At 43.5% G+C, this 60,977-nt stretch overlaps 3 protein-coding genes across 11 annotated transcripts in view; 2 read left to right on the top strand and 1 right to left on the bottom strand.

Moving 5' to 3' along the window:
• Positions 1-2,329: 2,329 nt before the first annotated feature.
• On the bottom strand, positions 2,330-20,018 carry LOC115168731 (methyl-CpG-binding protein 2). Of its 9 annotated transcripts, XM_029724256.1 has the most exons (4): positions 19,992-20,018; positions 10,977-11,131; positions 8,909-9,316; positions 2,330-5,875 (listed from the first exon to the last, which is right to left on the bottom strand). In XM_029724256.1, the coding sequence occupies exons 2-4, from the start codon at positions 11,129-11,131 to the stop codon at positions 3,706-3,708; spliced, it is 2,733 nt and encodes a 910-aa protein (XP_029580116.1). In that variant the 5' UTR covers positions 19,992-20,018; the 3' UTR covers positions 2,330-3,705. The 9 variants fall into 9 exon arrangements, with proteins under 9 accessions (XP_029580116.1, XP_029580124.1, XP_029580122.1 ...); XM_029724264.1 differs by lacking the exons at positions 10,977-11,131; positions 19,992-20,018 and adding an exon at positions 19,966-19,989; XM_029724262.1 differs by lacking the exons at positions 10,977-11,131; positions 19,992-20,018 and adding an exon at positions 13,231-13,292.
• Positions 20,019-33,124: 13,106 nt separating this feature from the next.
• On the top strand, positions 33,125-35,196 carry LOC115168783 (uncharacterized). Its single transcript, XM_029724339.1, has 3 exons — positions 33,125-33,752; positions 33,927-34,502; positions 35,175-35,196. The coding sequence occupies exons 1-3, from the start codon at positions 33,130-33,132 to the stop codon at positions 35,194-35,196; spliced, it is 1,221 nt and encodes a 406-aa protein (XP_029580199.1). The 5' UTR covers positions 33,125-33,129.
• Positions 35,197-42,358: 7,162 nt separating this feature from the next.
• LOC115168782 (FYVE, RhoGEF and PH domain-containing protein 1) overlaps positions 42,359-60,977 on the top strand; it is a 73,214-nt gene continuing 54,595 nt past the window's right edge. The window contains exon 1 of the mRNA XM_029724338.1: positions 42,359-43,790. Coding sequence (XP_029580198.1) covers positions 43,610-43,790 — 181 coding nt within the window. The 5' untranslated portion in view covers positions 42,359-43,609. The remainder of the gene's footprint in view (positions 43,791-60,977) is intronic.

Below are 60,977 nucleotides of genomic sequence, written 5' to 3'. Positions count from 1 at the left end.
CCATGGAGTAGGTTCTAGCTTCCTAAAACCCTCTATAGTGACCATGGAGTAGGTTCTAGCTTCTTAAAACCCTCTATAGTGACCATGGAGTAGGTTCTAGCATCCTAAAACCCTCTATAGTGACCATGGAGTAGGTTCTAGCTTCCTAAAACCCTCTATAGTGACCATGGAGTAGGTTCTAGCATCCTAAAACCCTCTATAGTGACCATGGAGTAGGTTCTAGCATCCTAAAACCCTCTATAGTGACCATGGAGTAGGTTCTAGCATCCTAAAACCCTCTATAGTGACCATGGAGTAGGTTCCAGCTTCCTAAAACCCTCTATAGTGACCATGGAGTAGGTTCTAGCATCCTAAAACCCTCTATAGTGACCATGGAGTAGGTTCTAGCTTCCTAAAACCCTCTATAGTGACCATGGAGTAGGTTCTAGCATCCTAAAACCCTCTATAGTGACCATGGAGTAGGTTCTAGCATCCTAAAACCCTCTATAGTGACCATGGAGTAGGTTCTAGCATCCTAAAACCCTCTATAGTGACCATGGAGTAGGTTCTAGCTTCCTAAAACCCTCTATAGTGACCATGGAGTAGGTTCTAGCATCCTAAAACCCTCTATAGTGACCATGGAGTAGGTTCTAGCTTCTTAAAACCCTCTATAGTGACCATGGAGTAGGTTCTAGCTTCCTAAAACCCTCTATAGTGACCATGGAGTAGGTTCTAGCATCCTAAAACCCTCTATAGTGACCATGGAGTAGGTTCTAGCATCCTAAAACTCTCTATAGTGACCATGGAGTAGGTTCTAGCATCCTAAAACCCTCTATGGTGACCATGGAGTAGGTTCCAGCTTCCTAAAACCCTCTATAGTGACCATGGAGTAGGTTCTAGCATCCTAAAACCCTCTATAGTGACCATGGAGTAGGTTCTAGCTTCCTAAAACCCTCTATAGTGACCATGGAGTAGGTTCCAGCTTCCTAAAACCCTCTATAGTGACCATGGAGTAGGTTCCAGCTTCCTAAAACCCTCTATAGTGACCATGGAGTAGGTTCCAGCATCCTAAAACCCTCTATAGTGACCATGGAGTAGGTTCTAGCTTCCTAAAACCCTCTATAGTGACCATGGAGTAGGTTCCAGCTTCCTAAAACCCTCTATAGTGACCATGGAGTAGGTTCTAGCATCCTAAAACTCTCTATTGTGACCATGGAGTAGGTTCCAGCTTCCTAAAACCCTCTATAGTGACCATGGAGTAGGTTCTAGCATCCTAAAACCCTCTATAGTGACCATGGAGTAGGTTCCAGCTTCCTAAAACCCTCTATAGTGACCATGGAGTAGGTTCCAGCTTCCTAAAACCCTCTATAGTGACCATGGAGTAGGTTCTAGCATCCTAAAACCCTCTATAGTGACCATGGAGTAGGTTCTAGCTTCCTAAAACCCTCTATAGTGACCATGGAGTAGGTTCTAGCATCCTAAAACCCTCTATAGTGACCATGGAGTAGGTTCTAGCTTCCTAAAACCCTCTATAGTGACCATGGAGTAGGTTCTAGCTTCCTAAAACCCTCTATAGTGACCATGGAGTAGAATCTAGCTTCCTAAAACCCTCTATAGTGACCATGGAGTAGGTTCTAGCATCCTAAAACCCTCTATAGTGACCATGGAGTAGGTTCTAGCATCCTAAAACCCTCTATAGTGACCATGGAGTAGGTTCTAGCTTCCTAAAACCCTCTATAGTGACCATGGAGTAGGTTCTAGCATCCTAAAACCCTCTATAGTGACCATGGAGTAGGTTCTAGCTTCTTAAAACCGCCTAAAACCACTAGCATGCGTTATGTTTTGTTTTGTGTCACATCTTCCTACCTGCGAGTTTAAACTAAAAGAAAAGCAACTAGTCTAACACAGGAAGTTTCATGAAGCCACGAGTATAGAAGATAATCCAGTAGCATGCAGAAAGAAGTACCGTGTTCACATCCATAGTGGCTGCGTCAAAACTGGTTTAAATATTCCTGGTTCCCCCCAAAAAATAATCCATCTTCTATTCGAAATACATTTTTAGAACTCAACTGAATACATTAAAAAAATAATAATAATAAAAGGTAGACTTGACTAAATGATGTCGCCACGAACAGTAGCGGAGATATTGAGATGAGCAAGTATTGCTCTCACACGGTATCTGCGCATGGGTACCGGTTCGATTTCACGGGACCAAAAACAGTGGAGAAGTTGAGCCTCGCTCTTCTTAGTTGTAGTGGAAATTGACCCGCTATGCTGTCTACCATTTAATTATTGACACCCCCCCCCCCCCCCCCCCCCCCACACACACACACACAACAGACAACAAAATATCTTCCTCCAGTGAATTTGGTTATTTATAATGTCTTTGGGATGTAATTTGAGTATTAGAAAACTTTTGATACTTTAGGTATTGACGAATCTACGGAGCATTGGCTATAATAATGCCTGGGTCCAGTTGTGCTTTTAGCTTCCTATCTGACTGTGGGGAAACAGTTCAATTTAGGAGAAACTGGGTCAAATTTCCATGTACTATCTAATTTGCAGTACTAGTAAACAAAAACAAAAAAATACAGGTTTAATGATTGGTATTCTATTATTTGCTTCTGTGTATTTGTGGGACTACAGTCGGCCTCCATTACATAAGTAAACGACGAGAAAAGGCATCATTAGAATTGGAATTCTAATGTGTTTAAATAAAATTAAACCTGTTTTCAGTAACCAAAACATTCATCAAACGACACGTCATTGGTGTATCTAATCCTCTAAAACCCTGTGGTTTCGTCACCTCAACCATCAGATAGGAAGTTATCTGTCAGCATCAAGAGTGTTTTAGTTTCAAAGCTTCAGGAGTGAGTCCCAAACGATACCCTCTTCTCTATGTAGTGCACTACTTTTAGGGTTCTGGTCTGAAGTAGTGCACTACATAGGGAATAGGGTGCCATTTGGAACGTGTGTACACGATATAGGTTGAGGAAAACATATGTCACCTAAATGAATAGGCCTTAGACTGTGGACTGGAAACCGAGGCTTCATCCAAAATGGCTCCCTATTCCCTATACAGTGCACACTGTTTGACCAGGACCCTATAAGCAGTGCATTAAAATGAGGAACAGAGTGCTATTTTGGACTCACCCTGTGCGTAATAAGAGGATGCTACGACAGAAGCAGTGGCAGCTTGCATGGCATATGTATATCGTGAGGCCTCTATCCATGGAGCACAGAACAACAACATTGGCAAGTCCACTTATAAAGGGCCAGACAGGACATGTGCCTTGGCTTTAGGCACATCCAACCCTTGTTTCAGTCCCATTTTCATAATGGTATCTTAAACCATGGATTCCATAGTTTCCGGCTGATGACGTATACAGGAAGTGTAGGTCCTCCACGTCCTGTAAGCTTTGAGCAAAGGATCATGGGTCGCGGTGGATGACTAACAGGTTTAAAGCAGAAAGAAAGAACAAAACAATGACAACAAAAAAACAGGAAAAATGTATCAGGAAGCAATCTGTTGTGGGTTGTCCATTAAACTGCGTTATTTGTTTGTCAATAAACAGATAAACAGCCCAACCCACAGAAAGAACATCAACCAACAGCTGCCTTTTGTTTTTATGTACACATTTTCTGTTTGTTGTTTTTTTTTAAATAAAATCCACTGCTGCACTAAACGTCTCCTCTCTCCTTACAGACATGGGTCCTGCAATGCAGTCAACTAACCCTTTCAGTGACCGGTGTCCGAGACTCGACCGTTTCCTCCCGGCTGGGCCTGGGTACGGCTGAGACCGTTTCCTCCCGGCTGGGTCTGGGTACGGCTGAGACCGTTTCCTCCCGGCTGGGCCTGGGTACGGCTGAGACCGTTTCCTCCCGGCTGGGTCTGGGTACGGCTGAGACCGTTTCCTCCCGGCTAGGTCTGGGTACCACTGAGACCGTTTCCTCCCGGCTAGGTCTGGGTACCACTGAGACCGTTTCCTCCCGGCTGGGTCTGGGTACGGCTGAGACCGTTTCCTCCCGGCTGGGTCTGGGTACGGCTGAGACCGTTTCCTCCCGGCTAGGTCTGGGTACCACTGAGACCGTTTCCTCCCGGCTAGGTCTGGGTACGGCTGAGACCGTTTCCTCCCGGCTAGGTCTGGGTACGGCTGAGACCGTTTCCTCCCGGCTGGGTCTGGGTACGGCTGAGACCGTTTCCTCCCGGCTAGGTCTGGGTACAGCTGAGACCGTTTCCTCCCGGCTAGGTCTGGGTACGGCTGAGACCGTTTCCTCCCGGCTAGGTCTGGGTACAGCTGAGACCGTTTCCTCCCGGCTAGGTCTGGGTACGGCTGAGACCGTTTCCTCCCGGCTAGGTCTGGGTACGGCTGAGACCGTTTCCTCCCGGCTGGGTCTGGGTACGGCTGAGACCGTTTCCTCCCGGCTAGGTCTGGGTACAGCTGAGACCGTTTCCTCCCGGCTAGGTCTGGGTACGGCTGAGACCGTTTCCTCCCGGCTAGGTCTGGGTACAGCTGAGACCGTTTCCTCCCGGCTAGGTCTGGGTACGGCTGAGACCGTTTCCTCCCGGCTAGGTCTGGGTACAGCTGAGACCGTTTCCTCCCGGCTGTGTCTGGGTACCACTAAGCAGGATACAATGTCTCTCAAATCCCTCCCTTCCACCGTCCCTGCTGCCACGTCCACATGATGCTTGATGGCCCTGGTGTCACCCATTCCCACCACTGCAGCTACCGGAGGCTTTAGACACCTGTCCTGTCTGACCTCCCTGACCTCCTCTCTCTCTCCTCTGGCTGTGGTGGTGCTGGCCCGGCAGGGCCCCCTAGAGGTGCTCAGGTCGTGGGGCTCATTCTGCAGTAGGGCCCCTGGCCCCACCGAGGCCCTGGCTGTATGGGAGACCAGGCCCATAGTCAAGCCGGGGAAGTGGTGGTGAGGGGGCCGCTGGGAGGGTAGGGGAAGAGGATCCTCCACTACAGAGGAGTGACGGTGGTGACGGTGGTGATGGTGGTGGTGACGGTGTTTGTGCGGCGAACGTTCTTTTCTCTTGTGGCTGTGACTCTTTGGGGTAGTGACGCTACTGCTGCTGCCGCCTCCACTGGCCCCACTATTAGACCCAACGCTGGCCCCACCACTGTCCTCTGCGGTCAGCCCGGCAGTCACGGGACTGTCCTTGTGCTTCTTCCCCGGACTATTTGGCAGCTTCTGTCCCTGATCCTTCTGTCCCTGGTCTGTCCTCTCTGCTGCTGCCACAACCACAGCACTCCCTGTCCCTATCCCTGCCTCGGCTATAGCTGGAATGTCTTTCGACTCCTCAACAGTTTCTCTGGTCTTGCGTTTCTTGATAGGTAGAGCGGTCTGCTGCACCGGCTTAGTGGAAGACTCCTTCTGAGCTTTCCTTTTGGCTTCTGCGGCGAGGATAGCAGCCGCTGCGTAGGAGGAAGTACTTGAACCCGCCACCCCAACTACCGCTGACACCAACCCTGGCTTACGTCCCCGCTTTTTCGGAGCAGTCTGCGGTTCTGTATCCGCCTTCCTTTTCCGTCCCGGGCGCATCTTGGCGACTACGACATGCGATGACGGCTGCCCCGCCGCTTCAGATGCCTTGGATGCGCTGAAAGGCATTTTGACCAAGAGCCTCCCAGGACTCTTCTCCACCACACGCTTCATTGCCACGCCCTCCATGGCCGGGCGTAACTTCCCACTCCCCTTCGGCCGACCCCGGCCCCTCCCTGACGGTTTCATCACCTTGGGTTTCTTTGGGGGTCTCTTCTCGCGGCGGGAGGGACTGCCACGCCCTGTCACGGTGAAGTCGAAGTCGTTGGGGTTGGTGGCGGTGTCTCCGACCTTCTGGAAGAAGGCAATCAGCTCCACCTTGGAACGGAAGGCTTTCCCCTCTGGGCTGAAATACAGATCACAACGAACGTCCCGACTGTAAACGTCCTAACTGTAAATGTCCTAAATGTAAACTGCCCTGTAAACTTCCTAACTGTAAACATCCTAACGGTAAAGATCTCTGTAATCGTCATTTCTGTAAACGGATCTGTAAACGTCCTTTCTGTAAAGATACAGTTGAAGTCGGAAGTTTATATACACTTAGGTTGGAGTCATTAAAACTAGTTTTTCAACCACTCCACACATTTCTTGTTAACAAACTATAGTTTTGGTAAGTCGGTTAGGACATCTACTTTGTGCATGACACAAGTCATTTTTCCAGTAATTGTTTACAGACAGATTATTTCATTTATAATTCACTGTATCACAATTCCAGTGGGTCAGAAGTTGACATACACTAAATTGACTGTGCCTTTAAACAGCTTGGAAAATTCCAGAAAATGATGTCATGGCTTTAGAAGCTTCTGATAGGCTAATTGACATAATTTGAGTCAATTGGAGGTGTACCTGTGGATGTATTTCAAGGCCTACCTTCAAACTCAGTGCCTCTTTGCTTGACATCATGGGAAAATCAAAAGAAATCAGCCAAGACCTCAGAAAAAACATTGTAAACCTCCACGAGTTTGGTTCATCCTTGGGAGCAATTTCCAAACGCCTGAAGGTACCACGTTCATCTGTACAAACAATAGTACGCAAGTATAAACACCATGGGACCACGCAGCCGTCATACCACTCAGGAAGGAGACGCGTCCTAGTACCAAATACTAACTGAGTGTATGCAAACTTCTGACCCACTGGGAATGTAATGAAAGAAATAAAAGCTGAAATAAATAATTCTCTCTACTATTATTCTGACATTTCACATTCTTAAAGCGGTGATCCTAACTGACCTTAAGACAGGGAATTTTTACTCGGATTGAATGTCAGGAATTGTGAAAAACTGAGTTTAAATGTATTTGGCTAAAGGTGTATGTAAACTTCTGACTTCAACTGTAAGTGTGGTGAAATACAAGGTGGGCGAGTACCAGTATGAACTGAACAAATATCTTCGGAAAAGTATTCAGACGCCTTGAACTTTTTCCACATTTTCTTAGGTTACAGCCTTATTCTAAAATGGATTACAATTTTTTTTACCTTTTTAACTCATCGATCGACACACAATAACCCATAATGACGAAGCAAAAACTGTTTTTTTTACACATTTTTGTTAATTTATTAAAAAATGTTAAAAAAAACTGAAATCACATTTACTTAAGTATTCAGACCCTTTACTCAGTACTTTGTTGAAGCACCTTTGGCAGCGATTACAGCCTTGATTCTTCTTGGGTATGATGCTACAAGCTTGGCACACCTGTATTTGTGGAGTTCCTCCCATTCTTCTCTGCAGATCTTCTCAAGCTCTGTCAGGTTGGATGGGGAGCGTTGCTACACAGCTATTTTCAGGTCTCTCCAGAGATGTTCGATCAGGTTTAAGTCCAGGCTATGGCTGGGCCACTCAAGGACGTTCAGACACTTGTCCCAAAGCCACTCCTACATTGTCTTGGCTGTGTGTTTAGGGTTGTTGTCCTGTTGGAAGGTGAACCTTCTCTCCAGTCTGAGGTCCTGAGCGCTCTGGAGCAGGTTTTCATTAAGGATCTCTCTGTACTTTGCTCTGTTCATCTTTGCCTCAATCCTGACTAGTCTCCCAGTCTCTGCCCCCGAAAAACATCCCCACCCCATGATGCTGCCAACACCATGCTTCACCGTAAGGATGGTGACAAGTTTCCTCCAGATGTGACGCTTGGCATTCAGGCCAAAGAGTTCCATCTTGGTTTCATCAGACCGGAGAATCTTGTTTTTCATGGTCTGATAGTCTTTAGGTGCCTTTTGGCAAACTCCAAGTGGTCTGTCATGTGCTTTTTACTGAGGAGTGGCTTCCGTCTGGTCACTCTAACATAAAGGCCTGATTGGTGAAGAGCTGCAGAGATGGTTGTCCTTCTGGAAGGTTCTCCCATCTCCACAGAGGAACTCTGGAGCTCTGTCAGAGTGACCATCGGGTTCTTGGTCACCTCCCTGACTAAGGCCCTTCTTCCCTGATTGCTCAGTTTGGCCGGACGGCCAGCTCTAGGAAGAGTCTTGGTGGTTCCAGACTATTCCCCATTTAAATGTTTTGGTACCCTTCCCCAGATCTGTGCCTCGACACAATCCTGTCTCTGAGCTCTACGGACAATTCCTTCAACCTCATGGCTTGGGTTTTTGCTCTTAAATGCACTGACAACTGTGGGACCTTTATATAGACAGGTGTGTGCCTTTCCAAATCATGTCCAATCAATTTAATTTACCACAGGTGGACTCCAATTAAGTTGTAGAAACATCACAAGGATGATCAATGGAAACAGGAGGCACCTGAACTCAATTATGAGTCTCATAGCAAAGGGTCTGAATACTTATGTTAATAAAGTATTTTTAATTTTTAATAGATTTGCAAAAATGTCTAAAAACCTGTTTTCACGCTTCCATTATGGGTTAATGTGTGTAGATTACCAAGGAATTGTTTTTATTTTATCCATTTTTAGAATAAGGCTGTAACGTAACAAAATGTGGAAAAAGTCAAGGGGTCTGAATACTTTGTGAAGTGTAATCCATCTTTGTATTTCCATCAACCTCAAAACAGTCCTGAAAAACACTCTCTACGATTCAGTCACATTAAACCAGTCCTGTAAAACACTCTATACGATTCAGTCACATTAAACCAGTCCTGTAAAACACTCTATACGATTCAGTCACATTAAACCAGTCCTGTAAAACACTCTCTCTACGATTCAGTCACATTAAACCAGTCCTGTAAAACACTCTCTCTACGATTCAGTCACATTACAATATCAATGAGGGACGAAACAGACAAGATTTTTTTTTCGCTACTTCCAGCAAAATATTTAATATCACATCTCTGTATCATATCTCTCTGTATTATATTTAATATGATTATATCATGACGTTATTTTCGGATATGCTTTTGAGAGACAATTCTTGATATGGCTCTCTCTCATAGCCTACTCACTTCATCAAGTAGACGTCAAACTTTCCGGCGGACCGCCCAGACTTGCGTTGTTTGAGTTTACGTGTCCAGCCCTGGGGTAGAGAGGGGTCATCGTACAAAGGACCACGGTCTCTGATTATGGACCTCCTCTGTTTGGGCGAAGCAGGGGACTCAAAAAGACCCGAGGTCTCACCAACTGCAGTAACCATGGGCTCCGAGGGCCCCGCCTCAGCCGGCTGCGGCTGGTCCTGGTCTGCACTGGGCTGTTGGACTGGAGGATGAAAAGGGGAGGACATAGTAGTGGTGGTGGATGAAGACTCCAGCCTCTCTTTCTCCATATCCGTCCGCTCCCGCCTCACCTTCTTTGGCTTGCTGTGTGTCTTAGGGTCCTTGTCGTTGGAGCTCTGATTCTGGTTGGCATCTTCACTGCTGTGGAAGACAACATTAGTCATGAGGGCGAGAGGCAAAGCAGAGGCACGGTCTCAGCTCATCACACCAGAGAATATGAAGAATGGCTATCCTTAGCTAGGTTTGCCAACAACAACAAAAACGTACTGTAAATTTCAATAAATTCCTTGGTTTTCCTGAAATCCCAGATTGAGGATTCCCGGAATCTGAAGGGAATAAGCAGCGAATCCGGTATCCTCCGACCAAGGTGTTTTCTTGGAGGGGGGGGGGGGGAACCAGGGAATTTATTGAAAGTTCCAAGAATTTTGCAAACTTATCTTCAATGCCGATAAGAGTACAACATGTTTTCAACAAAAAGTCACAGATAAGTTACAAACCTCAGCTTGCTCCCAACCTACTCACTACCTGTTTACAAAGGTCGTAAAAAAAAACACATTTTGGGAAAAATATTGTGTTGTGCTGTTTCTTCACAAAATATGAAAAAAATATATATATATGGCATTAAGGACAAACCCTTCAGTCTGCCTGAACTGGACTGAACCACATTCTACTCACTGTGGAAATAAGCACCGTCCCTATAGCAGGCATATTGAATGACGCAGTCAGCCAGAGAAGCCACTAGGCAAGAGATGTCAATGGTTCGAATATTTTGTACTGCACATGGTCGATCCACGTACACACAAGCATCTTATTCTGATATACACAACAGTAAAGTTAGATGTAGCCTACAGCTGCAGCTACATCACAATATGCTATTTACTTCAACCTAACTGACTAACTGTAATGCATATAAAGAATATTTACAATCATTTTTTAATTTAAAAAAAATAAATTGTCCTATGTAGAATATCTCCATACCAGATGCCAGTTATTTTCACGGTACATCAATATACTTTTCTACCACAGCCATATCATACTCAGTCCTTCATGCAATTAAAGCAATGCCTTAATTGCTTCATAACATTATTTGTTATTGTTGAAAATGGGCCAACTCATGTCTGCTACCTCTAGTATTTAGCTAGATGATAACAGTCGTTATAACCAAGCAACCCATTTTCTCTGTAAAGAAAATAAATAAATGGTTTCACGTCATAACAACAAATGTGTAATGACATGTGGCTATTCTGTCGCAAAATTACCACGTCAAATGGCCACATATGTAACCGGATGACGCTCCAGCCTATCCAGCTATTTAGCCAGCAAGCCAAATTGGTTATGAGGGTGGAGGATATGGACAAACAGAGTACAAACACAAAAACACAACTGGGTATATATTTTTGTTGACAGTAAATGTATTTACAAATCTACAGGGTGTGTTTTCAAAAGGTCAGAAAATGACACACACGATAGCAATCTAACTGAGACAATTTCCTTGCTCATCTATGATCTGCTAAAGTAGGGGAATACTTATTTATGTATAATTTGGTGACGTACTCAGAACGCCTCTTTCAGTAAGCTTGCCCGCTGACCAGTTCATAACAAAAATACAACGCATTACTTTAGCTAAATACAGCAATACATTTTAAACGACTTGAACATTCATCTAACTCGACATTGAAATGGTGAATACATGTAATTCACACTTACAGTCTCTCGTCTCCGCTCTTTAGGGCGGCCATTTTTATTTAAATAAATAATTGTATAAAAAAAATTCTCAAAACATCTCATGGGTACCTCTCACCCCTGCCTCAATTTCACTGCCGTCAGTGGCGTATTCACGCGAGATCCGTGAAACTGTTTCATAAGACCCGTTGCACGAGCCCTTGGATCTCGCGAGAGCAGTTGTCTTACTCTGTAAACGGTTGTGAACTCTTGAGATGAGGTCACTATCTCCATCTGCAGCAAATACACATGACACACACACCATCAAAACACATCCAGGCTTAGAGTTTATAATTTGATGAGTGGTGGAGGTGAAACAGTCACCAGAAAATCCCTACTATTGCTTTCCTTTGACAATCTGTCTTCAGAACAAATGTGCATTTGTCTTACCACTTAGGTCATTGTAATACATCTGGTATAATAGTTCTCAATAGAAGTTGTACCTCTGCTCTGGTTGTAAGCCTGGACAGCCCTACCCCATTCATAGACCCTAAATGCCTTTGGTTTTAGAAACATATGGAGCGTATCTTTCATATCAGTGAGAATTTGTAAAAAATAAAAAATAATTGTAAAAAGTTGTATTACTACACACCTTTATAGGGTTAAGGTTATTGTTCCCACACTGACATATCCATGTTACAGCTGGTGTTTAGGGAAGACAGAGGTGATCACCTGTGCTAATTAGCTATCTAGCATGCTCTGACCACCTGTGCTAATTAGCTATCTAGCATGCTCTGACCACCTGTGCTAATTAGCTATCTAGCATGCTCTGAACACCTGTGCTAATTAGCTATCTAGCATGCTCTGAACAACTGTGCTAATTAGCTATCTAGCATGCTCTGACCACCTGTGCTAATTAGCTATCTAGCATGATCTGAACACCTGTGCTAATTAGCTATCTAGCATGCTCTGAACACCTGTGCTAATTAGCTATCTAGCATGATCTGAACACCTGTGCTAATTAACTATCTAGCATAATCTGAACACCTGTGCTAATTAGCTATCTAGCGTGCTCTGAACACCTGTGCTAATTAGCTATCTAGCATGCTCTGAACACCTGTGCTAATTAGCTATCTAGCATGCTCTGAACACCTGTGCTAATTAGCTATCTAGCATGCTCTGAACACCTGTGCGTAATGGAAGAAGGCAGACAGAAACATGTTGTAACATGTTGTAGCCTTCCCTGTGGCTCAGTTGGTAGAGCATGGTGTGTGCAACGCCAGGGTTGTGGGTTTGATTCCCACAGGGGGCCAGTAAAAAAAAAAAGTGCATGAAATGTATGCATTCAGTACTGTAAGTCGCTCTGGATAAGAGTGTCTGCTAAATGACTAAAATGTAATGTAACTGAAAAATACTGTTGGCTGCAACTGACATAAATCAAGTTAAAACAGTGTATATTTGTAAAATTATTTTAATGTGATATGAAAGTAAAGGGATTTATGCTTTGGGGGGGCAGGTAGCTTAGTGGTTAGAGTGTTGGACTAGTAACCGAAAGGTTGCAAGATTGAATCCCTGAGCTGACATAGTAAAAATGTGTCGTTCTGTCCCCTGAACAAGGCAGTTAACCCACTGTTCCTAGGCTGTCATTGAAAATAAGAATTTGTTCTTAACTGACTTGCTGAGTTAAATAAAGGTAAAAACATATTCCAATTGAGAATCAATTCACATTTAGATGGCTGCTTTGGCTGACAGAGCCAGTCTACCTCTTGAAATAACATATGAAGGGACTTTGAGCAGTGCTGGACCGGTTACAACCGATATTTCTGTGTACAGCGCTCTCTGTGAAAGGCGCAAACATCAATTGCTTGACACTCCCTACAAGCGCTGGTTTTCCTGATTTATATGCGCTATTACAGAAGTCACTGAACGTCTGTTATTGTCTCAATGCCTTGTCACATATAAATTATGTTCTGAATTATTCTTTTTTTGGGGGGGGTTGCCTGGTGATATATTATTAAATGTTTTTCATTGTCTTCACAGGAATGTCCCTGTATTGATGTGTAATATTGTTATTATTGTTGCAATAAAAATACAATAAAATTATATATATATGTATATATATTTTTAATTATATATATTATATATTTTTTTATTTTATTTATATATATAATATTGATATATTTATATATATATATATATATTTATATAATATGCGGTATTATTAGCGCAGCTGTGAGGTTCATAGACACAGGAAATATATTTGCAACGGGAGCAACACTCACTTTTTCCGGCCTATCCAGGAAAAGGGAACGACTTCCTGTGCCTGTAAAAAACCCAAAGCTGCGCTGGCAATAAGCGCATATTGAAACGGGGGTGTTCTCATTTTAACTCACTGAACCGGGGTCGGGCGGATGCAACATTAACGGTTTCATCACATGCACACGGGGAAATCCAGATACGTCACAGGGGTTATAACGCTGAATATGGTAGTGAGAGGAAGTCCAGTCAGGTAGTAGATGATGGAATTAGGCCGACATTCTGCACATTTTCTCATCGATTAAATATCAGATTTTAATCTATTGTTCGGTTCCCAAAAGGACAATATGTTACCAATACAGTCCACTAAGTTTTATAGACTTGACGCCTTACCAAAGTTAAAAAATAAAAGGTGTTGTTTTAAAGCAGTGAAAGGTCTAATGGAGTTTGCGCACATACACAAGGGAGGCGTTCCCTAACAGAAATATACAAATAAGGCTACAACGCACCAATAGGATCTCGCTAGTTCGTGATTGACGTTGCCCACCTGCTTGCTTGTTCTGCACAATATGCTCAGAGTTGCCGTGTTTTAGGTTTTCCACTGACATTGGGCCACTTTGAAAACGATGTCATGGCGGATAATTTATTGCGCGGGTTGGGGTTTGGGCTATTTTTAAATTGCACCGCGGCCGCCAAGGTATTTCTCTTAAAAATATATATATATTTCACTGGGACCTGGACCAGACTGTCAGGCAGTGAGACATGATGTTGCTGAGTGACTGATGGGGAGGACCGGAGGACCGGATGTGCGCTGAGAAAGCACTACAGTTATTAGCTGAGTCACGTGAGCGGACACTTTTCAGCACTTGTAGGTAATCTATTTAGTTTGTCATTATGGAGACTTCTATGTCCAAACCTTTTCCCATCAAACATATTAATACTATAGAACTGATGCACACCAATAAATAATGGAGATAAAGCATTGGAATACGACTTTGGGCGCACTAGTGCGCATTACATAAATCCGCTCGGTGGTGGTTTAAACTGCATTATAATGTTGACTTTGCTTATTAAAGAATAAGCAAATAAGCGGTATCAAGCGAAGTGCTTTATATGCATGCTCGGTTCTTGGGTCTCGGAGTCTGCCGGAGTCTGCCGGAGCTGCCGGAGTCTGCCGGAGGCTGCCGGAGTCTGCCGGAGGCTGCCGGAGGCTGCCGGAGTCTTCCGAGGCTGCCGGAGCCTGCCGGAGGCTGCCGGAGCTGCCGGAGTGGACATTTGAAATGGAAGTTATGGAACTCCCGTCGTGTGGTTCTTTTTATGGGTAAAATCCTCAATGAAACTGACATTAGGCTAAATGTGGAGAAAAATACATTTGCCTCTATTGGCCATCAAGTAGCCTATTAATGTATATACGACTGTCGGCTACCATTTGATACAATAATAAGGTTGAAATCACTGGAGTCATTGCAGATTAATTTGTGCCACTTGTGTAGCCTTCCTGGAGCTGGCGAACCAATGTAATAAATAGCCTATAACGTCAGTTTATTGTTGTTGTAGCCTTGTGTTATTATGAACGCATTAGATTGACGGTAACAGTAGTCAGATATTCCAGCAGGCTACAGAGAAACAAGCACTTCTCATTGCGAAATCGCCTCGCTATTCATGTTGAATAAATTAGTCTTAATGTTGAATAAATTAGTCTTAATTTGGTTCAGTTTACATCTTGTCTACATCTTGTCTAGGCTACTGTAGACTATCTGAAATGAGATGTAGGCCTATCAGGGGCGAAAGGCTACCTGCCTTTATCTAAACAAACTATGTCAATAAAAAATAAAAAATAAGAATCATAAACCCAGATTTTAGACTGTAGTCTATGTCTATTGAAATGACAAGTCAATCTCGCAAATGGTCCATTTTTGTTATCCTTAACATCTGTCACATAAAGCTTGTACCCCCCCAAGCCATTAGCTCGACAACCAAACTAATCAAATGGCCACCTGGACTATTTACGTTTGTTTTTATACTGCTGCTACTCACTGTTTATTATCTATGCATAGTCACTTTTTTAAATTACCTCGATTAACCAGTACCCCGCACATTGACTCTGTACTGTAACACCCTGTATATAGCCTCCACATTGACTCTGTACCGGTACCCCCTGTATATAGCCTCCACATTGACTCTGTACCGGTACCCCCTGTATATAGCCTCCACATTGACTCTGTACCGGTACCCCCTGTATATAGCCTCCACATTGACTCTGTACCGGTACCCCCTGTATATAGCCTCCACATTGACTCTGTACCGGTACCACCTTGTATATAGCCTCCACATTGACTCTGTACCGTAACACCCTGTATATAGTCTCCACATTGACTCTGTACCGGTACCCCCTGTATATAGCCTCCACATTGACTCTGTACCGGTACCCCCTGTATATAGCCTCCACATTGACTCTGTACCGGTACCCCCTGTATATAGCCTCTACATTGACTCTGTACCGGTACCCCCTGTATATAGCCTCCACATTGACTCTGTACCGGTACCCCCTGTATATAGCTTCCACATTGACTCTGTACTGGTACCCCCCTGTATATAGCCTCCACATTGACTCTGTACCGATACCCCCTGTATATAGCCTCCACATTGACTCTGTACCGATACCCCCTGTATATAGCCTCCACATTGACTCTGTACCGTAATACCCTGTATATAGCCTCCACATTGACTCTGTACCAGTACCCCCTGTATATAGTCTCCACATTGACTCTGTACCGGTACCCCCTGTATAGAGCCTCCACATCGACTCTGTACCGGTACCCCCTGTATAGAGCCTCCACATCGACTCTGTACCGGTACCCCCTGTATATAGCCTCCACATTGACTCTGTACCGGTACCCCCTGTCTATAGCCTCTACATTGACTCTGTACCGGTACCCCCTGTATATAGCCTCCACATTGACTCTGTACCGGTACCCCCTGTATATAGCTCCACATTGATCTGTACCGGTACCCCCTGTATATAGCCTCCACATTGACTCTGTACCGGTACCCCCTGTATATAGCTTCCACATTGACTCTTTACCGGTACCCCCCTGTATATAGCCTCCACATTGACTCTGTACCGGTACCCCCTGTATATAGCCTCCACATTGACTCTGTACCGGTACCCCCTGTATATAGCCTCCACATTGACTCTGTACCGGTACCCCCTGTATATAGCCTCCACATTGACTCTGTACCGGTACCCCCTGTATATAGCCTCCACATTGACTCTGTACCGGTACCCCCTGTATATAGCCTCCACATTGACTCTGTACCGTAACACCCTGTATATAGCCTCCACATTGACTCTGTACCGATACCCCCTGTATATAGCCTCCACATTGACTCTGTACCGTAATACCCTGTATATAGCCTCCACATTGACTCTGTACCAGTACCCCTGTATATAGTCTCCACATTGACTCTGTACCGGTACCCCCTGTATAGAGCCTCCACATCGACTCTGTACCGGTACCCCCTGTATAGAGCCTCCACATCGACTCTGTACCGGTACCCCCTGTATATAGCCTCCACATTGACTCTGTACCGGTACCCCCTGTATATAGCCTTCACATTGACTCTGTACCGGTACCCCCTGTATATAGCCTCCACATTGACTCTGTACCGTAACACCCTGTATATAGCCTCCACATTGACTCTGTACCGTAATACCCTGTATATAGTCTCCACATTGACTCTGTACCGTAACACCCTGTATATAGCCTCCACATTGACTCTGTACCGTAATACCCTGTATATAGCCTCCACATTGACTCTGTACCGTAACACCCTGTATATACCCTCCACATTGACTCTGTACCGGTACCCCCTGTATATAGCCTCCACATTGACTCTGTACCGGTACCCCCTGTATAAAGCCTCCACATTGACTCTGTACCGGTACCCCGTGTATATAGCCTCCACATTGACTCTGTACCGGTACCCCCTGTATATAGCTTCCACATTGACTCTGTACCGGTACCCCCTGTATATAGCCTCCACATTGACTCTGTACCGGTACCCCCTGTATATAGCCTCCACATTGACTCTGTACCGGTACCCCCTGTATATAGCCTCCACATTGACTCTGTACCGGTACCCCCTGTATATAGCCTCCACATTGACTCTGTACCAGTACCCCCTGTATATAGCCTCCACATTGACTCTGTACCGGTACCCCCTGTATATAGCCTCCACATTGACTCTGTACCGTAACACCCTGTATATAGCCTCCACATTGACTCTGTACCGATACCCCCTGTATATAGCCTCCACATTGACTCTGTACCGTAATACCCTGTATATAGCCTCCACATTGACTCTGTACCAGTACCCCCTGTATATAGTCTCCACATTGACTCTGTACCGGTACCCCCTGTATAGAGCCTCCACATCGACTCTGTACCGGTACCCCCTGTATAGAGCCTCCACATCGACTCTGTACCGGTACCCCCTGTATATAGCCTCCACATTGACTCTGTACCGGTACCCCCTGTATATAGCCTCTACATTGACTCTGTACCGGTACCCCCTGTATATAGCCTCCACATTGACTCTGTACCGGTACCCCCTGTATATAGCTTCCACATTGACTCTGTACCGGTACCCCCTGTATATAGCCTCCACATTGACTCTGTACCGGTACCCCCTGTATATAGCTTCCACATTGACTCTGTACCGGTACCCCCTGTATATAGCTCCACATTGACTCTGTACCGGTACCCCCTGTATATAGCCTCCACATTGACTCTGTACCGGTACCCCCTGTATATAGCCTCCACATTGACTCTGTACCGGTACCCCTGTATATAGCCTCCACATTGACTCTGTACCGGTACCCCCTGTATATAGCCTCCACATTGACTCTGTACCGGTACCCCCTGTATATAGCCTCCACATTGACTCTGTACCGTAACACCCTGTATATAGCCTCCACATTGACTCTGTACCGATACCCCCTGTATATAGCCTCCACATTGACTCTGTACCGTAATACCCTGTATATAGCCTCCACATTGACTCTGTACCAGTACCCCCTGTATATAGTCTCCACATTGACTCTGTACCGGTACCCCCTGTATAGAGCCTCCACATCGACTCTGTACCGGTACCCCCTGTATAGAGCCTCCACATCGACTCTGTACCGGTACCCCCTGTATATAGCCTCCACATTGACTCTGTACCGGTACCCCCTGTATATAGCCTTCACATTGACTCTGTACCGGTACCCCCTGTATATAGCCTCCACATTGACTCTGTACCGTAACACCCTGTATATAGCCTCCACATTGACTCTGTACCGTAATACCCTGTATATAGTCTCCACATTGACTCTGTACCGTAACACCCTGTATATAGCCTCCACATTGACTCTGTACCGTAATACCCTGTATATAGCCTCCACATTGACTCTGTACCGTAACACCCTGTATATACCCTCCACATTGACTCTGTACCGGTACCCCCTGTATATAGCCTCCACATTGACTCTGTACCGGTACCCCCTGTATAAAGCCTCCACATTGACTCTGTACCGGTACCCCCTGTATATAGCCTCCACATTGACTCTGTACCGGTACCCCCTGTATATAGGATATTTTCTTTTGTCACATATTCAAATTCCTTTATTACGTCATGTCATAGCTTGCAATAATTATTATTTTGAGGAAACCCACATTTTCCTTCTAACGTCATTACAAGTTACTACGATATTCCTTCTTAATTGGCTCGATAAGGTTATGGAAAAATGGTTTAGTGTATAGATATGGCAACTCCTCTCTTGTTGGGGAAAAAAAAAACAATTTGGCCTAGTTTTCAGGCCTTTAGGGCGGGTTTTGAGTGGTCATTGGGCTACAGAGTTGAGCTTGACCTGGCACAGTGATGCCAATTTAGCAATTTTGTTGCTAGATTTAGCAACTTTTCAGACTACCCTAGCAACTTTTTTGTCAAACAGCACCTAGCAACAAATTTTCCTACTTTTAAAAATGTATTTTGAACTTTTAGAAACTTTTGAAAAGTGACTCAAACGCTAAAATGCACGCAATTTCCCCTCTAAATGACACAAAAACGATGTTCTCTGTCACACTCTCAGTCACAACACACGTGTCTGGCTGCAAAAGTGCATTTTGAGTAAAGTCGGCAGCAATTTCAGCAAATTGCTAATCTTTGTTGTCTGACTGCAGCAGCAGTAGTAGTAGCAGTACGGGTTCGATGAGCCAAACCCAATGAATATAGTTGCTCACGAATGTTTGATCTTGAACAGAACTTGACAACGTCAATCAACACGTCTCAATCAAAATTGTACAGAAAAGAGTGGGACTCTGTATCTGAACAAATGTCAAATCATATTTTGTTCGCCGAGGATGGCCAGTCAATTTGAGTAACGTTATTGTGTATTCAACGTAATGACGCATGTTTCACGTTATCACGCAATGACATCACAACGTCATTTAGCAACTTTTAGTAACAAATCAAATCAACCCGCCTCTAGTAATTTACCCTGAAAATTAGTTGGCAACACTGCTTCGAATCCCGTCCCCAAATGGCAGTAACCTACTGGAAAAAGTGCTTCCTACTCAGGTTGATAGGTGCCTTTTAGAGGAAGATAGGCAGCAACCTTTGGATTGGTTAGATTTACATTTTACATTTTACACAACCCTGGCATTGCAAACACCATGCTCTACCAACTGAGCTACAGGGAAGGCCAGGTTAGATAATAACAGTATGCTACAACAACATTAGTTTCCATTGATACAAAGTGTAAAAAAACGATTGCCCAACATCACAACGTAATTTAGCAACACATCAACCTGCCTCTAGCAATTTACCCTGAAAATTAGTTGGCAACACTGACCTGGCAACCCTGAGTATGTGTAACCGATGTGAAATGGCTAGTTAGTTAGCGGTGGTGCGCGCTAATAGCGTTTCAATCGGTGACGTCACTCGCTCTGAGACCTGAAGTAGGGTTTCTCCTTGCAACGTGGCTTTTGTGGCGCGGCTTTTGTGGCGCGATGGGTAACGATGCTTCGTGGGGTGTCAGTTGTTGATGTGTGCAGAGGGTCCCTGGTTCGAGCCCAGGTTGGGGCGAAGAGAGGGACGGAACCTACACTGTTACATATGCTTCATTTGCCCGTGCTGTAAACAACACAGATTAACTATCTTGGGTTAGTTATAAATATCTTTGATTTCACCTGCTGTGATGTTCTCAAATAGATTTATAGGTGTCAACAGGAAAAATATATAAAATAATTTTGTATAATTGAAACAAGACCATTTTCATTTGGTCACAGACAGATGAACTCACTTTGTGCTTAAAGCTAAAGTTGTAACGAGTCTGCACACATTTGAATGGTTTCTTTGCGTCGCTCAGTGGACCTTTTCGGCAGAAAAGTCTCTGTCATCAGTTAGATGACATGGGATAAGTGAGTAGCTGAATCCCAATATGGCGACCAGGGTATGAGTGAGTGGGTGTGTAGAAAGTTCTCTGCTGTAGGTGAGACGGTTTGGATTGAGCTTTGTTGTTTTTTCCCCCTCTCCGTGTATTACCAGGCAACTACCGTACATTGAGCTACCATACCGAAAGAGTTTGAATTTTATGTTTTTAAGCCGTACGATGAGTCTGAGTCGTATTTCACTGTTAGTTTTAAACAAACAATTGTACATTTTCAGTTATAAAACGGACGTATTGACGATGGGTGTACTGTTTCCACATGCGTTGTATGCGTGTGTTTACTGTGACTGTCACCCTGATATTGGCTACTTGGGAAGCTAGTTAGTTGCCGGACAGTAGTGCTTGTCACTACTGGCAGGTCCCGTGTGGCTCGGTTGGTAGAGCATGGTGTTTGCGTGGTGTTTGCAACGCCAGGGTTGTGGGTTAGATTCCCACGGGGGACCAGTACGGGGAAAAAAAAAAAAAATTACGAAATGTATTCACTAGTGTAAGTCGCTCTGGATAAGAGCGTCTGCTAAATGACTAAAATGTAAAATGTTGTCAAGCGGGAGCGAAGGGCACTGTGTTGTTGCCTTTTCATGCCCTCTTCATTGAGTAGTAGACTGTATGTATCAAGGTGACATCTCAAATCAAATGTTATTTGTCACATACACATGGTTAGCAGGTGTTAATGCGAGTGTAGCGAAATGCTTGTGCTTCTAGTTCCGACCGTGCAGTAATATCTAACAAGTAATATAACAATTTCACAACAACTACCTTATATACACACAAATGTAAAGGGATGAGTAAGAATATGTATATAAAATATATATGAATGAGCGATGGTATAGAACGGCATAGGCAAGATGCAGTAGATGGTATAGAGTACAGTATATACATATGAGATGAGTAATGTAGGGTATGTAAACATTATATAAAGTGGCATTTTTTATAGTGACTAGTGATACATTTATTACATCCAATTATTAATTATTAAAGTGGCTGGAGTTGAGTCAGTATGTTGGCAGCAGCCACTCAATGTTAGTGATGGCTGTTTAACAGTCTAATGGCCTTGAGATAGAAGCTGTTCTTCAGTCTCTCAGTCCCAGCTTTGATGCACCTGTACTGACCTCACCTTCTGGATGATAGCGGGGTGAACAGGCAGTGGCTCGGGTGGTTGATGTCCTTGATGATCTTGTTGGCCTTCCTGTGACATCGGGTGGTGTAGGTGTCCTGGAGGGCAGGTAGTTTGCCCCCAGTGATGTGTTGTGCAGACCGCACTACCCTCTGGAGAGCCCTGTGGTTGAGGACGGTGCAGTTGCCGTACCAGGCGGTGATACAGCCCGACAGGATGCTCTCAATTGTGCATCTGTAAAAGTTTGAGTATTTTTGGTGACAAGCCAAATTTCTTCAGCCTCCTGAGGTTGAAACTCCTGAGGCTGTCTGTGTGGGTGGACAATTTCAGTTTGTCCGTGATGTGTACGCCGAAGGAACTTAAAACTTTCCACCTTCTCCACTACTGTCCCATCAATGTAGATAGGGGGCTGCTCCCTCTGCTGTTTCCTGAAGTCCTCGATCATCTCCTTTGTTTTGTTGACGTTGAGTGTGAGGTACTTTTCCTGACACCACACTCCGAGGGCCCTCACCTCCTCCCTGTAGGCTGTCTCGTCGTTGTTGGCAATCAAGCCTACCACTGTAGTGTCGTCTGCAAACTTGATGATTGAGTTGGAGGCGTGCATGGCCACGAAGTCATGGGTGAACAGGGAGTACAGGAGAGGACTGAGAACACACCCTTGTCAGACCCCAGTGTTGAGGATCAGCAGAGGGGAGATGTTGTTTCCTACCTTCACCACCTGGGGGCGGCCCGTCAGAAAGTCCAGGACCCAGTTGCACAGGGCGGGGTTGAGACCCAGGGTCTCGAGCTTAATGACGAGTTTGGAGGGTACTATGGTGTTAAATGCTGAGCTGTAGTCGATGAACAGCATTCTTACATAGGTATTCCTCTTGCCAGATGGGATAGGGCAGTGTGATGCGATTGCACCGTCTGTAGATCTATTGGGGCGGTAAGCAAATTGGAGTGGGTCTAGGGTGCCAGGTAGGGTGTAGGTGATATGATCCTTGACTAGTCTCTCAAAGCACTCCATGATGATAGAAGTGAGTGCTACGGGGCGATAGTCGTTTAGCTCAGTTACCTTAGCTTTCTTGGGAACAGGAACAATGGTGGCCCTCTTGAAGCATGTGGGGACAGCAGACTGGGATAGGGATTGATTGAATTTGTCCGTAAACACACCAGCCAGCTGGTCTATGCATGCTCTGAGGACGCGGCTAGGGATGCCGCCTGGGCAGCCCCCAGCCTTGCGAGGGTTTGGCCACGGTGAAGGAGAGCCCACAGGCTTTGGTAGCGGGCCGTGTCAGTGGCACTGTATTGTCCTCAAAGCGAGCAAAGAAGTTGTTTAATTTGTCTGGGAGCAAGACGTCGATGTCCGCGACGGGGCTGGTTTTCTTTTTGTTATCTGTGATGGACTGTAGACCCTGCCACATACGTCTCGTGTCTGAGCAGTTGAATTGCGACTCTACTTTTTCTCTATACTGACGCTTTACTTGTTTGATTGCCTTACAGAGGGAATAGCTGCACTGTTTGTATTTGGTCATGCTTTCAGTCGCCTTACCATGTTTAAAAGTGGTGGTTCACGCTTTCAGTTTTGCACGAATGCTGCCATTAATCCACAGTTTCTGCTTAGGGAAGGTTTTAATAGTCACAGCGGGTACGACATTTCCGATGCACTTGCTTATAAACTTGCTCACCAAGTCAGCATATACATCAACATTGTTGTCTGAGGCTATCCGGAACATATCCCAGTCCACATGATCGAAGCAATCTTCCACACTTCAAGATTCCTTCGATCTCGTGGACTGGGATATGTTCCGAATAGCGTCAAATCAATCCCAGAACAACAGCAAAGGACCTTGTGAAGATGCTGGAGGAAACAGGTACAAAGTATCTATTATTACTAAAATTATTCCTATATTGACATAACCTGAAAGGCCGCTCAGCAAGGAAGAAGCCACTGCTCCAAAACCGCCATAAAAAAGCCAGACTACGGTTTGCAACTGCACATGGGGACAAAGGTCGTTCTTTTTGGAGAAATGTCCTCTGGTCTGATGAAACAAAAATAGAACTGTTTGGCCATAATGACCATCGTTATGTTTGGAGGAAAAAGGGGGAGGCTTGCAAGTCGAAGAACCCCATCCCAACCGTGAAGCACGGGGGTGGCAGCATCATGTTGTGGGGGTGATTTTCTGCAGGAGGGACTGGTGCACTTCACAAAATAGATGGCATCATGAGAAGGACAATTATGTGGATATTTTGAAGCAACATCTCAAGACATCAGTCAGGAAGTTAAAGCTTGGTCGCAAATGGGTCTTCCAAATGGACAATGACCCCAAGCATACTTCCAAAGTTGTGGCAAAATGGCTTAAGGACAACAAAGTCAAGGTATTGGAGTGGCCATCACAAAGCCCTGACCTCAATCCTATAGAAAATTTGTGGGCAGAACTGAAAAAGTGTGTGCGAGCATGGAGGCCTACAAACCTGACTCAGTTACACCAGCTCTGTCAGGAGGAATGGACCAAAATTCACCCAACTTATTGTGGGAAGCTTGGGGAAGGCTACCCAAAACGTTTGACCCAAGTTAAACAATTTAAAGGCAATGCTACCAAGTACTAATTGCGTGTATGTAAACTTCTGACCCACTGGGAATGTGATGAAATAAATAAAAGCAGAAATAAATCATTCTCTCTACTATTATTCTGACATTTCACATTATTAAAATAAAGTGGTGATCCTAACTGACCTAAAACAGAGATTTTTTTACTGGGATTAAATGTCAGGAATTATGAAAAACTGAGTTTAAATGTATTTGGCTAAAGTGTATGTAAACTTCTGACTTGAACTGTTTTTGTCTTTATATGAGAATATATTGTTAAATAGGAAGAAATAATTTAAGCAGTTTTTTTTAGATTGATTTTAGCTACATATTTACCTCAGTCTGCCTCGTCAGCTATCTAGCTAGCCAGACGGCTGTCGAAAGGAGCAGACCAAAGTGCAGCGTGGTTGTAGTTCCAGATTTTATTAAATCCGTGAAACTTTGCAATACACAAATAACTGAAAATGACAAAACAACAAACCGTGACGCAGAGAGAAACAAACACTACTCAAAATATAATAACCCACAAAAACCCAGGAAGAAAAACCCCTACTTAAATATGATCTCCAATCAGAGACAACGAGGACCAGCTGCCTCCAATTGGAGATCAACCCCCAAAAAAACAACATAGAAATAGAAACCTAGAACATAAACATAGAAATAGAAAACATAGAAAACCACAAAACACCCCCCGTCACGCCCTGACCTACTCTACTATAGAAAATGACATCTTACTAGGGTCAGGACGTGACACTAACGTTATCTAGCTAGCTAACTGTTATTGTAGCTGTTTTCTGTTTGTATGTAGCTTGCACTTTAATGGCATCCCTCAAGGAGATTTTATTTTATCTTTCCAACCAGGCAAAGTACTATGAAGGCACCACTAATCTCGATAAGAGGCCCAACATTCCTGGGGGGGGGGAAGAGAAATTCACAATTCAGGGTAAAGTTTACCAGTTCATTTCTATTACTGTTAGGTAACTGTAAGGATTTATGTATAATCATTTAACAACCATTTAACAACCATTTAACAACCATTTCCCATCTAGCTAACATTAGTCGGCCATCTACATGTTGCTAGCTATACATTTCAGGTATATGTCTGTCATATTGAAGTATCTAGCTAGAAGTAACTTTGATCAATCAAATGAATAGGTGTAAGCAATTGTGGTTATTCCATCTGCCCTTAACTAGGTGTCTTCGCTAGACAGACAGAGAGAGAGAGAGAGGTGGGAAGAGAGTGAAAGACAGAGAGAGAGAGGAAGAAAGAGAGAAAGAAATTGAAAGACAGAGAGAGATGGATAAAGAGAAAGACAGCAGTGCAAATGTAATTAGTATTTCAACAACTATTGTCTTCCAACTTGTGAGTTAATCATATCTACCTACGGGGGAAGGATGGCCAGCCACACAAGAGGGGGATTTTCACTAAGGAAGAGAAAGAGGTCGTGCTGATAGAGATGCATGCTGGACATTTCGGAGTGAAGCGCATGATTGCCAAAATCAACCTACGCTTCTTCTGGCGGGGAATTGTTAAGGATGTGGACAGCTGGGCAAGTGAAATATCCTTTTATTTTTCAATCATATTCTATTGTCTGTGAAATTATTCAGATTTTTTTGATGAATGTCATATCAGAACGAAGGTGTATGACTCCTAGTGGTCATGATACCAGCCCAGAGTTTCTCTCACAACTCACCTCTCTCTCATCTTCACCAGGGACCATTCCTCACCTCCCTCATCCACCCCACTGACATAAACAATTACATTATTATTATCTCTGACTGTGGAGTGGCCGGTAGTCCTGGGACCTCTGACTGTTGAGTGGCCGGCAGTCCGGGGACCTCTGTGACTGTGGATTGGCCGGTAGTCCAGGGACCTCTGTGACTGTGGATTGGCCGGTAGTCCAGGGACCTTTGTGACTGTGGATTGGCCGGCAGTCCAGGGACCTCTGACTGTGGAGTGGCCGGTAGTCCAGGGACCTTTGTGACTGTGGAGTGGCCGGTAGTCCAGGGACCTTTGTGACTGTGGAGTGGCCGGTAGTCCAGTAGCAGAAAGGAGGCACAGATTGTGGGCTGTTTGCTATTGCAAACAGTCTTACTCTCTGCAGAGATGAGAAACCCTCCATGGCACGATACCATCAGAAGTCCTTGAGAAAACCATATTTTCTCTTGTTTTCAGGCTTGGCACCTGGCACCATTTCCCCGTCCCGATTCCAGTCCCCGTCGTGGGTCCAGGCCTCCCAAGGTGTCCACACCCTACACAACAGACGTTAGTGTCCACTGCTTCTGTCGGAAATACGTGAGAGAAGGTAAGGAGGTGGCCCGGTGCAGGAGATTCGGCAAGCATTTTGATGTGTCTTGTTTGTCTCATGTCGTCAATGTGCGTGAATTTGTCTGTCCATCGTGTCCATCTTCCGTTGTCTGTTTTCCCCACCCTTGTTTTCACTGCCTGGCCGGCTCCTCACCTCAAGACGGTAGGTATTTTACTACGTTGCATCTTGTTGAAAATTGTACGTTATTGTAAATAACCTTAACCTGTTGTAATATTGTTTTTTTACTTTGTATAAAGATGTGTTTTGTTGCAGACATTGGCATCCGTCTTGTAATGTAATGTTTACAAGCATGTAAATATTTGTGTATTTTTTTTTCTCCATTTGAATCTTGCTCAAATTGGCTGTAAATGTATATATTTGCATATTAAATATATTCATTGCAAGTAAAATGTTCAGTTCCTTACTGGTCTTTAACCCCTTCTCCCTAGCCATGAATCTTTTGTGCCCAATTCCAAATTAAATTTTAGGCCGAGGTTGGTATGGAATTAGACATTGGTTTCTAGTTAGTGTTTGCATATCTGGAGGTTCTAGATTTGTGTATATAATATGGCATTAGTGTCCCAGAGTCCATTACACATCAACATAGTATTACACCTATCCGAGCCCCATCAGGTCAAACACTGAAAAGATAAGAGTAGGAGGTTAAATGCCTTCATTAAACTGGGACTGGCTGCCTGTCGAGGACAAGTAACAGGACGAACTGTCTCTCTGCACCTGTCTCTCTGCACCTGTCTCTCTGCACCTGTCTCTCTTCTCATTCTTTAACTCTTTCTCTCCCACCAGACAAATTTATGCATTTAGTGATGTCTGATTGGCCAAAAATCTGCCCACTCATCCCTTCCCCCTCCTCCATTTCATTACATCATCTATTGTTATTGTCATGTTGTCAATATCTGTTAATAAGAACATTTTCTTGCTTTATCATACTGGGCACATAATATGTGAGATAAACAGATGAACTAAAAAAAAAAAAAAACACTAGCATTGCAAACACTCAGAACAAAGAGAGCAGCAGTGCCTGGACTTCGCCGTCTCACTCTTCAAGTCCCCCTGACGAGACTGGCTGCCTGTTGATAACAAATGAGAGGCAGAACCTCCCACCCACACAGCATCCTCCTCTCCTCTCTATTCTACACACCAGAATGCAGTATTTCAGTCTGTGATTGCCATGTGACTATACAAAAAATCTAAATGAATGACACACCTGTAACACAAAAGTTGATGTATTAAAATCTTAAATATTGTTGGGTTTCACAAGGTGTTCATTATTGTAAGGTAACCTTTTGATGGTATATATTTGTTCCTCATTATTGTATCTTAGGACCTACAATAGGTACATATATATTCAACCACAAGGGGGTACTAATGAGCTATGTGAGATAGAACAAACATGAATCATAATAGAGGACTATTGAAATTACATTATTTCACTGTAGATCAGGGAAGGTTCAAATAATAACATGACAGCCAGACAAACCAGTATGAATCAAACAGATTTGCAGATGAATGGAGTGGAAATTAGCTGACTTTTGTGATCTCTAAGATAAGTACATTTTTAAATGTGTCAAACAGATTACATGGATCTCTCCTCTCTTTCTCCTCCCCCCTGGTACTGCAGCTCATTCCGTTCACCTGCTCCAAAGGTTTACGTCACCGGCCTTCTAGGCCGTCACTGAACAGAATTCATTACCGCCAACCCTGGACTGTCTTGTCTCATTACGCACACCTGCTTCCTATTCCCCCTGATTAGTATGTGTATCATTTTTGATTTTAACCATTATTTTACCAGGTAAGTTGACTGAGAACACGTTCTCATTTACAGCAACGACCTGGGGAGTAGTTACAGGGGAGAGGAGGGGGGATAAATGAGACAATTGTAAACTGGGGATGATTAGGTGGCAGTGATGGTATGAGGGCCAGATTGGGAATTTAGCCAGGACACCAGGGTTAACACCCCTACTCTTAAGATAAGAGCCATGGGATCTTTAATGACCTCAGAGAGGTCAGGACACCCATTTAATGTCCCATCCGAAAGACTGCACCCTACACAGGGCAATGTCCCCAATCACTGCCCTGGGGCATTATCTTTTTAGACCAGAGGAAAGAGTGCCTCCTACTGGCCCTCCAACACCACTTCCAGCAGCATCTGGTCTCCCATCCAGAGACTGACCAGGACCAACCCTCCTTAGCTTCAGAATCAAGCCAGCAGTGGGATGCAGGGTGGTATACTGCTGGCTCGTGCCCTCTGTTCCCCATTGTCCTTGCCGATTATTGTTCCCGTGTCCGTTTGTCTTGTGAGTACCTGTGCTCTGTAGTATCGGCTACGTGCTACGTGCTACGTTTACTGTACGTTGTATTACGGTTTACATACCGTGTCCGTTTGTCTTGTTATTACAGGTCTCATTCCAGTGTATTGTTTATGGGTCTCGTCCCATGTATTTATGGGGGGTTTACAATTCGCTCTTTTGTTTGGGTTATATCCCTGTGTTACATATATAGTTTGTTTGGGTTATATCCCTGTGTTACATATATACGTGTTTGTTTTGGGCTTCGTCCACGTCATTTTCATGACGTACTCTATTGTGGTGAGGGAAATAAAAAAAACTATTTTTGTATTCCCGGCGCCTGTCTCCCATCATTATACAACGTGACAGAATCATCGACCCATCCAATGGAGACAGTGGGAAAGGCCGAGCTGGCGACCATCAGAGGGACAGTCCAGCATCACGGGGACTGTCTCTCCAGACTGGGCAGCGCTATGTAGTTCAGCCACACCGCTGCTGACAATTGTATAAATTTGACCACAAGCCATGCAATCTCCATAGACAAACATTGGCAGTAGAATGGCCTTACTGAACAGCTCAATGACTTTCAACGTGGCACCCTCATAGGATGCCACCTTTCCAACAAGTCAGTTGGTAACATTTCTGCCCTGCTGGACCTGCTCCCCGGTCAACTGTAAATGCTGTTATTGTGAAGTGGAAACGTCTAGGAGCAACAACGGCTCAGCAGCGAAGTGGTAGGCCACACAAACTCACAGAAGGGGACCGCCAAGCACGTAGCGCGTAAACATCGTCTGTCCTCGGTTGCAACACTCACTACCGAGTTCCAAACTGCCTCTGGAAGCAACATCAGCACAAGAACTGTTTGTTGGTAGATTAATGAAATGGGTTTCCATGGCCGAGCAGCCGCACACAAGCCATAGATCACCATGAGCAATGCCAAGCGTCGGATGGAGTGGTGTAAAGCTCGCGGCCATCGGAATCTGGAGCAGTGGAAAGGTGTTCTCTGGAGTGAAGAATGACACTTCAACATCTGGCAGTCTGACGAACGAATCTGGGTTTGGCGGATGCCAGGAGAACGCTACCTGCCCCAATGCATAGTGCCAACTGTAAAGTTTGGTGGAGGAGGAATAATGGTCTAGGGGCTGTTTTTCATGGCTCGGCCACTAGTGCATGAAAGGGACATCTTAACGCTACAGAATACAATAACATTCTAAACATTTCTGTGCTTACAACTTTGTGGCAACAGTTTGGGGAAGGCCCTTTCTTGTTTCAGCATGACAATGCCCCCATGCACAAAGCAACGTCCATACAGAAATGTTTTATAGAAATATACATTTTTTTGGATTTTAGTCATTTTAGCCGACGCTCTTATCTAGAGCGACTTACAGTAGTGAATGCATACATTTCATTTCATTTTCATGCATATTTTTTTTTTGTACTGGCCCCCCGTGGGAATCAAACCCACAACCCTGGCATTGCATACACCATTCTGGCATTGCAAACACCATGCTCTACCAACTGAGCCACAGGGAGACACAGGGAGCTTTTCAGTGTGGAAGAACTTGACTGGCCTGCACAGAGCCCTGACCTCAACCCCAGCAAACACCTTTGAGATTAATTGGAATTGGACCGACTGCAAGCCAGGCCTAATCGCCCAACATCAGTGTCCGGCCTCACTAATGCTCTTGTGGCTGAATGGAAGCAAATCCCTGCAGCAATGTTCCAACATCTAGTGGAAAGTCTTCCCAGAAGAGTGGATGGAGGCTGTTGTAGCAGCAAAGGGGGGACCAACTCCATGTTAATGCCCATGATTTTGGAATGAGATGTTCGAAGAGTAGTTGTCCACATAGTTTTGGTCATGTAGTGTATCTCCTAGCATCTTCAAATCAAATTTGATTTGTCACGTCGCCGAATACAACAGGTGTAGTAGACCTTACAGTGAAATGCTGAATACAACAGGTGTAGTAGACCTTACAGTGAAATGCTGAATACAACAGGTGTAGTAGACCTTACAGTGAAATGCTGAATACAACAGGTGTAGTAGACCTTACAGTGAAATGCTGAATACAACAGGTGTAGTAGACCTTACAGTGAAATGCTGAATACAACAGGTGTAGTAGACCTCACAGTGAAATGCTGAATACAACAGGTGTAGTAGACCTTACAGTGAAATGCTGAATACAACAGGTGTAGTAGACCTTACAGTGAAATGCTGTATACAACAGGTGTAGTAGACCTTACATTGAAATGCTGAATACAACAGGTGTAGTAGACCTTACAGTGAAATGCTGAATACAACAGGTGTAGTAGACCTCACAGTGAAATGCTGAATACAACAGGTGTAGTAGACCTCACAGTGAAATGCTGAATACAACAGGTGTAGTAGACCTTACAGTGAAATGCTGAATACAACAGGTGTAGTAGACCTCACAGTGAAATGCTGAATACAACAGGTGTAGTAGACCTCACAGTGAAATGCTGAATACAACAGGTGTAGTAGACCTCACAGTGAAATGCTGAATACAACAGGTGTAGTAGACCTCACAGTGAAATGCTGAATACAACAGGTGTAGTAGACCTCACAGTGAAATGCTGAATACAACAGGTGTAGTAGACCTTACAGTGAAATGCTGAATACAACAGGTGTAGTAGACCTCACAGTGAAATGCTTACTTACAAGCCCTTAACCAACAACAATGCTTTAAGAAGTTTTAAGACAAAAAAGTGTTAGGAAAAAATAAATAAGTAAAAAATAGAAAATAAAAGTAACAAATAATTTAACAGCAGCAGTAAAATAACAATAGCGAGGCTATATACAAGGGGTACTGGTACAGAGTCAATGTGTGGGGACACCGGTTGGTCGAGGTAATTGAGGTAATATGTAAATGCAGGTAGTGTTTCCAGTGACACACATGTAACTCATAGTGCGACAACCTCACAAATTAGAATCCTGCAGAGGACATAGAGAAGATAAGACTACATTCAATGAGCCTCTGAGTAGGGGAGGGTTTAAGTATTTCCATATGTAGAGATGTAAAGTTAACATGTTGAGTAACCCAGGCAGCCGTTCTTCCACTATTACAACATTACAGAGAGAAGGAGGCATTTCCCCAGTGTCAGAACAAGACCTACACATGGGGCTAAGTACTGAAGGACACTGTAGTGAATAAGAAATTGTGGCTACGGTGTGGTGTGAGGGACATAATTCATCCTTAGCTGACAGCGACAGATCCCTCTCACTAGTAGGCCTATCAAAAGCTGTAGCTACAATCTCCTCCTCAGTTATCTGTAGGTGTGACAGCTGTCTTCTCTGGGATCGACTTGGTCGCTGTAGGAACAGCCTCAGCAACAGCCTTGGCAACGGTAGTCGTGGTAACGTCGTTGGTAACCTTTGACCTGTCTGAGAAAGGAAGAAGATCCAGACAGGGAACATCAGAGATTGTTCCGGAATCCCTGACCAGAGGAGGAGTGGAATACAGAAAACTATAGAGAGAGGAACGTGGGTCCTGCAAATTGTTAGTCCATTTTGGGACTATAATTGATGTGACTACAACCGATCCCACATAGGCCGTTTTTTAACCGGAAAAGTTGTTTATATTAAAGAAATTCCACAAATTAACATTTAACAAGGCACACCTGTTAATTGAAATGCATTCCACGTCACTACCTCAAGAAGCACACCTGTTAATTGAAAGGCTGGTAATCATTTACTCTATTTCTCACATTACATTCAAACCAACTCTGATATCAAATATGAACACACTTACTCTGTTTATTCTGTTTCATCTATGCTCATGGAGGTTGTCTATGCTCATGGAGGTTGTCTATGCTCATGGAGGTTGTCTATGCTCATGGAGGTTGTCTATGCTCATGGAGGTTGTCTATGCTCATGGAGGTTGTCTATGCTCATGGAGGTTGTCTATACTCATGGAGGTTGTCTATGCTCATGGAGGTTGTCTATGCTCATGGAGGTTGTCTATACTCATGGAGGTCGTCTATGCTCATGGAGGTTGTCTATGCTCATGGAGGTTGTCTATGCTCATGGAGGTTGTTGTCTATGCTCATGGAGGTTGTCTATACTCATGGAGGTTGTCTATGCTCATGGAGGTTGTCTATGCTCATGGAGGTTGTCTATGCTCATGGAGGTTGTTGTCTATACTCATGGAGGTTGTTGTCTATACTCATGGAGGTTGTCTATGCTCATGGAGGTTGTCTATGCTCATGGAGATTGTCTATGCTCATGGAGGTTGTCTATGCTCATGGAGGTTGTCTATGCTCATGGAGGTTGTCTATGCTCATGGAGGTTGTCTATGCTCATGGAGGTTGTCTATGCTCATGGAGGTTGTCTATGCTCATGGAGGTTGTCTATGCTCATGGAGGTTGTCTATACTCATGGAGGTTGTCTATGCTCATGGAGGTTGTCTATGCTCATGGAGGTTGTCTATACTCATGGAGGTTGTCTATGCTCATGGAGGTTGTCTATGCTCATGGAGGTTGTCTATACTCATGGAGGTCGTCTATGCTCATGGAGGTTGTCTATGCTCATGGAGGTTGTCTATGCTCATGGAGGTTGTTGTCTATGCTCATGGAGGTTGTCTATACTCATGGAGGTTGTCTATGCTCATGGAGGTTGTCTATGCTCATGGAGGTTGTCTATGCTCATGGAGGTTGTTGTCTATACTCATGGAGGTTGTTGTCTATACTCATGGAGGTTGTCTATGCTCATGGAGGTTGTCTATGCTCATGGAGGTTGTCTATGCTCATGGAGGTTGTCTATGCTCATGGAGGTTGTCTATGCTCATGGAGGTTGTCTATACTCATGGAGGTTGTCTATGCTCATGGAGGTTGTCTATGCTCATGGAGGTTGTCTATACTCATGGAGGTTGTCTATGCTCATGGAGGTTGTCTATGCTCATGGAGGTTGTCTATACTCATGGAGGTCGTCTATGCTCATGGAGGTTGTCTATGCTCATGGAGGTTGTCTATGCTCATGGAGGTTGTTGTCTATGCTCATGGAGGTTGTCTATACTCATGGAGGTTGTCTATGCTCATGGAGGTTGTCTATGCTCATGGAGGTTGTCTATGCTCATGGAGGTTGTTGTCTATACTCATGGAGGTTGTTGTCTATACTCATGGAGGTTGTCTATGCTCATGGAGGTTGTCTATGCTCATGGAGGTTGTCTATGCTCATGGAGGTTGTCTATGCTCATGGAGGTTGTCTATGCTCATGGAGGTTGTCTATGCTCATGGAGGTTGTCTATGCTCATGGAGGTTGTCTATGCTCATGGAGGTTGTCTATGCTCATGGAGGTTGTCTATGCTCATGGAGGTTGTCTATACTCATGGAGGTTGTCTATGCTCATGGAGGTTGTCTATGCTCATGGAGGTTGTCTATGCTCATGGAGGTTGTCTATGCTCATGGAGGTTGTCTATGCTCATGGAGGTTGTCTATACTCATGGAGGTTGTCTATGCTCATGGAGGTTGTCTATGCTCATGGAGGTTGTCTATGCTCATGGAGGTTGTCTATGCTCATGGAGGTTGTCTATGCTCATGGAGGTTGTCTATGCTCATGGAGGTTGTCTATGCTCATGGAGGTTGTCTATGCTCATGGAGGTGTCTATGCTCATGGAGGTTGTCTATGCTCATGGAGGTTGTCTATGCTCATGGAGGTTGTCTATACTCATGGAGGTTGTCTATGCTCATGGAGGTTGTCTATGCTCATGGAGGTTGTCTATGCTCATGGAGGTTGTCTATGCTCATGGAGGTTGTCTATGCTCATGGAGGTTGTCTATGCTCATGGAGGTTGTCTATGCTCATGGAGGTTGTCTATGCTCATGGAGGTTGTCTATGCTCATGGAGGTTGTCTATGCTCATGGAGGTTGTCTATGCTCATGGAGGTTGTCTATGTCTGTGTAATTAGAGGGAAATATGTGTAGGAAGTGCAGCTCAGTTTCCACCTCATTTTGTGGGCAGTGTTGCACATAGCCTGTCTTCTCTTGAGAGCCAGGTCTGCCTACGGCGGCCTCTCAGTAGCAAGGCTATGCTCACTGAGTCTATACATAGTCAAAGCTTTCTTTAAGTTTGTGTCAGTCACAGTGGTCAGGTGTTCTGCCGCTGTGTCTCTCTGTTTAGGGCCAAATAGCATTCTAGTTTGCTCTGTTTTTTTGTTAATTCTTTCCAATGTCTCAAGTAATGATCTTTTTTTTCTTCTCATGATTTGGTTGGGTCCCAAAAAAAATTGCTGTCCTGGGGCTCTGTGGGGGTCTGTTTGTGTTGTCTCTATAGACCAGCAGTAGTTGACCTGTGACTGGTTCATTTGGAATACTTCTATCCTAGTGGCCACACAGGGAACTGCCTGATCATCTCACAGCTGGGTGTGAGAAAACCATCTGCCAAATCTGAAACGATCCAATGAATTACTCATTCAGTGAGGGAGTTGTTGTCTCCTAACTGTTGCTGATACAAACGAATCCAAGAAAATGTCTTCTTCCTAGGCGTGGGTGATCCCATGACAGTTGGTAGACATTATTGTTGTGACGATGTTTTTTTTCAGTTTATTTTCAAAAGTGAACGGGGGGGGACAGAAGAAGCTTATGGTGAGACAGAATCAAGAGGATCATTGATCTAAATGTTAAATGTAAGTTCTGAATTAAAACTTGTCTCCAGGACATCACTAGTTCAGACTGCTCGGATGGATCTCCCTTTCTCATCGTCTCTACTTTTTGCATATTTTTGATATTGAATGTTAATCAGATCTTCAACCAAAACCTAATATTAGATAAAGTGAACCTGAGGGAACAAATAACACAACAATTATATACTTACTTCATTTATTTCATAAACAGAATTATGCAACACCTAATGCCCCTGTGTGAAAAAGTAATTGCCCCCTTTTACACTCTATAACTGGTTGTTCCACCTTTATCTGCAATGACTCCAACCAACCACTTCCTGTAGTTGTAGATGAGTCTCACGTCACTGTAGAGGAATTTTGACCCCACTCTTCCATGCAGAACTGCTGTAACTCAGCAACATTTGAGGGTTTTGTAAGCATGAACTGCTCATTTCAAGTCCTGCCACAAAATCTCAATTGGGATTAGGTCTGGACTTTGACTAGGCCATTCCAACACTTCAAATGTGTTGTTTTTTTAGATATTTTCATGTAGACTTCATTGTGTGTTTTGGATCGTTGTCTTGCTGCATGACCCAGCTGTGCTTCAGCTCACAGACGGATGGGTCTGAAAGTCTCCTGTAGAATTCTCTGATACAGAGCAGAATTCATGGTTCCTTCTATTAAGGCAAGTCGTCCAGGTCCTGAGGCGACAAAGCATCCCCCCAAACCATCACACCACCACCACCACCATGCTTGACCGTTGGTATAATGTTCTTACTGTGGAATGCAGTGTTTGGTTTTCGCCAGGCATAATGGGACCCATGTCGTCCAAAAAGTTATACTTTTGAATCATCCGTCTATAGAACATTCTTCCAAGAGTCTTGATGACCATCCAGGTGCTTTTTGGAAAACTGGAGCTAACTTTTTATACGAGATGGGTCCCATTATGCCTGGAGTGTATGATAACTATATATATATATATATATATATATATATATATATATATATATATATATAACATGTGGTAGTCCAGCACTAGAGCAGGTTACAATAACAGTGTAGCTCAGTGGTCACCAACCTTTTCTGAGTCAAGATCACTTTCACAGTCAAAAAGCAACCTGAGATCTACTGCTCAGAAAGTTTTTTTTACATTAACCTCACACACAAACAGTTTGGTAGGAATGAGGTTTGGGCAGTAGGCCTAATACATTATCACAGCATATTGGCTATTTTAGGGCTAGGGTCCTTTTTTCAGAATTTCAAAGTAAACTGCCTGTTACTCAGGCCCAGAAACCAGGATATGCATATAATTGGTACCATTGGATAGAAAACATTTTGAAGTTTGTAGAAATGTTAAAATAATGTAGGAGACTATAACACAATTGATATGGTAGAAGAAAATCCCCCCAAAAAACGACCGTCATTTTTTGTTTGTTGTTGAGATCCCATGCTCTTACAATGGAAAGCTATGGGTCCTATGCAATTCCAGCTCCCATATTGCAATTCCTATGGCTTCCACTAGTCTTTGTTCAAGGTTGCAGGCTTGTTTCTTCCAAAATGAGGAAGAATTTTGAGTTTTGGTACTGGGAGTTACAGTTGGAAATCAGTCTGTGGGCACGCGACGAAGAGGAGACGCACTTGCTAATTTTACTTTTCTATTGAACATACTTCTTTCCGTATGAAATATTATAGTTTATTTGCATTTTATGGTACCTGAGTATGAAATAGAAACGTAGTTTGACTTGTTTTAACAACGTTTAGCTGTAGCTTTTTGGATTCCTTTGTCTGCATGTTGAACTCAAAATCGATGGCGCCAACTAAACAGACTTTTTGGGATATAAAGAATGATTTTATCTAACAAAACGACCATGCATGTTGTAGCTGGGACCCTTTGGATTGCAAATCAGAGGAATATTTTCAAAAAGTAAGTGATTATTTAATCGCTATTTGTGATTTCCTGAAGCCTGTGCTGGTTGAAAAATATGTTCATGTGGGGCGCCGTCCTAAAACATTTGCATGGCATGCTTTCGCTGTAAACGCCTATTGTAAATCGGACAATGCAGTCGGGACACCTAGCCCTAAGAAGTTTTAACTAGGAAAGTCAGTTGATAAAACGCAGGGCTATCGATTCTTGGCTACTCATTCACTGCAGCTGCATCCCAAGCGGAAGTACGGAGAAGAGCGTTTTGTAACAGTGTTGAATATAAACAGTGACAGTGCTGAACATAAACTTAAACATGAAGTCACTGATAAAAACAGCAGCTCTTTGCTGTGTTCGTTGACAGTCTCTCTGTGGTCATGGTTTTTAAAAGTTATTAAATCTGACGTAGGCTAGTAGCCTATTAAATCCGGTACGCGGATAAGCGGAGTTTGTCTCATGGGAACACTTTGCCCACCCGGTGCGCAGGGCTTTTCAATCAAGTGCACCTGCCGGCAACAACTCAACACGATTTTGAAAAAATGAGCGCAAGCCTTTATCGTTCGTTGGCTTTCGTACAGAAATATTTGGTGATTGACTAGGAATGCCTTGAAGATCGACCAATCGATCGCGATCGACCGGTTGGCGACCACTGGTGTAGCATATAGACTACCACAGTATGAGTCATATATAACATGTGGTAGTCCAGCACTAGATCAGGTTACAATAACAGTGGCTAGATAGTGTAGCATATAGACTACCACAGTATGAGTCATATATATATATATATATATATATATATATATATATATATATATATATATATATATATATAAAACATGTGTTAGTCCAGCACTAGAGCAGGTTACAATAACAGTGGCTATATAGTGTAGCATATAGACTACCACAGTATGAGTCATACATTATATAACATGGAACAAGCATCATACAACAGACACAGCTCGTGAAGCTAGAAGGCTTTCCAGCAGTATTATCTACAAAGCAGGCCTTCATTTGCATAGAAAACATTTACATTTTAGTCATTTAGCAGACGCTCTTATCCAGAGCGACTTACAGTAGTGAATGCATACATTTCATACATTTTTTTTTTTTTCCCCCGTACTGGTCCCCCGTGGGAATCGAACCCACACCCCTGGCGTTGCAAACACCATGCTCTACCAACCGAGCCACACGGGACCAAAACAAGTGTGGGAAATGTGCAAACAATGATGTGTCAATTACCCTCTACATGTAGCATCAAGAAAACTGATCAATGAATCAAAATGGCTGCTTGACTCCGACTATTAGCATTATTAACAGCCGATACGCTACACAAAACAAATGTTTTTAATTCGGTGAATTTTCTGTTCCTCTTTTCAACGTGATAACATTCTGTACTTACATTTACATTTTGTTCTAAACATTTGTCTTCTGACATGGGGGCCCGTGTTCCTGACATGGGGGCCCGTGTTCCTGACATGGGGGCCCGTGTTCCTGACATGGGGGCCCGTGTTCCTTACATGGGGGCCCGTGTTCCTGACATGGGGGCCCGTGTTCCTTACATGGGGGCCCGTGTTCCTGACATGGGGGCCCGTGTTCCTGATATGGGGGCCCGTGTTCCTGACATGGGGGCCCGTGTTCCTGACATGGGGGCCCGTGTTCCTGACATGGGGGCCCGTGTTCCTTACATGGGGGCCCGTGTTCCTGACATGGGGGCCCGTGTTCCTTACATGGGGGCCCGTGTTCCTGACATGGGGGCCCGTGTTCCTGACATGGTGCACAGTGATGTGGTTGAGTGGGTAGAATTCCAAAGAAATGTTTAATTTTACTGCCTAGCAGTCAGGGGTTCAATTTCCTCTTCTACCTGTCCAACTTTCACTCTTTCTATGTCCCCTTCTGTTTCTAATCTGTCTCCTGCTGTTTCTAATCTGACTCCTGCTGTTTCTAATCTGACTCCTGCTGTTTCTAATCTGACTCCTCCTGTTTCTAATCTGACTCCTGTTTAAAATCTGACTCCTGTTTCTAATCTGTCTCCTGTTTCTAATCTGTCTCCTTCTGTTTCTAATCTGACTCCTGTTTCTAATCTGACTCCTGCTGTTTCTAATCTGACTCCTGCTGTTTCTAATCTGACTCCTCCTGTTTCTAATCTGAATCCTGTTTAAAATCTGTCTCCTCCTGTTTCTAATCTGACTCCTGTTTCTAATCTGACTCCTGTTTCTAATCTGACTCCTGTTTCTAATCTGTCTCCTTCTGTTTCTAATCCGACTCCCGTTTCTAATCCGACTCCCGTTTCTAATCCGACTCCCGTTTCTAATCCGTTTCTAATCCGACTCCCGTTTATAATCCGACTCCCGTTTCTAATCCGACTCCCCCCGTTTCTAATCCGACCCCCCCCGTTTCTAATCCGACTCCCCCCGTTTCTAATCCGACTCCCCCGTTTCTAATCCTACTCCCCCCGTTTCTAATCCGACTCCCCCCGTTTCTAATCCGACTCCCCCCGTTTCTAATCCGACTCCCCCGTTTCTAATCCGACTCCTCCCGTTTCTAATCCGACTCCTCCCGTTTTAATCCGACTCCTCCCGTTTCTAATCCGACTCCTCCCGTTTCTAATCCGACTCCTCCCGTTTCTAATCCGACTCCTCCCGTTTCTAATCCGACTCCTCCCGTTTCTAATCCGACTCCTCCCGTTTCTAATCCGACTCCTCCCGTTTCTAATCCGACTCCTCCCGTTTCTAATCCGACTCCTCCCGTTTCTAATCCAACTCCTCACGTTTCTAATCCGACTCCTCCCGTTTCTAATCCGACTCCTCCCGTTTCTAATCTGTCTCCTCCCGTTTCTAATCTGTTTCTAATCTGTTTCTAATCGGTCTCCTCCTGTTTCTAATCTGTTTCTAATCTGTCTCATGTTTCTAATCTGTTTCTAATCTGTTTCTAATCTGTCTCCTTGTTTCTAATCTGTCTCCTTGTTTCTAATCTGTCTCCTCCTGTTTCTAATCTGTCTCCTTCTGTTTCCAGTCTAACTCCTTCTGTTTCTAATCTGCCTCCTCCTGTTTCTAATCTGCCTCAACATGTGCTTATTGTAACAAGATCGGTTCTGCACAACAGTCTAGTCCTGAAGACTGGCTGAGTGTATTAAGGCAGTCATTTGACAAGCAGGATACCTGGCCTCACATCCACCTACTCACATGAATACCAGTAATGAAGGCTCACTTTATACACGTTACCATTGCTACAATGTACATAGCCCTAAACATTTTGATTGTATCATTATTTCTGATCTCATAATGAGCCTGGTAACTGTAGCCTATAATTAGTGCCTAAGCCTACCCTAGGAAAAGGTATTTAATTCCCAGTGTCTTCTTTAAAATGTTCATCAAAATATTGACTGAAATCATCATCAATCAATATTTATGCTATAAACATTTGCAATTTAAAACCATTTGATCGTATGAGAGATACAGTCTGCCAAAACATTGTGTGTTTGGGATGCTGCCTTTTAAATGCATTGAAACACAAACAAGGGTTGTCACAGCACTGTCTTAAAAACACAATGATTCAGATTGAAGAATCGCTTTGGGTGTTTCAGTACTTCCATTCTGTTTGGAAATCCATTCAGTGTATCAGGACACGTCCATTTGGGTTTACATTCAAACACCCTCCAAACACCAAAATCTCAGTTTAGGTGCACTAATTTTCATGGATTTACAACACCACGATGATGTTTTGAGTCTTTCTATTTTAACAGTGTCGTATAAAGCAGGCAGACAGGCATCGAGGTATTCAGTTACTGTTCCAATGAACGTTTACAATGAGCCAAACGAATTACCTTAACGACGTTGAGCGTGGTCTGATCGTCGGTGCCAGGCGATCCGGTTCCAGTACCTCAGAAACGGACGGCCTCCTGGGCTTTTCACGCACGACAGCGTCTAGGTTTTACCCAGAACGGTGCGACGAACAAACCAACCTCCAGTCAGCGGCAGTCCTGTGGGAGGAAACAGCTGGTTGATGAGAGGTTCAAGGAGAATGGTGCAAGCTAACAGGCGGGATAAAAAAAAAACCTGGGAAATAATGGTGCAGAACGGTATCTCGTAAACGCATGACTCATCGGTCCAAGCAATAACATCTGCAAAAAAAATGTGTGTTTGTGACCAATAACATTTGATTTGATTTGTTACGGATGGGCTATTGCAGCAGATGACCACCCTGGGTTCCACTCCCATCAGCTACAAAACAAGAAGCGGCTTGAGTGGGCGCACGATCACCAACACTGGACATTTGAGGAGTGGAAAAACATCGCCTGGTCCGACGAATCCTGGTTTCTGTTGCGTCATGCTGATGGCAGAGTCAGAATTTGGCGTGAGCCTCATGAATCCATGGCCCCCATCCTGCCTGGTATCAACGGTACAGGCTGGTGGCGGTGGTGTAATGGTGTGGAGAATGTTTTCCTGACACATGTTAGGTCCCTTGATACCAATTGAGCAACGTTTCCATCCCCCCCGGAGAATTCAGGCTGTTCTGGATGCAAAGGGTTGTCCGACCCAGTACTAGATGGGTGTACCTAATAAACTGGCCGTTTAGTGTATATTCTATTCTATTCAGTTGCATTGACTATAATTGAAATCAGTGAATAATAATTGTTCTGTTCAATTCTATTCGGATTTAGGTCCAGTCAGCAGTGTGGAGGAACTCAGCACACTGACCATGTCCACTGGGCCAAGTGACAGCTAACTGGGTCAGACTGGATCAGGCAGTTCCCCCCCCCCCCTCCTCTCCTCTCCTCTCACTACCCCCTCTTCATAGGTACTGTTGATTTCTGTATTTATTTGTTTATTAGGCTACATGTATTCAAAACAGTTAGGCCTAGTAATCATACAATGGAAGCCAGTACCAAATGTTGATTTATGGAGGATAAAAAAAACTTTAAAAAAAACGAGGAATCATCTCAACATTTTGCTTTTAGAGAGATGGCGGATTAGGGGGGTTGAGACTGGTTTCATATGTCGACAGAATAACGCACACAGGAGCAGGGAAAGAGAGAGGAAGACAGAAGGAGAGGAGAGAAGGAGGGGGTTAAGTTCACAAATTCAAAGAATTGCAGTTTGATGGCGTTGTCGGAAGTTTCAAAGAATGGAGGAAAAAAAAACAGCTAACCCGCGGGGGGATCATAAAGGCGAAATTGATGACAAATTGATGCACCCCAAAATACATTCAAGGATTCAATGAACATGTTTTAAAATGTTGGAATGAGGATTAGAAAGAACTTTGATGACGGGGTTTGAATGTAGTTGAAGAAGAAGCTGAGGTTGCACAATTTTCGGATTCGCTTTTCCAGTGGAAATCTGGACGGAGGAAAAAAAATGTGGCAGACAGATACAGAAGGAACGATGTGAGCTGAGACGAGCAGTGACTTACTTTTATAATGTGTATAATATTTCAAATCCCTTTTGGTTTTGCGCATTGTCTTCTTTTTTTTTAACGTTTCTTTTTCAAGCGCTGGTCGGACGGAGGAAAACTTTTTTTTGTTTATTCCAGAATGAGCATGGACGTTTATCGAAATGTCAGCTGTAGCATGGAGTTAGTTTTCTGCTAACCTATTTGAATACAGTCATAAAGAAGATACTTTGTAGCCCGAACACTTTTCTCAAGAATGTCGGGATTTTGAGAGAGAGATGCAGTGAGCCGTTATTGGACTCAACAATGTGGCCAACTTCAATGAGGCCTTATTGTATTTTTATTGCAACAATTGCCATAATCGGTATCCTTGTGGATTGCAACCTAATTTCATTTTCATTGTATTTTGCAGTGAAATAGATCAATAATATGTTCGGTTAGAGTTAAGACAAATAAAATCAATATCTATTTGATGGCTTTTTCCCGTTGTTGGTAAAGGCTTTGATCGGGTTTCCACTCGTACTGTACAGCTCACCCAGGAGGACTGCAGTTTGGTGGATGAAGGATTGGAGACACATTCTACTGGGAGTCTGGCACGGACCAGTCCCGGGACAGGATGCTCGTTCGAGCGCCCGGTGGTCGCCCTACATGACACCCTGCACGCAGAAGATCCTGATTGTTGAGGATTTAACCCAATAACCCTGGAATCTAATCTGATTTACTTTTTTTTGTGTGAGAACACGCATCGTATCCTGTTGTGGGCTATGCTATGCCTGTGTAAACTGTGACCTGGCAGGTATGCAGTTGAACCGGCCGAAGAGCGCTTTTGTGACGAGCTTCAGCCCGCCGATGGCCCCGGAGACCGCAGCCAATAGGACTACCAGTACCGTTTCCTTCTCCAGCCAATTCAAAACCATGCGCTTCTCCTACCACATCAGCAGCGGCATGCCAAGTCCACAACCACCGCTGCGTGGGATACGTGAGTACTAACCCATTTGTTTACACAGATAGTAGGTTAGCCTATAGGTTATGTCAAGCACTTTCTTATAAAGATAGAGAATTTTTCCAGTGAAGTTGCCTCCCACTGGGAACAGGCATCAATTAAACTTCTATTTCACGTTGGTTCAACGTCATTTATTTGAAATAACGTGGAAACAACGTTGATTCCACCAGTGTGTGCGTCCAGTGGGCTTGTACTCCAGTTACTAAATTGGTATTGGGAACAATCAGTTATTGATTGACACACACACACACACACACACACACACACACACACACACACACACACACACACACACCCTGTTGTCTATTATGATAAGCACCACTGTTGAACAGAGTCTGTTGTCATTTTAATAACAGGCCATTCATACCTCGTTGCCTCGTTATTCTCTGAATTGCTTTGACAGACAGACTATGTTCACTCATGTTGAAGTACATTATTTCCCTCTAGGTCGGTGACAAAGGTTACGGTAACTGAGGGATCTGAGGTAGCAGCACGTGCAGCGTATAGGTTACCCAGTGAACACAACACGTTGGAAAGACATCTTTAGACATGTGTCTTGTATAGGCTACCCAGTGAGCACAAGACGTTGGTAAGACATCTTTAGACATGTGTCTTGTATAGGCTACCCAGTGAGCACAAGACGTTGGTAAGACATCTTTAGACATGTGTCTTGTATAGGCTACCCAGTGAGCACAAGACGTTAGAAAGACATCTTTAGACATGTGTAGTGTATAGGCTACCCAGTGAGCACAAGACGTTGGTAAGACATCTTTAGACATGTGTAGTGTATAGGTTACCCAGTGAGCACAACACGTTGGTAAGACATCTTTAGACATGTGTCTTGTATAGGCTACCCAGTGAACAGAAGACGTTGGTAAGACATCTTTTCAACGTATGTTCCAACAACAAATATTGTGCTCATTGGGTGGTTCTTCCTGATTGGGACACACTCTTTTTTTAACACCGTTTTGCTTGGTGGGTGTTTGCTATACGTCGTGGTGGGGGTGAGTTTCAAAGGACTGTTCAACCGAGAACCCTCCACCCGGGACCTCATTCATAACTTCTTCACAGATATCACTACGGTGGGGTTTATACTTTCATTTAGCTTTAGTTGACCTGAAAATAGCGAGCTACCAAAGTGAACGATGTGTAATATCAAGTTATTTTTTGCTTGTTACCGACCAACAACGTCAATGCCGCTGTCAAGCCAATCTCCTAAATTCACCTGAATGAAATATGAAACTGATTATGACTAGATTTAATCTAATTTCACTGCGATTGGTTAGTCAACATGAAATAATATCTGTACTGTCAGTAATAGAGATGAGTTAATCTGATCCTGTTCATCTAAATGCAGAATAACTGAGCTTTTCCCCAACCCTCTCCTTTTCATTGTCTGTGATGCCAGCAGTATACCACCCTGCATCCCACTGCTGGCTTGCTTCTGAAGCTAAGCAGGGTTGGTCCTGGTCAGTCTCTGGATGGGAGACCAGATGCTGCTGGAGGGCCAGTAGGAAGCACTCTTTCCTCTGGTCTAAAATAAAATATCCCAGGGCAGTGATTGGGGATATTGCCCTGTGTAGGGTGCCGTCTTTCGGATGGGACGTTAAACGGGTGTCCTGACTCTCTGAGGTCATTAAAGATCCCATGGTACTTATCATAGAGTAGGGGTGTTAACCCCTGGTGTCCTGGCTAAATTCCCAATCTGTCCCTCATACCATCACAGTCACCTAATCATCCCCAGCTTACAATTGTCTCATTCATCCCCCTCCTCTTCCATGTAACTACTCCCCAGGTCGTTGCTGTAAATGAGAAAGTGTTCTCAGTCAACTTACCTGGTTAAATAACGGTTAAAAAAATAAATGTAAACTACAAAAAAATATGCTAATGAAACAAATTTTACAATTAAAATGAATTTGTTTTCAGCATTTTTGGCTTCATTAAAAACTGTTAATCTGATGTTTTTTTTAATGTCCTTGGTTTTTATTTATTTGTTAAACTGTAGATGGATCACTATGAGGTGGAATATAAACTGTAGATGGACCACTATGAGGTGGAATGTAAACTAGATGGAGGATGGATCACTATGAGGTGGAATATAAACTGTAGATGGATCACTATGAGGTGGAATATAAACTATAGATGGTGGATGGATCACTATGAGGTGGAATATAAACTGTAGATGGGTCACTATGAGGTGGAATATAAACTGTAGATGGATCACTATGAGGTGGAATATAAACTATAGATGGATCACTATGAGGTGGAATATAAACTGTAGATGGAGGATGGATCACTATGAGGTGGAATATAAACTGTAGATGGTGGATGGATCACTATGAGGTGGAATATAAACTGTAGATGGTGGATGGATCACTATGAGGAGGAATATAAACCGTAGATGGATCACTATGAGGTGGAATATAAACTGTAGATGGACCACTATGAGGTGGAATATAAACTGTAGATGGTGGATGGATCACTATGAGGAGGAATATAAACCGTAGATGGATCACTATGAGGTGGAATATAAACTGTAGACGGACCACTATGCGGTGGAATATAAACTGTAGACGGGTCACTATGAGGTGGAATGTAAACTAGATGGAGGATGGATCACTGAGGTGGAATATAAACTGTAGATGGTGGATGGATCACTATGAGGTGGAATATAAACTGTAGATGGATCACTATGAGGTGGAATATAAACTGTAGATGGATCACTATGAGGTGGAATATAAACTGTAGACGGATCACTATGAGGTGGAATATAAACTGTAGATGGATCACTATGAGGTGGAATATAAACTGTAGATGGATCACTATGAGGTGGAATATAAACTGTAGACGGATCACTATGAGGTGGAATATAAACTGTAGATGGATCACTATGAGGTGGAATATAAACTATAGATGGATCACTATGAGGTCGAATATAAACTGTAGATGGATGGATCACTATGAGGTGGAATATATACTGTAGATGGATCACTGAGGTGGAATATAAACTGTAGATGGACCACTATGAGGTGGAATATATACTGTAGATGGACCGCTATGAGGTGGAATATAAACTGTAGATGGATCACTATGAGGTGGAATATAAACTGTAGATGGAGGATGGATCACTATGAGGTGGAATATAAACTGTGGATGGATCACTATGAGGTGGAATATAAACTGTAGATGGATCACTATGAGGTGGAATATAAACTGTAGACGGATCACTATGAGGTGGAATATAAACTGTAGATGGATCACTATGAGGTGGAATATAAACTATAGATGGATCACTATGAGGTCGAATATATACTGTAGATGGATGGATCACTATGAGGTGGAATATATACTGTAGATGGATCACTGAGGTGGAATATAAACTGTAGATGGACCACTATGAGGTGGAATATATACTGTAGATGGACCGCTATGAGGTGGAATATAAACTGTAGATGGATCACTATGAGGTGGAATATAAACTGTAGATGGAGGATGGATCACTGAGGTGGAATATAAACTGTGGATGGACCACTATGAGGTGGAATATAAACTGTAGATGGACCACTATGAGGTGGAATATAAACTGTAGATGGACCACTATGAGGTGGAATATAAACTGTAGATGGACCACTATGAGGTGGAATATAAACTGTAGATGGACCACTATGAGGTGGAATATAAACTGTAGATGGAGGATGGATCACTATGAGGTGGAATATAAACTGTAGATGGACCACTATGAGGTGGAATATAAACTGTGGATGGACCACTATGAGGTGGAATATAAACTATAGATGGATCACTATGAGGTGGAAATAAACTGTGGATGGACCACTATGAGGTGGAATATAAACTGTAGATGGACCACTATGAGGTGGAATATAAACTGTAGATGGAGGATGGATCACTATGAGGTGGAATATAAACTGTAGATGGACCGCTATGAGGTGGAATATAAACTGTAGATGGATCGCTATGAGGTGGAATATAAACTGTAGACGGACCACTATGCGGTGGAATATAAACTGTAGACGGGTCACTATGAGGTGGAATATAAACTGTAGATGGTGGATGGACCACTATGAGGTGGAATATAAACTGTAGATGGACCACTATGAGGTGGAATATAAACTGTAGATGGATCACTATGAGGTGGAATATAAACTGTGGATGGACCACTATGAGGTGGAATATAAACTGTGGATGGACCACTATGAGGTGGAATATAAACTGTGGATGGGCCACTATGAGGTGGAATATAAACTGTGGATGGACCACTATGAGGTGGAATATAAACTGTAGATGGAGGATGGATCACTATGAGGTGGAATATAAACTGTAGATGGACCACTATGAGGTGGAATATAAACTGTAGATGGACCACTATGAGGTGGAATATAAACTGTGGATGGACCACTATGAGGTGGAATATAAACTGTAGATGGACCGCTATGAGGTGGAATATAAACTGTAGATGGATCGCTATGAGGTGGAATATAAACTGTAGACGGACCACTATGCGGTGGAATATAAACTGTAGATGGTGGATGGACCACTATGAGGTGGAATATAAACTGTAGATGGATCACTATGAGGTGGAATATAAACTGTAGATGGACCACTATGAGGTGGAATATAAACTGTAGATGGACCACTATGAGGTGGAATATAAACTGTAGATGGACCACTATGAGGTGGAATATAAACTGTAGATGGACCACTATGAGGTGGAATATAAACTGTAGATGGACCACTATGAGGTGGAATATAAACTATAGATGGACCACTATGAGGTGGAATATAAACTGTAGATGGACCACTATGAGGTGGAATATAAACTGTAGATGGACCACTATGAGGTGGAATATAATCTGTAGATGGACCACTATGAGGTGGAATATAAACTGTAGATGGACCACTATGAGGTGGAATATAAATTGTAGATGGTGGATGGATCACTATGAGGTGGAATATAAACTGTGGATGGACCGCTATGAGGTGGAATATATACTGTAGATGGGCCGCTATGAGGTGGAATATAAACTGTAGATGGACCGCTATGAGGTGGAATATAAACTGTAGATGGTGGATGGACCACTATGAGGTGGAATATAAACTGTAGATGGACCACTATGAGGTGGAATATAAACTATAGAAGGATCACTATGAGGTGGAATATAAACTGTGGATGGACCACTATGAGGTGGAATATATACTGTAGATGGACCGCTATGAGGTGGAATATAAACTGTAGATGGATCACTATGAGGTGGAATATAAACCGTAGATGGACCTCTATGAGGTGGAATATAAACTGTAGATGGAGGATGGATCACTATGAGGTGGAATATAAACTGTAGATGGTGGATGGATCACTGAGGTGGAATATAATCTGTAGATGGATCACTATGGGGTGGAATATAATCTGTAGATGGATCACTATGAGGTGGAATATAAACTGTGGATGGATCACTATGAGGTGGAATATAAACTGTAGATGGATCACTATGAGGTGGAATATAAACTGTAGATGGATGGATCACTATGAGGTGGAATATAAACTGTAGATGGATCACTATGAGGTGGAATATAAACTGTAGATGGATCACTATGAGGTGGAATATAAACTGTAGATGGACCACTATGAGGTGGAATATAAACTGTAGATGGGCCGCTATGAGGTGGAATATAAACTGTAGATGGTGGATGGATCACTATGAGGTGGAATATAAACTAGATGGATGATGGATCACTATGAGGTGGAATATTAACTGTAGATGGTGGATGGATCACTATGAGGTGGAATATAAACTGTAGATGGACCACTGAGGTGGAATATAAACTGTAGATGGATCACTATGAGGTGGAATATAAACTGTAGATGGGCCGCTATGAGGTGGAATATAAACTAGATGGTGGATGGATCACTATGAGGTGGAATATAAACTGTAGATGGATCACTATGAGGTGGAATATAAACTGTAGATGGATCACTATGAGGTGGAATATAAACTGTAGATGGATCACTATGAGGTGGAATATAAACTGTGGATGGATCACTATGAGGTGGAATATAAACTGTAGATGGAGGATGGATCACTATGAGGTGGAATATAATTGTAGATGGACCACTATGAGGTGGAATATAAACTGTAGATGGTGGATGGATCACTATAAGGTGGAATATAAACTGTAGATGGATCACTATTAGGTGGAATATAAACTGTAGACGGGTCACTATGAGGTGGAATATAAACTGTAGACGGACCACTATGAGGTGGAATATAAACTGTAGACGGATCACTATGAGGAGGAATATAAACTGTAGATGGACCACTATGAGGTGGAATATAAACTGTGGATGGATCACTATGAGGTGGAAAATAAACTGTAGATGGATCGCTATGAGGTGGAATATAAACTGTAGATGGTGGATGGATCATTATGAGGTGGAATATAAACTGTAGATGGACGGACCACTATGAGGTGGAATATAAACTGTAGATGGATCACTATGAGGTGGAATATAAACTGTAGATGGACCACTATGAGGTGGAATATAAACTGTAGATGGACGGACCACTATGAGGTGGAATATAAACTGTAGATGGATCACTATGAGGTGGAATATAAACTGTAGATGGACGGACCACTATGAGGTGGAATATAAACTGTAGATAGACCATTATGAGGTGGAATATAAACTGTAGATGGACTACTGAGGTGGAATATAAACTGTAGATGGACCACTATGAGGTGGAGGATGGATCACTATGAGGTGGAATAGCCATTGTCTGTTTCTGTCCCTTACCATCTTTGGATATGGGACGAGGATGATTGACATGCGTCCATAGACCAAAACAATGTGGCCTTTAGGATAGTCTGTTGACGAAGCGCCACACGTTATTTACAACGGTAGAAGGTGGATCAAATGTCTTGGTTACACAGCTAGGCATGGCACACAACCCGTATCGACCCGAACAGTACAAACAGAGAAAACAGATATCCTAATAGAATGGATATCATGCAAGACAAGAGGTGTCTAATGTAAAATCTGTCCATCAAAAACGCTCATCCCTGACCCCCCCTGCTGTTCGTCTAAACAGGCTGAGTACTTTACAGGAAAAGGGGAAATGGATAACATGACCATTATAGAGGATTATAACTGTCCCAAATGGCAGCTGTTCTCTATATAGTTCTCTATGGGCTCTGGTGTCACGCCCTGACTATAGAGATCCTTATTATTCTCTATGTTTGGTTCGGTCAGGGTGTGACTCGGGTGGGGAAAGTCTATGTTTTCGGGCCGAGTGTGGTTCCCAATCAGAGGCAGCTGTCTATCGTTGTCTCTGATTGAGGATCATATATAAAGTTGTCATTTTTTTTGTTGTATTTTTTTGTTTGTTGGGATCTTGTTTTCTGTTTGGTGTCTGTGCCCGACAGAACTGTTCGCTTTCGTTTGCTGTAGTTATTCTTGTTTTTAGTGTTTCTTGAATAAACGAATCATGAACACTTACCACGCTGCGCCTTGGTCTACTTCTACCACCAACGAGAGCCGTTACACCTGGTCAATGTAGTGCACTATACAAGGAACAGGAATGCCATTTGGGAAGATCCCGATATTCATGATCATATTATTATTATTATTGTTTAATCCTCCTTAGATGTTGAAGTAGGATCCTCTACTTAAATCACTAATCGTTTAATTCTTGGTGTTCTAAAACAGTTTTATCCTGATCACTTAAGATGGGGAAACCTCTGTGTGTGTGTGTGTGTGTGTGTGTGTGTGTGTGTGTAAAACCATAGCTATTGGTGTTAAACATCTGTTCTGGCCTAAATAAAGTGAACCCCCAACCAAACACACACGCACTCACACCATTCTCTCCATCTGTCTCACTGTTGCCATAGCTTATGTGACTAGGATCAAAATGTAGAGTGTAGAGACCCATCATGATTTCTGATACTACCACAGATTGCAGTGTGTATAATCACAGTCCCAGCAGCTTAAAGATGGACTCCTCATTAGGACAAACAGCACCACTGTTATTTTGTGTGTGTGTGTGTGTTGATGAAAATGGATGAGGGGTTGATGATGTGGGGGGGGGGGGGGTGTTGGTTGTTTGAAGTAACTTGTAATATCCCAAACAGACGTGGCAGTTTCACCAATTAAGGATTCATGCTTTAAAGGGTCATGGCTCTGAGAGCTGTGAAAATAATCATATTTAGAGCTGCTTTGAATTCATTATCCTACTGCCATTATCATTGAATTAAAAACATTATCCCTTAGGCATTATCGTTAAGCACAATACATTATCCTACTGGCATTATCGTCGAGCTGAATACACTCCTACCGACGTTATCGTTGAGTTTAATACAGTATCCTACTGGCATTATCATTTAGCCGAATAAATTCTTATTGACATTATTGATTTTGAATAAATTATCTTACTGACATTATTAAGTTGAATACATCCGGACGTTATCATTGAGTCTAGGTCTGTCTTTCGATTGTTGGAAATGTTTAAAATTTGTATTTTTCCATATATAGACACACCCTATGTGTTTTAATAAAATCAACTATAATGCATTGAGCTTGTCTGATGCTTTAAGCGCACTGTTTGATAAAATAAGACACAACTGACTCAAGAGGGAACCAGAGATCAAAATAACCACAGGAAACAAACCTTAACCTGACCTAACGGCTTTCGCAGATTATAGATTTACTCTCCTAAAGTTGTAACATTTTCTGTCTTATTCCCTCCATTCCTTAATCTAACTTTGCATGATTGTACCTTTAGCCATAGCATAGCCAGCTAAAAGCAACTCTTATTTTTAGTTGGACCGACTGAGATTTCAAAGGAATCAATCTATTCTTCTCGCTGCGTTAATCACTGCTTGGTTGCACTATTAGCTGTGCGTCAGGGTCATTGTAAGTGTTCATATTTATGATATCTACATGACGAGAGAGTTGGCTGTCTCCACAGGCAGAGTGTGGGCTTGGAGTTCAGGTGAACATCACATCCCACTTTGGAGACTCTACAAACCACCCGTCACCACTACAAACCACCCATCACCACTGCAAACCACCCGACACCTGTCATCACTACAAAACAACATGTTCTAAGGGTAACCAAGGGAAATCAGATGCCCACACTTGTCTGTTAGAACAAACTTCAAGTACAAATACTTACAATCCCCTCAATAAACATGTTGGAACAGATTTGTCCAGTACAGGTGTAAATACTTCCTGTCACGGTTGTCGTAAGAACGGGACCAAGGCGCAGCGGATGTTGAGTTCCACATATTTATTACAAAGTGAAACTTTAAGCGAAAGCAAATAAATAAATCAATAAACGAAACGTGACTACGTGGTACACATGCACAAACACAAAACAATATCCCACAAACACAGGTGAGGAAAATAGCTACTTAAATATGATCCCCCATTAGAGGCAACGATTACCAGCTGTCTCTAATTGGGAACCAAACCAAAACACCAACATAGAAATGTTAAAATAGAACACCCCCTCATCACGCCCTGACCTACTACACCATAGAGAAACAAGGGCTCTCTATGGTCAGGGCGTGACACTTCCATGCATTCCCCATTTAAGTTATTTAGCAGACACTAATAAAGAGCAACTTTTTTTAATTTAACTAGACAAGTTAGTTAATAACAAATTCTTATTTACAATGACGGCCTACCGGGGAACAGGGGGTTAATTGCCTTGTTCAGGGGCATAACGACAGAGTTTTACCTTGTCAGCTCAGGGATTCGAACTAGCAACCCTTTCAGGTTACTGGCCCAACGCTCTAACCACTAGGCTACCTGCCGCCCCCAAAAGTAGACTTACAGGAGCAATTAGGGTTAAGTGCCTTGTTCAAGGGCACATCTGTCTCCATCGATAACCTGCAATAATTAATCGATGGCATTCATTCTTGCACCATGCAATCCCTTATCAGTTGTAAACATGTATTTTTCTTCTCTATGTTGCCTGCAGCCTGATTTATTTTGTTGTGATGGTAACAGAATCTGGATATGTGTTCCATGGAAAACAGGAAGTAGCCTAAACTATTTGCTCCTTTAAAAAACCTGCTGTATATCAAATATTGTGTGCTGTAGCCTGGAAAACTAAAAACATTATCGATGACAACATAACGATGTTTGTTTCCAACATTTGAGCTGTTTTCCCTAAAGGAAGTTAAATCCGCTTTTTGTGTTTTGTATCCTTGCCACGATACTAACGAGTATCGTAATACTGGTATTGTCCCGGCTGTACTAGAGGTTTTGCTTGCGCACATTTATGCCAGGCGGTTGTTGGTCAGAGCACGTCTCCGTAGTCACCAGAGGAGTGTGTATTCAATCCTGCTGTAGGACTCATTGCGACTCCAGCGCTAGCAGGTCAAACGAACGACTGAAATGAACAAGTCACTCAGAAAAAATGTATCGTTTGCGAACTGCACATCAACTACCACCTGGTTTGAGGTGCTGCAGAACACACAGAGCACTGCATAACCTCTCTGATTCAGTAGACTTTACACTGCATAACCTCTCTGATTCAGTAGACTTTACACTGCATAACCTCTCTGATTCAGTAGACTTTACACTGCATAACCTCTCTGATTCAGTAGACTTTACACTGCATAACCTCTCTAATTCAGTAGACTTTACACTGCATAACCTCTCTGATTCAGTAGACTTTACACTGCATAACCTCTCTGATTCAGCAGACTTTACAGTGCATAACCTCTCTGATTCAGCAGACTTTACAGTGCATAACCTTTCTGATTCAGTAGACTTTACACTACATAACCTCTCTGATTCAGCAGACTTTACACTGCATAACCTTTCTGATTCAGTAGAATTTACACTGCATAACCTCTCTGATTCAGTAGACTTTACACTGCATAACCTCTCTGATTCAGCAGACTTTACACTACATAACTTCTCTGATTCAGTAGACTTTACACTACATAACCTCTCTGATTCAGCAGACTTTACAGTGCATAACCTCTCTGATTCAGTAGACTTTACACTGCATAACCTCTCTGATTCAGTAGACTTTACACTGCATAACCTCTCTGATTCAGTAGACTTTACACTGCATAACCTCTCTGATTCAGCAGACTTTACACTGCATAACCTCTCTGATTCAGTAGACTTTACACTGCATAACCTCTCTGATTCAGTAGACTTTACACTGCATAACCTCTCTGATTCAGTAGACTTTACACTACATAACTTCTCTGATTCAGCAGACTTTACAGTGCATAACCTCTCTGATTCAGTAGACTTTACACTGCATAACCTCTCTGATTCAGTAGACTTTACACTACATAACTTCTCTGATTCAGTAGACTTTACACTACATAATCTCTCTGATTCAGCAGACTTTACACTGCATAACCTCTCTGATTCAGCAGACTTTACACTACATAACTTCTCTGATTCAGTAGACTTTACACTACATAACCTCTCTGATTCAGCAGACTTTACACTGCATAACCTTTCTGATTCAGTAGACTTTACACTGCATAACCTCTCTGATTCAGTAGACTTTACAGTGCATAACCTCTCTGATTCAGCAGACTTTACACTACATAACTTCTCTGATTCAGTAGACTTTACACTACATAACCTCTCTGATTCAGCAGACTTTACAGTGCATAACCTCTCTGATTCAGTAGACTTTACACTGCATAACCTCTCTGATTCAGTAGACTTTACACTGCATAACCTCTCTGATTCAGTAGACTTTACACTGCATAACCTTTCTGATTCAGTAGACTTTACACTGCATAATCTCTCTGATTCAGTAGACTTTACACTGCATAACCTCTCTGATTCAGTAGACTTTACACTGCATAACTTCTCTGATTCAGCAGACTTTACACTGCATAATCTCTCTGATTCAGTAGACTTTACACTGCATAACCTCTCTGATTCAGCAGACTTTACACTACATAACCTCTCTGATTCAGCAGACTTTACACTGCATAACCTCTCTGATTCAGTAGACTTTACACTACATAACCTCTCTGATTCAGCAAAGCGCTCAGCTGCCTTAGTAACCAGCACATCTGGTTAAGTGCAGGATCCTGAGATGACTTATAATGCATATCCGATCCCAGCGTCTCCCAAAACTCGGTCCTGGGGGTCCCCCCCCCCCCTGAGTTCACGTTTTGCTTTTTTTGTCCTCATCATCAAGCTTTTATTATTTGAATCAGCTGTGTAGTGGTAGGACAAAAAACCCCAAAAATGTGCACCCATGGGGGTTTGGGAAACGCTGTCCTATCCCCTACTATCCTATGCTGAAGAACTAGCCGATTCACATCCTGTTCCACAAACATCAGAGTGGAAATTCTCCTTTTTTGGGGGGATTATTGACGATAACAACTTATAAAGGCTTAATAACCAGCCATATCTCCTCTCTACAATGAGGTCAGTTAAAACACATGGGATTTTGGATGTTCTCCTGGGATTGTTGAAGATAAGAATCTATAAAGGCTTGACTCTAGAGTCTAAGCCCTGTCTAAACCGGGTGGGGTGGGGGGTGGGGGACGGACGGTACTAAACTAACATATGGAATTGTTTTAAGATGGTCATACCAAGGATTATATAGCTATTATAATTTTAAAACTCCTTATGGAATCAAAAAATATATATATCAACAATTATTTGATGAAATATTGAATTTGGCCTTGCTGCTATTAGCCCATAGAAACATATTGAATAACATATTCACTATATGTAACAACAGATAGTCCAAAAAATATATCTAAAATAACAGATAGTCCAAAATTAATCTAAAATAAGTTTGTTGAGATATAATAAAGATCAGTAAACTGTATATTTATATATATATATATATATATTTTTTTTTTAAGTTGGTAGATCAGCAGTACCAACTTCAGATGAGTCCTGTGATTCTTGTGGGGGTGAGGGGTCGTAGAGCAAAGCACAGAACACCAGAGAGTCTCATCTTTCCCACAGACGTGTGTCATAATCGAGGTGCCAAACCGTTCGGGTGGCTACAGACGTTTAAGGTGAGAAGACAGGATGTCTCATGGTCTGCCACCTTTCACCGCAGATGTAGAAGGGCGACAGCAATGGATGGGATGGATTGAGACGCAGACATCTCTAGTTTAAACTAGAGATATCTAGGGATTTTATTATTATACTAATTAGAATTCATATTGATAGGCCATATCTTCTCTACAATGAGGTCAGTTAAAACACATGGGATTGGAATTTCTCCTGGGATTATTGTAGTTAGCAATCTATAAAGGATTAATAACCAGCCATATCTCCTCTCTACAATGAGGTCAGTTAAAACACATGGGATTGTAATTTCTCCTGGGATTATTGTAGTTAGCAATCTATAAAGGATTAATAACCAGCCATATCCTCTCTATCAATCAATCCAATTATTTTATAAAGCCGTTTTTTCTTACATCAGCTGAAATCTCAAAGTGCTGTACAGAAACCCAGCCTAAAACCCCCAAACAGCAAGCAATGCAGGTGTAGAAGCACGGTGGCTAGGACAAACCTCCCTAGAAAGGCCAAAACCTAGGAAGAAACCTAGAGAGGAACCAGGCTACGAGGGGTGGCCAGTCCTCTTCTGGCTGTGCCTGGTGGAGATTATAACAGAACATGGCCAAGATGTTCAAACGTTCATAGATGACCAGCAGGGTCAAATAACAATAATAATAATAATCACAGTGGTTCTCTACAGTGAGGTCAGTTAAAACACATGGGATTGTAATTTCTCCTGGGATTATTGAAGATCTGAAACCTCTGGTTTGTCTGGTCTGTGTCTTCACCAGTTATAAACACAAACTAACTTTGAAACAGCTAGAATATCTTTTCCCATTGGCACTGCAAAGCTTTTTTTGGGGGAGAATGGCCAGTCGACATATAAGGGTCAATCAGTTGAAGCTTAACCTTAAGCGTAACATGACTACAATTGTAGGCTGATAATGGGCTGTGCATTTAATTGTGCAGACATAATACCGTTAATTGTGCCGAGTCAGTCAGACATTCCCTTTTAAGAAGTTTATAAACTCACCCGTTCTCAACCTAAAAGCCATCTGGTACAGAGATTAGGTTACACACCAGTGGCTGTTTCCATCCATTCTGCTGGTCTGCTGTGGTGATCTGAGCACCACGTCAGCCCGCTAGGACTTCTCAGATCAGGGATTATAGGATACACTTTGTTTGTGCATGCAAGTGTGTGTGTATGTGTGTGTGTGTGTGTGTGTGTGTGTGTGTGTGTGTGTGTGCGTGAGTGTGTGTGTCTATTAGTGAAAGTTGAGGCTAGGTCATAGATGATGCTCAAACTACAGTATTCTACTTGCCTTCTGAAGCAAACGAGAAACAGGAAATATGTCTGTACCTCAAAGCAGGGGGAAACTTCCAGAGATGCTACCAGTGTGTGCCTTGCCCAGGGTAGAGGATAGAGAGAGACAGAGACAGAGAGAGAACAAGTCCAGGGAGGAGAGACGACAGCCCTAGTTACACCACATGAAGGTACAGTGCCTTCAGAAAGTATTTATGCCTCCTGACTTATTGCACAGTTTTTGGTGTTACAGTCTGAATTCAAAATGGATTGAATATATATTTTTCTCACCCGTCTACACACAATACCCAATAATGACAAAATGAAAACATGTTTTTAGACATTTTTGATTAAAAAAAGAAATAATCAAATACAGAAATATCTCATTTACGTAAGTATTAACACCCCTGAGTCAATACATGTTAGAATCACCTTACAGCTGTGAGTCTTTCTGGGTCCGTCTCTAAGAGCTTTACACACCTGGATTGTACAATATTTGCACATTATTCTTTTGAAAATTCTTCAAGCTCTGTCAAGTTGATTGTTGATCCTTGCTAGACAGAAATGTTTAAGTCTTGCCATAGATTTTCAAGTAGATTTAAGAGGAAACTGTAAATCAGCCTCTCAGGAACATTCACTGTCTCCTTGGTGAGCAACTTCAGTGTAGATTTGGCTTTGTGTCTTAAGTTATTGTCCTGCTGAAAGGTGAATACATTTTTTCCTCTGGGATTCTGCCTGTGCTTAGCGCTGTTCTGTTTCTTTTTATCCTGAAAAACTCCCCATTCTGTAACAATTACATGCATACAAATAACATGATGCAGCCATCGCTATGCTTGGAAATATGGAGAGTGGCACTCAGTAATGTGTTGTATTGGATTTGACCCAAACATAACACTTTGGGTGTTTCTCAATATGCATACTACCGTGCTCCACACTCTCATGCTCCAAGTGCATTTTCCGAGGACGTTCTCTTGAGTCCGTTCTTGTGAGGACGAGAGTGTGGAGAACATATAAAACATTCCATTTGAGCAGCACTCCCCCTACTGTATTACCTCACGCTGAGCAGCACTCCCTCTACTGTATTACCTCACGCTGAGCAGCACTCCCCCTACTGTATTACCTCACTCTGAGCAGCACTCCCTCTACTGTATTACCTCACGCTGAGCAGCACTCCCTCTACTGTATTACCTCACTCTGAGCAGCACTCCCCCTACTGTATTACCTCACTCTGAGCAGCACTCCCTCTACTGTATTACCTCACGCTGAGCAGCACCTCCCTCTACTGTATTACCTCACGCTGAGCAGCACTCCCCCCTACTGTTTTACCTCACGCTGAGCAGCACTCCCCCTACTGTTTTACCTCACGCTGAGCAGCACTCCCTCTACTGTTTTACCTCACGCTGAGCAGCACTCCCCCTACTGTTTTACCTCACGCTGAGCAACACTCCCCCCTACTGTATTACCTCACGCTGAGCAGTACTCCCCCCTACTGTATTACCTCACGCTGAGCAGCACTCCCCCTACTGTATTACCTCACGCTGAGCAACACTCCCCCCTACTGTATTACCTCACGCTGAGCAGTACTCCCCCCTACTGTATTACCTCACGCTGAGCAGCACTCCCTCTACTGTATTACCTCACGCTGAGCAGTACTCCCCCCTACTGTATTACCTCACTCTGAGCAGCACTCCCTCTACTGTATTACCTCACGCTGAGCAGCACTCCCCCTACTGTATTACCTCACGCTGAGCAGCACTCCCCCTACTGTATTACCTCACGCTGCCCCTCCCCCTACTGTATTACCTCACGCTGAGCAGCACCTCCCCCCTACTGTATTACCTCACGCTGAGCAAACACTCCCCCCTACTGTATTACCTCACGCTGAGCAGCACTCCCCCTACTGTATTACCTCACGCTGAGCAGCACTCCCCCTACTGTATTACCTCACGCTGAGCAACACTCCCCCCTACTGTATTACCTCACGCTGAGCAGCACTCCCCCTACTGTATTACCTCACGCTGAGCAGCCCTCCCCCTACTGTATTACCTCACGCTGAGCAGCACTCTCCCTACTGTATTACCTCACGCTGAGCAGCACTCCCCCTACTGTATTACCTCACGCTGAGCAGCCCTCCCCCTACTGTATTACCTCACGCTGAGCAGCACTCCCCCCTACTGTATTACCTCACGCTGAGCAGCACTCCCCCTACTGTATTACCTCACGCTGAGCAACACTCCCCCCTACTGTATTACCTCACGCTGAGCAGCACTCCCCCTACTGTATTACCTCACTCTGAGCAGCACTCCCTCTACTGTATTACCTCACGCTGAGCAGCACTCCCCCTACTGTATTACCTCACGCTGAGCAGCACTCTCCCTACTGTATTACCTCACGCTGAGCAGCACTCCCCCTACTGTATTACCTCACGCTGAGCAGCACTCTCCCTACTGTATTACCTCACGCTGAGCAGCACTCCCCCTACTGTATTACCTCACGCTGAGCAGCACTCCCCCTACTGTATTACCTCACTCTGAGCAGCACTCCCTCTACTGTATTACCTCACACTGAGCAGCACTCCCCCCTACTGTATCACCTCACGCTGAGCAGCACTCCCCCTACTGTATTACCTCACTCTGAGCAGCACTCCCTCTACTGTATTACCTCACGCTGAGCAGCACTCCCCCTACTGTATTACCTCACGCTGAGCAGCACTCCCCCCTACTGTATTACCTCACTCCCCCCTACTGTATTACCTCACTCCCTCTACTGTATTACCTCACGCTGAGCAGCACTCTCCCTACTGTATTACCTCACTCCCCCTACTGTA

The sequence above is a fragment of the Salmo trutta genome, chromosome 30, assembly GCF_901001165.1.
Source record: "Salmo trutta chromosome 30, fSalTru1.1, whole genome shotgun sequence".
NCBI lineage: Eukaryota > Metazoa > Chordata > Actinopteri > Salmoniformes > Salmonidae > Salmo > Salmo trutta.
The sequence above is the reverse complement of the archived record's forward strand: the minus strand, read 5'-3'. Positions and strand labels throughout refer to the sequence as shown.

What these genes read in the sequence shown, in the direction of transcription:
- LOC115168731 (XM_029724256.1), bottom strand. Translation starts at nt 11,131, where the DNA reads ATGGAGATAGTGACCTCATCTCAAGAGTTCACAACCGTTTACAGAGTA. An exon ending in GCAGTGAAATTGAGGCAGGG is followed by an intron (nt 9,317 to 10,976) that starts GTGAGAGGTACC and finishes TGTCTTCCACAG; the next exon opens with CAGTGAAGATGCCAACCAGA. An exon ending in TTTGACGTCTACTTGATGAA is followed by an intron (nt 5,876 to 8,908) that starts GTGAGTAGGCTA and finishes TCTGTATTTCAG; the next exon opens with CCCAGAGGGGAAAGCCTTCC.
- LOC115168783 (XM_029724339.1), top strand. Translation starts at nt 33,130, where the DNA reads ATGGAGGTTGTCTATGCTCATGGAGGTTGTCTATGCTCATGGAGGTTG. An exon ending in GGTTGTCTATGCTCATGGAG is followed by an intron (nt 33,753 to 33,926) that starts GTTGTCTATACT and finishes ATACTCATGGAG; the next exon opens with GTTGTCTATGCTCATGGAGG. An exon ending in GGTTGTCTATGCTCATGGAG is followed by an intron (nt 34,503 to 35,174) that starts GTGTCTATGCTC and finishes TTGTCTCTATAG; the next exon opens with ACCAGCAGTAGTTGACCTGT.